Below are 67,627 nucleotides of genomic sequence, written 5' to 3'. Positions count from 1 at the left end.
TGGGAACGGTCAGTGTGAGGTTCATGGTTGGACTGGAGGAGCTTCAAGGGCTTTTCCAACCCAGATGATTCTGGGATTCTGTGATTCACATCTCCCCTCAGCTCAGCCACCCCTTGCCTCCCTACCACTGTCACCTAGACCGGGTCTGCCAGCGGGAAATGCCCACCGGGACCTTCCCAGCACCAGGGCTTGGGAGAGTGCTGTGGGACAGACAAAAAAAAGAAAGAAAATTTTTTAAAAAATGGTAAAAATATCTTTTATTTCCTAGAAGTGGCTAAGGGCAGGGCCTGGGCAATAACGAAGCCCGTACCCCGGTACCGCCAGGCCGGCGGGGGGTTACCGCCCCCCTCCACCTGCTCCGGGCCCGCAACCACCCTCCCGCCTCCCCGGGGCCCGCCGGGCCCTCCCCGGCCCCGGGCTCCGGTCCCGGCCCCGTCGGGCAGCGCGGGCCGTGGCTGCCCCCTGCCGGCGCGGCGAGGTGGCGGTTGCCGGGGCTGCCGGGCCCACAGCCCGTGGGCGCCGCTTGCCCGGGCGGGCGGGCGAGGCTCCCGCCTCAGGCTGCCTCCAGGTGCTGCTCGCAGGCTCCAGGGCGAGGCGTGGAGCTTCGTCGCCCCCGTACCCGGGCGCCTGGCTGGGGGGGAGCCCCCACGCTCAGCGGGTCACCCCTCAGAGTCCCTGCGCTGACACAAAAGGTGTCCCAGCTCCGTCCGGCCTGTCCCTCGCTGGCTTCGGGTGGGCACAGAGCTGACCCGAGGAGGAAACAAGATGGAAGTAAGCTCACCTAGAGAGATCTCCCTCCTCTGCTCCCACCGCCCCCGTCCAGGCTCCTGCCGTGACCAGGAGTAATAATTAGACTCCTTTTCCCGTTTTTCAGTCACGATTCACTGCTGGGACAGGACTAAAGACTGCAGCTGTGCTTTAAGGTACTAGGGGTGGTGTGAAGGGACCCAACTCCAGAGAGCCTGCAAACAAACCGCTTTCTGCAGAGGTGGGAGAATACCAAAAGGTCCCCACATCCAAAGGCGAGTTTCACCCCAACACAGCACTAATAACTAGAATCAGTTGACTCTCAGCAGGGAAGGCTCTGGTCCATGTGATGAAAGGAACCAGCAGAAGACTGGAAAACAGATCAAATCTTGCCGTGTGTTTGCAGAGGGAAGGCTTTCCTCCAAACCAACACCTTTCAGGGGCTCTGAACAGAACAGGATTTGCACAGTCGCTTCTACATCCCTGGAAAGAGCTGCTCTTGGTCCCAGATCTGTTCCACACAGGAGTCTCCTACTCTGCACCCTGGCCTTGTGGTGCCTGTGCCTGCTCTACCCTGCACTCCGTGGCTCCCAGGTAAGGCTTTGCCTCTGCTCCCTCCAAAGGGCTCTCCTTGGCCAGGGAAAGGAGGTAACCAGGCTCTTTTGGCTGTGTTTAAACAGGGGTACGTTTCTAGTAAGCCTGCCCCACAAGCTGTCGTGACTTGCCCTGGTCAGGAGCAGTGGTTGCACTCCAGAGTTGAAGAAAGACTAGATGTCACTCCTGTACAGGGGACAGAGGTTTTACCAGCCCACTCAGGGGCCAGTGCAACCAGTATAGTAGAGAGGAGCAATGGGAACATGGGTCTTCCTGACAGCTCACTAGATCAGGGATAGGCAGGGAAAGTCAGCACCCAGCCCCCCCCCCCCCAATTCTTTTGCCTGCTTATTCTGAAGTGAGGGCGTTTGCTCACCCCCCTCACGGTCACAAGGCAGGAAAAGGGGAAGCCAGTAAAAAGAGCCCACGTGGCACCACAGCAGATGGGCAAGAGACAGAACCTAGAACCACCTTTGCTGTCCAGGTAGTCTGAAGTCTACCTCAGTGCCATACAGATACCTCCTCTCCATACTGCTGCACCCAGGCTCTGAGAAGCATTTTGGGCTTGCACGTTAATCAGAACAGGCTGATCTCAGCTCATTTCTAGCTCTATCTAAACTACCTCACTCAGCAAATGTCCAAGAGCACCTCCTGCCCCCGGCCCCACACTGTGCCCATCTTGCCAGCGAGCGCAGCTGTGGCTTGGCTGCCATTCCCTGCAGCCTGCAAGGAGCCCACCTGCCTGATACGGATGTGCCTCCCAGCAGCACCAGCCATGAGCACATGCAGGAGAGGACCTGGGCAGGCAGGCTGCACCCCCCCTAATTGACTGAAGGAAGAGGAACACTTGAACTTGCTCCAAAAGGAAGCACAAGCTCCAGCTTCCCCACATTCATTTACTTGCAGAGCTTGCCTAAACCTGCAAGTAGGCGTCAGCTTGCAGACAGGCAGTTTAGAGGAAGCAGAGTTAGGCCAGTGCAAGTCAGCTGGAGGTATTGACCCTTCTGGCGGTTTGGATGCAGACCTTGGGCTCAGTTTAAACATGTCTTTCTTCCCTTCTTCTCTATCTAGAAGAACTGGCCCTTCCCAGCCATTATTTTCTTCAGCATGACTCATTCCAACTACAAGTCCATTGTATCCTTCAACACTTTCTATCCAGGCCCTGCAAAACACACCAGGGAGAACTCCACCAGAGCACCTACACCCCTTCCATACAGGCAATTCCTGGGGAGAAACAGGCATACTATCAAATATCCCATTTTTGGTTTTAACTACACAAAGAATTTACCAAAACATTCTTCATTTTTCTAGAACGTCATACGTTGTAATAGTCCAGTTTAGCTTAGGGCAAAGCTTAAGGCTAATACAAAGAGCAGGAATCTCTGGAGAACAACTGTCTGCCCCTCAGGTGATGACAGCATTAAGGTAACACTAGGTACTTCAGTGATGTGCACCAGAGCGCTCTGGTGGCAAAGCACGGAGAGCACACAGCCAAAAACCAAATCAAGACGTGGCTTCTTAAGCAAGCAGACCGAGCAAGAAGGCCAATGGGATCCTGGCTTGTATCAGCAGTAGCATGGCCAGCAGGGACAGGGAAGGGATCTTACCCCTGGACTCAGCACTGGTGAGGCTGCCCCTCAATGAGTGGGTTCAGTTTTGGGCCCCTCACTCCAAAAAGGCCATTGAATGACTCGAGCGTGTCCAGAGAAGGGCAACGGAGCTGGTGCAGGGTCTGGAGCACAGGTCTGATGGGGAGCGGCTGAGGGAACTGGGGGGGTTTAGTCTGGAGAAGAGGAGGCTGAGGGGAGACCTCATGGCCCTCTACAACTCCCTGAAAGGAGGGTGCAGAGAGGGGGGATGAGTCTCTTGAGCCAAGGAACCAGCACCAGGACAAGAGGGAATGGCCTCAAGCTGCGCCAGGGCAGGGTCAGACTGGCTCTTAGGAAGGATTTCTTTGCAGAAGGGGCTGTTGGGCGTTGGAATGGGCTGCCCAGGGCAGGGGGGGAGTCCCCATCCCTGGAGGGGTTGAAGAGTCGGGTTGACCCAGCGCTGAGGGATCTGGTGGAGTTGGGAACGGTCAGGGTGAGGTTCACAGTTGGACTGGAGGAGCTTCAAGGGCTTTTCCAACTGCGATGATTCTGGGATTCTGTAAGCCTGACAGACACCACTCCAAGGTGACACGCATCAGAGTGGTGAGTTTTAAGTGCTTTTAGTGAGTTATCAGGAAGGAGTTAGAGTTTGTAAAATGCATGGTGATGTGATCATGTAACTGAGAGCTCTACTTTCCAAGCCTCTCAGGAATAGAGGTTTTAGGTTAAAAGTTTCCTTGTACTCATTACATAGGGCAAAGTGTGCTCATCAATGACTGCAAACAGTGCCACAGAACAATGACAATGGCAGGTGCAAAGTAGGAAATGCTAGAGGCATGATAGTGCTTCAACATTTATTTTCCCCAGAGACACATAAAAAGAATCAAAACAGTTCTAAAAGCCACAGAGCTTTATAATACTTCACAATACATAAGTACTAACTGCGCTTCCTGCTTAGACTAACCAGCAGGGAGGTCTTTTGTTCAGGCCGTGCATAAAGCTGTTTCATTTACTTCAGGTACAGAACAAGTGAAGGAGAAATTTACAGTAGAGCCATTCCAGTTTGATTTAAGGCCAGGAATTTCTCCTGAGAGGGATGCTCTGCTGTTGAGTGGAAGCCACATTCAACAGATACTGCCCACATCGCGTACAGATGTCTGCAGTCAGCCAGTCTGCCATAGTCCCTGAGCAACGGCACAGAGGCTGTGCTAGGCAACGGGGTTCCAAAATAACAGGTACACTGGAGTGGGAGAGGGAAAAAGAAAAGCAGGAAAGCTGACCCATGTTTCTGTTAGAGGGCATGGTGTTCTTCCACCCTTCCCCTATGCCAAATCCAACACTGCTAAGTGATTTAGCTCAATGCACAAGTTTCAACAGAGCAGTCAGCTCCACTTAGGAAGGCTACTAAACACCAGAACAGCTTCATTTACTGACACCTTCCCTCCACTGACAGCGTGTCAGCCAAAGGGCTCATGGATATCTGTGGCTGATCCAAGGTTATGGCCACATCCTTACACTGTAGGATTTTTTTTTTGCCATCCTGAAGCATGGCAGTAATGCAGTCACTTGGACCTCTTCTGCAACACCTGCGTTATAAGACAGGCCAAACCACTGCCCCTCACAGTTCACTTCAGCAGTGAACACTACCCCTGCTTTTTGGCAACTGAAGTACGAGCCTTTGAACCAGGAACTGCTGTGACTTTATTTTGGTGACATTAAAGTATGGTTTCAGAGAGAAAAGATACCCATTCCCCGGTAGAATATATAACTGATTTGGAAAGAAGAGAACAGATAATGTATGTTTCCAGTCCTAGATATTACACTTATACCCGCAAGGTTTGTCTTTTCCACCCAGAACTGTCAAAAGCTCTTTCTAAAATAGTTCCTCTTCTGGGGACAAAAAGGAAAAGGTGTCTGTATGTGTGTGGAGGGACTGAGAAACGATTTGTGGCATTACTCTTCCTTCAGTTATACCTGGACCATTAGCATATTTTATTTCTAGTTACAAAGGAGCTACTCCTGGTCTGTAGTGACAGACCCCCAGCTGTGGGGGACAGGCTACAGTGCGACCTGGAAATTCTCATACAAATGAAGCTGTCACAAGGAACCTTCTATGTCTGGGCTAATATGGACACTTCTGAATCCATGTCAGGAACCTGATAGCTGAAAAGCAAAATGGATTTCAGAGCACCTACATGTCCTCCCTTGTGGTCATCTAAAATCCACAATACTTCAGAGAACTGTAGTCTAGTTAGACCAGTGGTTAAACCAGTCGTTCAGCGTAACACTACACACTGCTGTCTGCATGTTTGTAGGCTTGCAACATACAAGTAAGTGGTAACATCCTTCAAGGTAAAAACAGAACATCACTGTCCCAGCTTACCCAAAACACTTCCAGTGCTCTATTTCATACAGCAAATCTGAGGTCTTCTGCTCTTGAGTAGCTGGGTCCTCCTCTCTGGAGAGTCTCAAAAGTTTTAGGAAGTGAAGTGGGAGATGTACACACGTTCTGAAGGGCATGGACATCTGCAATCAAAACACGAGTCACCTGAGTTCTCAGAGAAACACATCCCCCTCCTTAGCAGGAAAATTTGCATGGTATGCAACTGATTTCTTGGTGCACTTAGAAGACAGACATTAATGCAGTGAACTTTCTGACCCTTGTATAAATAGAGCACAGAGTAATCCCAACTACTTTACACAGGATGAAAGAAAGAGAAACCAGAGTTGTTTTAGCTGAGTATGACAAGAGATGTCTGTGACACTCTGGCTGCTTTTCCACCTTGTAATATCCCCTCTTCGGTTTTCTTAGAAACAAGCTAGAGGGTAGATTTGAGGTATCAGTGGAATGAAGGAAAGTTTCCTATGACTAGGTGAGGTGCAGGGAAAATAGAAAACGTAAAACACCCATATGCTGTTGTAAGGACTAGACTTGCCTTGACGCAGCAGTCACAGCAGACAACACTAAGAGAGAAAAGTTCCCAGCATTATCATTTGAGTACAGCTCAGCAGATACCAATACTGCAGCTAAGGATGACTTCCCCACAGAAGGCTTAACTTGTGATTGTGGCACAGTCACTTGATGGGAAAGTGAGCAAGCTTAGAACTCCCCTCTTCAGTTTGTCAGCTCTCCTATTTATCCAGGTTTAAGTCATCTGAAATGTGTCAGCATCCATAGCTTGAAGGCTTTATCTGCAAACGCCTGTTACTTTTCACCCAGCACTACCACCAGACAGTTACTCAATTCCCAGTGGTTGTTTACTTGTTGCTTGTAATCAACTCAGTGCTTCACCACTGCTTCAAATAGACTTAAGTGAGTCTTAATGAGCCTGAAGTTCCTCTTTTCCTCTGCCATGAACAGAAAACCTCTGACAAGTAAGTGGATACAAGTAGGTCCAACTCCATTCCCTGTCACAGGGTCTGGAGTTCACTTTTTCAGTCCTCAGCAGAAGATTCTGGTGAGGATCCTCTCCCAGAACCTGCTCAAGCCCTTGACTGAAGTTAAATCCAACCTTTAGAGCAAAATGCAGAGTGATCTCAAAGAAGTTGAATCTAACATTTGCACAGTAAATTTGGTTATTGCTAGCTTAATACTAAGAGTTAAAATTGAGATACCACTTCAGAGGCAAGTTTTTCACATCCTCTGCAGCTGTAGACACTTCAGCCTGGCTTGTGCAGCAAGGCAAAACTGAAGGGCTCAGCAACCTGTTCCTGTCCAGTACCACAACTGTTTGAATACTGAGTATTTTCAGCACTGTTCTTTCATTCTTTTCTCCCTCCCCACTCAGTCCTTTTGTACCAGCTCACCTGCTGCAGAGGTAACAGCTGTAAGGCCACTTAAGAAACATCTGCTTATGGCAGCTGAAACAGATCTGTGGAAAGAAAAGTTACTTGTGAATGCAAATGGGAAATATCTTTGTACCAACAGTATCCACTGCCTGCCAAAGAGCAAGCACATAAACCAACCTTCTAAAGGCTTTAGATCCACATACAATAACAGAGGTCCAATAAAGGATAGCAAAGACACAGGAATTAAAAGCTAAAAAGGCAAAAAAAAAATCTTACTTGTAGGCCAGTGTTTTTATGATGCAGAGGTTTGGGGCAGCTGCCAGACAACAGGAGTTTAAAAAAAGGCTCTTGAGCAAACAATAGCTGTATTGTGCAAGAGTGTAACAGTAGCTAGTTAAGAGAGAGGGAAGAAGAGAGACATTCTTTGAGGTAGACTGCCGCAATCCCAAAGAGATTAAGTCAGGGCAAATTTGAATCCAATCCTGAAGCAAAAAATGAGTCATAAGGAAGTTGATGAGTCGCTTGAACTTTATAAAAAAGAACACATTCATAAACAGCTGGCAGTCAGAAGTGATATTATCTTGAGAAGCAGAGCTTGAGAAAGCTAAAAAAACTTCAGCAGCAAGAACACAAAGGGGGTAAGAGAGCCATTTTAGAATAGGCAGAGAGCATGCAAGTTAAAGCAGGGTTGGTAAATGAGGTGAGAAGAAAAGAAGGATTTGGTCTCAGGAGCATCAGATTGTGGAAGTAGCATAGCTCTGCTAGTAGAACCCTTTGGCTCTGTCTATACTGCTCAATAAGTGAGGGCAAGAAGCTGACCCCTAAGCCAAGTAGCACGGACTTCCTCACATCTGCGTTGCAGAGGGCTTGTACTCACGACATCTGCTCTAGAGGGGCTGGTTACAACACCCCCTCTAAAGGGGACTCGGTGAATAAGCCAGCAGTTAAGCAGAGGGGACAGCCAACAGCCCTGTGCTGCGGGTTAGTCCTTGTACCCTTCATCTCCTTTGTGACCACTCAGCAAGGTGGTTTGAGAGTCAGCACAACTCAGGTGTGGGAGCCTGAGTTAAGAGCCTTTGTATCACTGTTTAGCCATACCAAATTCCAAGTAATTACTTTGTGATTTCAGAGCTGGCCAACAGTCACGGCAGTCAGCTCTCCTAGTGTGGAAATAACAGACAGCAAGTATCAAGCAAAGGCTCGTTTACTTTGTAGGCAACTTACACAGCTTGATTAGAAGCCATCAGGGCACAGGTATTATTTTTACACCCTAGGGCTAAACTCAGGTCAGCTGGATGAACAGAGTAGGTTTAGGCAGAGAGCACCTCCGCAGTTGAGCACTGAGGGCCAGGAAGCCAGCCAGCTTTTGAAAAGACAAGGACAGGACAAAGAGAAGGAGAGGAAACATACCTTTGCTCTTGGAAAGACACCATCACTACCTCCTTGGGAGAAGCCTTGCCCTTCCAGCCCCACCATTGCATATCTGGTTCCAATCAGCTCAGCAATGGTTGGTGACGGGCACTTGGTAGGAAAGGCACAGTCCTATCCAAAGACAGAAGTTAAGCATCAGAGAAAGCAGAAACAAGCTGATATTTGGGGAGGTCATCCTCACAACTGGGTCCCAAAAGGCTCAGGAGCATTTGTCCCCAAAACTCAGTTTTGCCAGTGATGGGAGTATCAGTTGACTCCGACAATACTAGTAGAGAAACTACTACAGGGGTTTTAGTGGTTGTTACACTTTTGAAGCAGCTTTCTGACACCTCACTAGGGAAGCAGGTCGCTTGGTCACCACAGTAGTTAATACCATTTCCAGAGCCAGTCTGAGGAATTCTACCCTTTGGTACAGACCACAGCACAGACAGCACCCTGGCCCCTCCTAGGCACAGGATCCCTTTCCACAGCACAACACTCTCCTGCCTTCTCTTTCCCAAGACCCACTGGCCCCACACAAATGGCAGCTATGGTCTGGTGGTCAACCAGGAGAGACAACAGTGCTTTTATCCCCAGGTGGGGAGCTCAACCCACCTGCAGCCCCTACCACACTGTTGAACACAGAGTTATGGTCAGTTTAGAGTCTTGCCAGGGGTGGGGCAGGGAGGGATGCAGAAGGAAGGGAGACCAGGGCACAACACACCTTGTCAGGGCAGAACAGGGCAAGGCCATGATTCAAAGGTTGCACAGAAGCACGCAAAACCCAGCATTGCTCCCCCAACAGTCATTGAGCCTGACGACTTCAGTACAGCATACATTTAAAAGTCACTGATGCTGAGCTACCTACGTTTTGTCAACCACCTGTTCCCTTTACTGAAGCTTACAGGATGTTTGTGAACGTGTCAGAATCTAGAAATAATGAGGGAAGAGGGAGAAAGCAGGACAGGCCCATTGCCAACTACAGTCTGCTTGAGGAAGCCTTGACGGACACTTTCAAGTAATGCAGTGGTATTTTTCTCTTCCTGTATGAGGAACAACTTTATTACATCATTCAAACTGGGAAGCCTCCACAAGGACCCTACAGCATTCAGTTTTCTTTTAAGCTCTCCAAGCTTACATACATGAGCCTAGTATGGCCTAAGATAAAAACCACAGAACGTGCTTACTGCTTGAGGATCTACTGCTTGTGCTACTGTATGAGGATCAAGGTGCAAGCTCTGGTTGTTACCAGATGTATCAGACCAGGCTTGCTAGACTTACAAGTTCCTTGCTTTGAAGACCTCTCTCTAAAGATTTGGACCTTCCTCTGTAAGGAGGCTGCTGCTGTTGGCCAGCATTCAGGACACCATTAGGTTTAATGTCTCCTAGTGTGGGTGCACTCATGGGAGGATATGTGCTATTTGCAGCGAGACCTGGATAGGAAGAGAGAGTTTTAGGGTGCAGAAAACCAACTGGCAGCTTCTAAGTATTCACCCCAAAAGCTGAATGCTCAAGAGCACTACAGTGCCTTCCAAAGGTAGCAAGGCTTGCATCCCTCCCCCTCAACGCCCATCAGCTCAGATCACAAAAAACAGGGGTTACAGTAATTATGCTTGTCAGTAGGCCGTGATGAGGCTTCATTAGCACCATTTAGTTTAATAAAATCAAGTGGTGTGCTTTGTATTTGAACATTCAAAACACTCATTTAGCTTTTACTGTGAATTCCAGTTAGGCCTTTGGGGACATGCTATCATTGTTTTGAAGCTGCAGCAGCTAGACAAGCTTCAATCAACTGCAGAGGAATGGTTTTCTAAGGGCACCTCCCCAGACTCGTTACTATGTGTTGGAGCTCCTCCTGTAAAGTGTCTTCAGCTGATCAGAGAGAGCGCGTACAGTGAGCCCAACCTAAGGCTTTGGGAACCCGGCAGGCCATTGTACTTTGTCACCTGGTTTAGATGCGCAGCTAGAAGTAAGTACACTGACCTGTGCTGTTGCAGGATACTGCTGATGACCTGGCTGAGGCAAGACAGGTGCTGGAGGGCAGCTTGGGAGTGGTTTTCTGTAGACCAGAGGACAGGATGTTCTTAAGCTGCGTACAAGAGACACCAAGCCTCAGAAGTGCTGCAGCTAAACAAAACCCAGGATAGCCAGGGCTGACCAGAAACGTTCAAAGCTCAGCGAAAAGTGGAGCAGAGAGAGAAATCAGTGTGGTACATTCAGCAACTTTATATTTCAAGAGGTAATAGCAAGTTAATTCCCCCTGCAACCAGGAAGCTCCAGCCAAGCTAGTGAAGTTTCAAATTCATCTGTTCTCTCTCTCACCCAGGTTCACTTGCAGATACGAGTCCCAAAGTTTCACCTGTTCAGGAACCAATTTCACAAAATACTCCCTATACAACTCTCGAGTACATTGAAACCATTTTCTTGGCTCCAGCTCACATGTAGCAACACTGGAGAACAGTTCAAGAGACCATGCCCCACTAACCCAACTCAAACCCAATGTTGAATCTCAACAGCACCGTTTCTAGCTTCTCTAGAAAAACAGAAAACAAAATTGGTTATATTACTCTCCATATGAAGGTCCTTCTAGTTTAGCAGTAATACATCAACCACAGGGTTCTCAAATGCTGAACATTCCCACAAGTAACATGGACTTGTGCAAATATAGCTAAGATCTTTCTGCTTTTATTAATACATATCTGTTTTCCTCAGTTAAGCAACAGCATTTCAGACAGAAATGTTTACAGAAAACAGATTCCTGTTTGTATGCCAGTGCATCTGTGCTAGACATGATGTGTTAGGGCTTAAGTTCTGTTCCACAGAATTTCTGAATATGCTCAGACTGAATCCCAGAACCAAGCAGTCAAGCTTTTCATGATCAAGCCAGGAATTAAAGAACCTGAAGATTGTATCATGGTTTATTGAAGAATGGTGCTCCCAAAATTGCTCCACAGGCAGAAGAGTGGGAATTCACCAGTGAAGTTAATGATTTATTTTCAGGAAGCAAGTCTTCCTTCCACAAGCTCACATACCACATGAAACACAAATACATCAGCACATCTAGCATCAAATGCCTCGCTGTGAGGTAAGTGTGGGAATAGTTCTGGCCCATATTGGCCAACTCTTATGCATATTAAAACTTCTGCAGGATCTAGTTTTAAGAGACCAGAGCAGACCTTGGTTCTATAGGTTGCAGTTATGCCACCAAAAAAAAGTGTTTAAATATGGTATGAGCTTCTGTAAAGGAAAGGACTTCAGTGAACCTAATAGTACCACATTCGTTCACTTTTGAGAGACAAGATTGCCCACACTAGGATTTGAACCCGACGTTCCAGGCTATGTGTGTGTGCAGATCCAATGCCTGAAGTACTTCTGCCTCTCAGAGCCCTTTCATTTAAAGCCTTACCTGAACGCCTGGTCCCAGCTGCTGTGTTGTAGTGTTCACAATTTTAAACTTGGTACTGGCATCTTGGAGGGTTAAGAAACTATTGCTTGGAGATTTCAAGGCAATATTTGGTGCCACAAGCATTTCTGCAGGGGAGAGGGGGAACAAGCAACCCCATACATACAGACAAGATAAGATACTCTGCTGTGACAAGAAAATGACAAATCTTATACCCACACAGAAAAATTTGAGATTTGACTAGACTTTGTCCTGGTAGTTATATAATCTTTTAGTTTTAGGTGATGGTCAAAATCCTGTTCTCTCACTTCGTGGACAGACAAATTTGAACATCCATAGAAAAAAGGGTAATTTGAAACATCTTTTGAGTCTTAATAAGCCACAAACAGATTTTCTAGGAAGATCTGTTCTCATGCCATACCACCTCTATCACACAAAATTTGCATTCACACCTCCCTTGCATTATACACGCTATGGAAGAGATAAGTTGGCTTTCATTTCAAAGGCCATCCACTATTTTTAGTCAACACTGCCTTCACTTGCATGCTTGATAGGTCACTTTGCAGCAGGTACCTTTGGGCCTGCTCCCATTGTCCCTTGCTGCTGCTGACCGAAGCTTCCATGGTTGTTTTATTTCTGCCATGAGCTGTTCATGCCAGCTGGACTCCCTTGGCACACACTCTTCCAGCTTCCTCTCCAGCACCTGCAGGCAAAGCACAGCACCAGAAAGAGCCAGTGGATAGAGCAAGGAGACCAGTGGTCACAAAACCACTCCTTCAGCAATGGCACTGGTTTACAAGTGCCTCTCACTCAAGAGGGCACTGGGCCCTGCACACGAGAGAACCTTTAGATAATGCATAGTAGAAAACTTTGGCAACTCTCAAATTTAAAACAGAGAACTCCAGGAGTACTTTCAGGATCACAAAATGTTCCAAACGGAAGAAGCAGTGGAGGAAGTAGGGAGATCAATCATCTTCCTCCTACAGAGATGTCACCTCCCATATTCCCAACCCCGTGTTTTGGCAGGAGAGTCTGCCCAACAGTTAATATGGTTAATATATCTCCATCCCAAATCCAAACTAGTATTAAGACATTAGCTCTATATTCCTAGAAACTGTCCCATCAACTCCAGAATCATCTTGGTTTGCTATCATTAGATGCAGCACCAGGTCACCTACAGACTTTAGGTGAGGCTTGGGAGCAGCTACATCAGCTCTGGGGGTCCTGGGGCTTTGATCACCTGAAAGAGCAGAAATGATGCTTAAGCACTAGTTCTTTCCCTGCTCCTAGTACACCCTCCCATTCAGTGGCACTGTGAATGACACAAGTCAGGATTTGGGGATGGGGAAGGTGGGGAAGGCATAAAAAAAAACCTGAGTTGGAAAGCGTAGAATGATGAGGTTTACTTACATGGTTTTTGGTAGAGACAGATTTGCTTGTGGCAAACTAGAAGCAATCAGAAATGTTGCACAGCCCTTTGAGGCTTGCACAAGAAGCATACAGCCTTCTAGCCCCAGCAGCTCATGGACTGCTCTGAGAAGCCACTGGAGAACACTGTACTCAGATTTTAATGTCAGGAGTGATCCTGACAAGCACCATGGTCACACCACACCCATCAGTGAGAACTCAGCTCCAGGGAGGAGAGTCACTGAATGGGTTAACACAACTGTAACAAGAACTGTAGCAGCAGGCAGCTGTATGCCTAAGCTAGAGTCCCAGAGACTGGTTTACAGCCCTACATAAACTATGAACAATAGCAAGATAGAATGGCAGGGCAGGTATTCATGCGAGGCAGACTGTCTCCCTCACTGAGCCCCGTGCTTGCTGCGTAGGGGAGAACTGACAAAAAAGTCAAGTTGCACATGCATGTTTTTAGCTGCCTTGTTCTCTTATTCTTACTTTGAGGCTGTGCCATTTACTTTCCAGAACACATAGGAGTGCAGGTAGAACAACACTACAGCTTCCCACACTAGCTGTGCTTTCATTCATTTGCAAATTAAACTACTGTTTGCTAGGGAAGCTTTAAAATAGCTTTGCAGATGGGGAAATCCTCATTTAAGAGCCTTCACAAAGACCTGAGCAGTAGCACTCTATGCTTTCTTCTAGCATTCATGACTACTACTCTTTAAACGTGTTTGTGCTTCTTGTCGACCACAGAAAAAAATTTAAAGAAAAAAGAAAATCAAGACCCAGTTCATCCTGCCACCTTGAGTTACAATTCTGTACTGCACAGTCCGCTGATACACACAGTACATTGCAAGGAACACAAGTAGTTATGATGTATTTTCTCCTTTCCACTACTATTCACTTATATATCAATCAAATTCTCTCCAGAGAAATGTCAAAGCCTTGTCTGAAGGCTGGAGCCACAGTCAAGACAAGCAAGAGCTGGGATTTTATAGAGGTGCATGGTTTAGCTGAGGCTTTTAAACCCCCTGCACTTTAGCAGCGCCAATAATGAGAAAAAAGCCGATGTCTAGTGTGGTATGCAAAGTTTTCACTTTTCAAAATAGCGCTCTTTATTACAAGCAGAGTTGTGTCTCATCTCCTGCCAAGACGTCTGTTTGCAAAGCACGCCAATGCCACAAAGCCTTATGCCAATGTTTTAGATCTGCTCATCATTCCCAGCTCAAGCTGCAGCAAGTGAACAGTGTCACAAGCCTTTAGAGACACCCAAGACATTTTTGTATCTGGTCATCTTCACCAACCATCCACATTGCTGGCAGCCCCTACCACCTGAGTCAGCAGGGCAGCTGCTCCGGGCAGGGGCTCAGCTTCTTTTGCCCTGACTAAACTCCTGCAGTAGCTCACATACACTGCCTAGAGGCCTCTGCCTGCGGCTGAGCAAAGGACTTGCTCAAAAGTGCTTTTGCACTTGCATGCATCCCACAGCACCGGGGAAGGCAAGGCAACTAGTAAGAGATGCCAGGCACAGCTCAGCTCAAGGACCCTGGGAGGACACAAGCATCCAAGGTGGACGGCATAACCAGGCAAGGGTCTGTTTCATGAAACTGTTGCGTGCAAGGCAGCATAATCGCTCCAGGGAAGGGAGTGGCTGGCCCCTGGAGGGACAAAAAGTTTACCACCCAGCTTCATGAAAGCATGGCTACCCCTGACTTAAAAAGACATCCACAGCCTTACTGGAACAGGTTGCCCAGAGAGGTTGTGGATGCCCCATCCTCATCAAGGCCAGGTTGGATGGGGCTTTGAGCAACCTGGGCTAGTGGAAGGTGTCCCTGCCCGTGGCAGGGGAGTTGGGACTAGATGATCTTTAAGGTCCCTTCCAACCCAAACCATTCTATGATTCTACGATACTGAAAATGAAGCACTTGGGTGGACAAAGAGGGCGATCTAATGTTGAGCTGGAGTGAGAGGGAGACCAGACACTTCTGGACTTGGGAGTACCTTTGATAAAGACAGGTTTTGGAGAAGAGGTCTCAACAAATACCGCTTAGAAATGAGGTAGAGCAGGTGGTTTCAAAGTTGTCCGTTGACTCTAGCCACTCACCTTCCGAAAGGTGTACCTCTTGTGCTGAATATCATCCAAAAGTAATTCATAGGGAGAGCGGATACGTTCTGCTGGAGGTGCAGGATGCTGTGGTCGCTCAGCAGCCTTGCGCAGCCTCACACCTTTCTGCAGTTCATGGATGACACTGGGCCACGGGGATGCCTTGGAGAAACCAGTGAGGGCCAAGTCAACATCTGGCTAGAAGGCACGGAGCACCATCCCCTCCTTCCATGTAATAGGGCACATTTAGCAACTGAAGTCGTTCAGAAACACAGAAATGTGTCCTTAACGCCCCCTTCAACTCACTTCCAGATCAGGGCACAGTACCAGAGCAGAGAATTGCTTCTCTTTGCAGAAGTTAATTTACAACAAGGAACCTGGGAGCTGGCTCACCAGGCTCATTCCCAAATTTTGTCATTAACTTTATGAATGTACTTCAGCAAAACACAGCTTCTGCTGCCAGGTAGCTAGACCCATTTTCTTGAATACCTACTTCCTGCAAGTCTCCAGGTGCCAGAGTTTTTTCATGTTATTTGATCCTAGAAAACACTGGGAATGAAACCCTAGATCTTACCATTAAAATCCTCTGAACTCTCAGAAACCAAGGGTTGAAGAGCCCACAGACAAGAGGCAACAAGGGGAAAGGGATCTCCTGCTTTAACCTCCACAGCAGCATACGTTAGCAGTTTCAGCCTGGAGACACAAGCTGATAACTCTGACATCTGCTCATCCTGTTCCTGTGTTAATATCTAAGGATGCTCAGGCATGCTGTATAACCCAACAAAAGTTAAAGACAGAAAAAGAAATAATCAACTCAATGGCATGTTTAGACAACATTGTAATGGAAGCGTTAAGTCGACAGCTTATCTGGATCCCAACGGCAAATTGAGTAAGAACAAGTGATTGTATTATAAACAGTGAAAGGGAAGCAAAACACTTTAGAAAACTGCCTCAGAACAAAGTTTCTGACAGACTCCTCTCCCTTTCCCACTTATAGTATGAAGCATCTTCTCTCAACTCACCCTTCAGATATCTTGGTATAATATCAGGAGAATCTTATGCAAGCTCTGAGTGATGGCTGCCTTCAGGAAGATGGATTTTTTTTGTTGGATTATTTTAGCCTGGCTTTGATACAGTCATACCTCAACTCCAGAGAACTAGAACTGTCAGTGATGATAGACTAGCCATATCTCCTAGGCTGTATTTATTACTGTGTAGAACTCTGGGCAAACTGATCAGTGTTAGAGACCTTTGAAATAGCTTATCCTGAGCCATTTGCACTTCCTAGAGTTGTATTTCACATGGGGACAGAACTTGACTGAAAGATACAACCTGAAGAGAGACTTCTGTACTGTAATAATTGCCACATTAGTTTTGGGACAAGAATTGCCTTCAGCTGGCCATTTCAGAGCATCTTGTACACCCAAAACATTTTTCAGATGTAGGTGACATTATCACTCATACTTTTCTTTCCCAACTGATTGGATCACTGCAATTATTCTACTTGGGCCATCCCATGTATTGTCAAACTCCACATAAACTTCCCACACCTGTGCAATAGGACACAAAATGCTACAGCACTCCAAACCTACAGCATTCAGTTCAACAGAGGAGTGGCAAGACAGCTGTGTTCCTAAGGGGTCTCACTGCTTAGATTTCAAGGTGAAGATTGTCTTGTGACATGTCCAGATAGGCTCTGCTGAAATTGTACAGCCCTGAATGCTATCAGGCCGTGGCCTACGTTTCAGAAGGCCTGTTTTGTAGCAGTCACCATGAAAAAGTCTGGTCCATAGAGAGCATTAGCTACTTAGCACCACTCAAGGCATCAGCTCTAATCTATAGGATCCCGGTGAAGTTGGCATCCTGGTTATTTAAACTCAAGGGTTTGTCAGAACAATGCAATCAACTGGTGGTTAGGGACTTGGAAACTAGAGGCAGAGGATTTGCAACAGACATCCTGCTTTTGGAATTCATGTCTCCTGAAGGAGCAGAGGCCAAACACACTGGCCTTCAGGCCACACGGCAAAGCCCATGTATTTATTCATGTATTCCCTGCAGAAAAGAGCTATAGCAGTTGATGAGTTTGTGGTTTGAGATAGCTTGCCAGTTTATTTTAATAGATCACAAAATTGAGAATATGCCCAAACACACATTTCACAAACATTTTCATACGAATAGTTTGAGCACGCTTCAAAGCAAGTGCTATTTAGACAAAGGGAGCAAGTCCACAAGTCTCTCGGGGCTTGCCGTTTGTCTCCACAGACTCCAGACTACAGTGCATTTGTTTATGCTGGGCAGAGCTCCAGCCAGAAGAGCTATTTGTTTCTGATTGAGCCCTGACTCCGTAGGGCCTTGAAAAGAAGAGAATAAGTTGCTTTCTCTGCCCCAAACACACAGTCTAAGATCTATGGAAGGACAGAACGGAAAGACAAGAAAGGCAGCGAGCAGAAGGTAGGAGCTACAACTCCAACGTTGCTCACCCTGCTTCACCCCTTTGAGCTGCTGGAGCTGCTCAACCACAAATACGGACAGAGCTACTGGCCTTCAGTCCCCTCCAGCCCTGAACCAGCACAGACCCCACATAATAAGAGTGAACTAGTCCACCCCAGTACTACCACCAACAGAACAGTTTTCTGGGAGTTTTCAGTCCAGCTACAAAAAGGGAACAGATTGCTTTTGGCAGGTGTCAGTTCCTGCCAAGAGCTGGAGTTTGGGGCTTATTTGCAGGAACAAACAGCCTGAGTAATTACTTGTGGACACTTACTCCAAAGACTGCCTCCAACTTCATTTTTAGAACCGGTTTAAATTGAACCACAAAGACAACCTTTGTGTAGAATAAATGCCCACATGAGGTTAACACACAAAACAGTTTAACTTCAAGTTCACTCCCCAGCTTGTTTTGCAGACAAGTCTTTAACTGCTTAAGCTCTTGAACAACTTAAATAGTTTTGTTTGTGTTCAAGCTCTGCTTTTCATAGAAGAGTCAGTGGAAAGCCTCAGAGAGCCAAGGTAGACAAAAAACCCCAACTCCCCATAATGAAGCAATTAAATCCCTTACCCCATGTTTTTCCTTCTTCTGAAGGTGATTTTCCACCAAATCTTCCACATCCATTTTTCTCAGACTCTGAGAAGCAAGCACACCTTGCACTGGTCAGTGATTTCCTATCCATCCAGTATAAATTACTAGATTATCCAGTATAAATTACTAATCTGAAAAGCCTAGAGGCCCCAAACACCCAAAGTTTCCAAAGCTACAATAAATTACTAATATGGTGCAGAGACAGTAGCCTTTCACATTGTGAAAATAGACCTTCCACTAGGTACTCCATTTCTGGGGCAATGGGAAGGTTACTTTAGAACTAGGTGAGTGTGTGAAGGCAGAGGGAAGAGCAGCTAAGGGGTGAACCCAGATGTACCTCTTTGGAGGTCTGGATGGTGATCATGAGCTTCTGAAGTTCCATATATTCAGTAAAGAGACTCCTACAGGTCATTTCGTAATGGCTGGTAGCCTCAGAAGGCCTGGACAAGTGCTCCTCACAGGCCTGAAAGAAGTGCAGCTATTTAAAAGAGATCTTGAAATGAAAAAAACACCATAGGATGGAATAAAGCAAGATTTAGTTTTCTCAATCCATGGCTAAAACACATCTTCCTCACAGTCCCTTTGGGGGCCAAAAAAAAAAATTTTTTTTTTTGGTTTTGTTTTCTATTGCACACGCAGAGTAACAAAGAAGCAAGATGTCCAATCTTATATGTACAGTAATGTAAGGAGCTGTGTAATTTATATATCTTGTTCTCCATAGGGTGTGCTTTAAAATAAGTACCTGGAAGGGGCAGCCTCCAGCACAGACAAAGCACAAAAAAACCACAGCAGGTGGAGTCACTTGCCCTGATCAGACTGAGGGGTGGGAAGTTTCTCATGCCTTTGATTACGGTTGAGAGAAAACTATGTTTGAGACATTCAAATCCCAGATCTTGCACAACCTGCATACTACGGACAAGTGACTTTTTTGCCTTCTAGGCATCGAATTTGGAGACTATGTACAGAAGGACTTTGCAGACACAGCTGTGAGAGCCATGCTCAGTCTTCCTTCTTAATTCTTTTTCATAGGCATTTGCACACACCTAAGATGGTTTTGCCTTTTTCCTCTGATGGGAAAACCATGAGCTCCCTCTATGTCCTCCCAACAAGCTCCCCAGCTTTTTCCAGAAATGGTCGTGCCCCTTGGTTAACAGCATTGTTCCATGAACTCCTCTAAAGCTGCTCTATTTACTAAGCGGGAAGAAGGAAACCTTGATAACATCCTGCAGTGTGACTGCTGGTTTCACTGCCTCCTCATCCAGTTTCAACATGAGGCACAGCAGTTTCTCCAATGGATCACTCAGTTCTCGCTCCACTTGGCTGTCGATTCCCCAGTCCAAGGCTTCATAGATCACCACTCCCAAGTACTCCAACAGCTGCAGGCAGAGACCAAGGAAGCAGTGCGGCACAAAACATTGTGGAGAACTTCGCAGCTCTCACTTCCCAGCCATACATGTACCCTCCACTGCCCCTCAGGGCTGAGCACATCTCTCAGGATAAGAAGGGCCCAAAAGCTCATCAGGGAGCCTGAGATACTCCCTAAATCAGCTGGTTTAAGATTTTAAAATGGCCTTATCTAGCACCTCTAAGTTATCTGTTATTAAGACAAAAAAGACTGTGGGCTATTCCGCAGTAGGCAGCATCTGTGCACATTGTTTCCCAGGCCCATTGTCTTACTTGAGTTCAGCCCTAGCATTTTGTTTCATTTTCCAGATTGCAGAGGACAGAGTCACTCACTCAGGGCACACCAAATTTAAGCACCTTGATAGTTTCCAAAGACACCTGCATCTCCTGAGCTGGCCTTCTACTACAGCAGGATTATATCTGCACACATAACGAAGGTGAGGACACAGGCTTACCTTGTCCTCTGACTGCTGAATGCTGCCAACATCTGAAAGGGAAAAAAAGAGGCAAGTGGAAGAAAGATAGGCATTGATAAACAGCTTTTAGAATCCCTGTTAAGAGATAGAAACAGGAAACATTCTTGGTAAAAAGGAAACAAACCCCTCTGACTAAGGTCAGTCCCACCTGGGGAAAGTATGTGTATATTTGGGGACTCCTGGAAAGCAACACAGGACACTCTTCTTACTGTGAGCATTAGCCCCAAAGTAACTGCTGCTGGGTACTATCTTTGTTTGCTAATAGATACCCAACTACAAGGAAGGCACTGGATCTTTGTCTTCACTCTATCACCTGCTCTTGTCCCTGAAGAGCAAGCCTAGCACTGACCTCTGCAGCAGTGCAGCCGAGCAGTGCCTTAGACAAGCTTGTTGCCACTTGCTGCCTGCACATAGTGACAACAAAAAAGAGAAACTATGAATCATCGATTCAGAGAGTTACTATACAAAGGAAGATTGGAAGACAAACAGAGCAAGACTTATAATAAAGCTTCAGACTACTTATTTCAAATAACAGAACCGATAATAAACTTTCATCCCAGCTATTCCCTAGAACCAAGTGATTCACTAGAGCACTATTAGAAAAATCAGGAGGTTGTACATCTGTATTATCAGTCATCTACAGTCCTTTGAAATGAAGCATAAGCAGTAGAATAGCTTCATGACAACATACGGTGGGGGGGGGAAGGAAAAATCCCCAATTTATCCCCACATTTCAGCCTGTTACAGGAACAGCCCTTGGCATCCACAGCTACCTGTGCTCTTACCAGACTTGTGGTACACCTTGAAGGAAGCAGTACCATCAGCGTGGATAAAGATGCTTCCAGTACCTTTTATGAATACAGAATGGAGTGGTGGGCACAGCCCCTGGGCCAGCTGCTCCATTTTACAGCAACACTGAAAGCAGACAGCCCAGGCTTGCTCCTCACTTATAGGATGTTCAAAACATCTCAGAATCTCGGCTAGAGAGACCTTTGTGACCATCTGCTCACACCGTGGAGACTCCATTTTCACCTTTGCCCCTCCACTCTTAGCCTAGGAAGCTTAACACCCCCTTGCCAGGACAGGCAAGTGCCAACAGCTGCCTTTTATCTGTTGTGCCTCCTGGTTTTCTCTCACTTCCCTTCCCTACAGGTGTGGTCATTAATGCCAATTTTGCTCTACCTTCTTAAAGGGACACCACTTTAATCTGTATTTGTGTGAGGGTCCTTGAAAGAAAACAGAAAGTATACAACAATAAAGGAATCTAAAGAGAAGACTGCACCAACATCATGCTTAATTTAACTCCATTGTTTCTAACGACTATATTAATTGGAATACCAGTGTTGGCAGGTAAGAAAAGAGTACATTCAACTTCAGGCAGAGAAGGAAGGAGGCAGGAAATAATGTCTTATACTCAGGAGAGTAGAACTCACAGAAGACCACAAAAATTCAGTCCATTTGATGGGAAACTGTTCTGGGAGCACTAATACATTACAGCAACCAACTCCACGGGGCACCTGCATCCACCACAGGCCCCACTCCTGCCTGGCCTTGACCCTTTGGCCCTGTCACAGCAAATCCCAACAGCTGGAGCTGGGAGCAATGCATGGAGGGACCGGGCAGGCCGGGCGGGCACCCAGGGTAAGGGCAGCAAGGCCCTTCCTTGTTCAACACACTGATACAAATTGCTACTTTTGAGAAGCATTCCACACAGTTCCCCATAGGATTTTCACAGAAAAACTGGCTGCCCATGGCCTGGACGAGTGAACGGTCTGCTGGGTCAAGCACTGGCTGGATGGACGGTCCCAGAGAGTGGTGGTCAGTGGAGATAAATCCAGCTGGCGGCTGGTCACAAGGGGTGTTCCTCAGGGCTCGGTGTTGGGACCATTTCTGTTCAACATCTTTATTGATGATCTTGATAAGGACATAGAGTGTATCATCAGTAAGTTCGCAGATGACACCAAGTGAAGCAGGAGTGTCGATCTGCATGAGGATAGGGAGGCTCTACAGAGAGACTTGGATAGATTGGATCGGTGGCCAACATTGACAGGATGAGCTTCAACAAGGCCAAGTGTTGGGTCCTGCCCTTGGGCCACAACAACCCCCTGCATGGCTACAGGGGAGGTGTGGCTGGAGCTGTCTGGAAGAGAAGGATTTGGGGGTTCTAATTGACCAGCAGCTGAACATGAGCCAGCAGTGTGACCAGGTGGCCAAGAAAGCCAACGGCATCCTGGCTTGGATTAGAAATAGTGTGGCCAGCAGGAGCAGGGAGGTGATAGTCCCCCTGTGCTCTGCACTGGTGAGGCCACACCTGGAGGGTTGTGTCCAGTTTTGGGCACCTCAATACGAGAGAGATCTCGAGGGGCTGGAGCGAGGGCAGAGGAGGGCAACGAGGCTGGGGAAGGGCCTGGAGAATAAATCCTGTGAGGAGAGATTGAAGGAGCTGGGACTGTTCAGTGTGAGGAGGAGAAGGTGAGGGGAGACCTCATCACTCTCTACAGCTCCCTGAAAGGACATTGTAGAGAGGTTGGTGCTGGTCTCTTCTCACAGGTGATTAGTGACAGAACGAGAGGGAACGGCTTTAAACTGCAACAGGGGAGGTTCAGACTGGACATGAGGAAAAAATGTTTCCCAGAAAGAGTGGTCAGAGAGTGGAATAGGCTGCCCAGGGAGGGGGTGGAGTCCCCATCCCTGGGTGTGTTTAAGGGCCGTGTGGATGAGCTGTTGGGGGATGTGGTGTAGGGGAGAACTTTGCAGAGTAGGGCTGAGGGTTGGACTCGATGATCCTGAGGGTCTTTTCCAACCTGAATGATTCTGTGATTCTGATTCTGTGAAGTAAGCTCCTCAGCTTTTTTTTTTTCACTCTGGGCTCTGCGTGTGTGTGATGGGAGGGGACAGTCGCATGGCTTGTGGTGGAGGTCATCCCCTGAAGAACTCCTGCTGCCACAGCGCATCACGGGGAACCTCAGCTGCTGCTGCGCTGGCTCGGAACAGCCCAAGCTCTGGAAGCACACCCTGAAGAACTGCAAGGTTTAGTGTGAAACGCTTATAATTTATGTTTCTTCCCTTCTCACTTATGACGTTTGGGGAATGCAGCACATCAAGAGTCAGGCCCTGGGCTTTGGAGAGGCATCCAGGCCAGCGTGCCTTGGGGTCACGGCGATGTGTCCCACCGTGGCCGGGGGGCTCACGGCTGGGTGATGTCTTCTGGGCTGCCCCTGTTACTGATTGTTACTGATTTGTTATTGAGTTGATTTTTGGAGATTTTGATAAGGAATGATTAGGACTAATCAATTAAATGGAATCTCACAGAAATACTGTTTTTTATAAAAGATAGTGGTGTAATGTTTTAAGTAGTCACAGAGATGTTGTTTAAAGTAACCATACAACCAGTTACGCTGCTAGACGAGGTACCGTCGTTAGACTGCTTGGTGAGGATGATTTATTGCCCTGCAGACCAGGTATTTTAAAAGCTGTATTGTGAAAGGGCCTTGAAGCATGTTAAAATTCCAATGTGAGCCAAAGTCCTTGAGTCAAGGACACTGGAGGGTCTTTCTTTTAGGTCAGTAGTCTGTGGTGGTCCCAAAAGCAGCCCCCTGAATCATGACCGGAAAGAGGTGGGAATATGAAAATGAGTTACAGGAATAAACATGTTTATGTATGAGAACTTGATTAATATGCATTACTGTATTCAATATAATCAGCATCCTACACGAGTTAGGGGTGCGTTGGTGGTGAGACTGAAACAAAGAGCTTCACTCAACAGCCGGGATTGAGGGTAACTGTTCAGCAGGGGTTCTTTATTCACAGCACCGGGGATCGCTCCACCACAAGTGCCACACTCACTAACAAAACTCTCTGACTAATATACACAAAAAGCATACATGTGCATCAGATTGCTTAGAAAAGGCAGTCTTATGCTAATGGCTTCTAAGAATTCATTTACATAGTCTGAGCATGTAATAAAAATAGAGCGAGGGTCTTCTCCCCTCCTTAGGGGTCCCCACAGCCTTTCTCACACTGTCCCTCAGTGAACTTTAGGTTTCTCGTGTCCATCTGTGGTCAGAGAGTTACTTCATCCGTCCTTCAGCTCCTCTTTGTTCCAAGGAGGTTAGCCTAGATCAGCTTTCAGTCACTTCTCTTGACACTGGCTCTTCTTAGGCCCTTGTTTTCTTTAGGTTCCTGCTATCAGGGATGTACTCGGGGAGTTTTTCAGACTGTCCATGGTCTGTGTTATCTTTACCAGGCAAAGAGTTAAAGGTTTCGAAACATCTTACAAGTGGGTAACTGGGTAACGACTAGAGAGGGTAGTTAGGAAAAAGTATAAATGAAATTATATACATTACAGTAAAATACAGGAAAAATACAGGGAAAATAACTAGTAAAACGTAAGTGATGTCTAACGTTAAAACTAAATGTCTTATTTTACAGGTCCCTGTACATTAGCAATTTCAATATACTTTAGCAGCTTCCCTTCAGGACGGCTCCCGTGCGCACCCGGCCGTTGGTGAAGGAGCGTCTGCTCCTCTACACCAAATCCGCGTCCATCAGTTCTTTTATCCCGTTTTGGTGACGCCGAGGCCTTCACCCTGCCCCAGGCAGCAGCCTGGCCGCGGTGCCCGGCCGGGCCCTGAGCGGGGCTTTCCCGCTCCCCCAGCAGTGCCGCGGGGCTGCCGGGCCGCGCTTCCCTCCCGCGGCTCCGGGGTGCGCTGTGCGGGGAAGGGGTGGAGGTCCCCGCGCCCCGCCTCCACCGGGCCTGGCGGCCGGAGCCCCGCCGCCGCCAGCAGCGCGCCCCCACGCCGGGGTGACTTGGTCCGGCCCGCGCCTCCCCCCTCCCGACCCGCCGACGTGGTCCCGCCCCGCCCGGCCCCGCTGCTGCCCTGCGCGGCACCGCCCCGCACCGGGGAAGATGGCGGCGCCCGCGGCGGCGTGGAACCGGCTGGACGTGCCGTGGCCCGCGAGCAGCGCGACGGTGGCTCTGGCGGCCGAACACCCTGCAGGTCCCGGGGGGGGCTGGGAGGGGTTTTTAAGCCGCTCCCGGGCGCCGCGCGGGACCGTTGGTCAGTCGGGGCGGGCGGGGGCCGTCGGGGCGCTGAGGCGGGCGCTGAGGCGGTGCCCGGTTCCCGCCCGCAGTGAGGCGGCTGCCGGCGCTGCGGCGGCGCTGCGACATGGCCGGCAAGCGGCTGTCGGGGACGGGCCTGGCCGCCGAGGGACGCGTCCTGCGGGCCGTGCTCTACGTGTACCACAGCAGGCTGCTCCGGCACCGGCCCTACCTGGCCCTGCAGCAGGTGAGTAATACAGGGGTTTAATTTTCAATTAATTGTAATAATGGGGGGGGGGGGGGGGGGGGAAGAATAATCCCGGGCTACTCTACTCTAGTAGATAAAAAGTGAGCTTCTTACCAGATTTCCAGTAAAGGGACTGTCAGTATCTCCAAGTTTTCAAAAAGTTTTGAAACAGAACAGGAATTGCTCTTACCTTCTTGATTTGCTTATGCATTTGTGTTCCTGAAAGCCAATACCAAAGGCCACTGTATACAGCAGGGGAAACCGTGCAGCACCAATTCACCCTGGCCTGCTGCAGCCCTTCACTTAATTCCATATTCATAGTAGCGTGACAAAGGGATCATTTTCATCCGAGTGCAGATATAGAACATACCAGAACATTCCATCATGCAAACCTGCAATTTATGCTTTTAAACTGTTAAGGGGAAGGTATCACTTAATATGGTGACAGTTCTTAGATCAAGGCACCCCCTTCTCTCAAAGTACCGGTCAAGGGAGGGTTTTTTCTAGGTGGAACAATGCTTGAAGCGCCTGTGGAAAATGAACTTGGTGGGCTGCATTGAAGCTCTGGCAGAACTGATTCCCAGGTAGGTGTCATGATCCTGTATGTTTTACTAGCTATTAACTCAGTCTGCAGAGCTGAAGGGGGAATGCTAGATCATAACCATCTCCTCATCCTTGTATCAACACAGGAAAAATACATCCCAAACCCATGCAGAGTGTTTAGTTCCCAGCCAGCCTATGCTGGAAACAGTGGCTCTGAAGGTTTTGGGAGGTTGCAAGCTCATACTACGGCTGCTGGACTGTTGCTGTAAAGCTTTTCTGTATCCTTTTTTCACCGTTCTTACAGTTCACGAGCAGCGCCTCACGAAACCAAAACTAGGTCTGCTGTAGGCCCTGTATTGCTGATGGACTCAAATGTGCAATTCGTATGTGCAACTCCAAGTTTCTTTGATAGCCAAACATTTTATTTTCAAGTTATTATGTAGGAACCTCAGGCTGTTGGCTGGCTGCTGTTCCGGCCTTGAGCAACGCAAAGTTTGGATACTCATCTCCCAAATTATCCAGGCTATTGCCTTGTGAATTGCCTCTAGTTGGTGCGTTCAGCAAGTCTCATTACATGCTGTTTATTTTTCATCCTTAACCGGCGTAATCTTCAGCTTGTCCGTTCAGCATCTCTGCTCAGAAGAATTCATACTTTTAAACACTGTAGCTTCAGGGTTGTTGAGCCGGCTATGGTTTGTGTATCCAAAATTCTGTCTTGTTTGTTGTCTGTCTGCTTGATGTGCCTGTCAGGGAGAAGGGCTTGTAATTAGGCCTTGCTGCTGAGTGAGCTTTATTCAGTTGGGAGGAGGGGGTGTCCCTGCATCCTTTTGGACTTGATTCTAGCACCTGAAGAGTTGTGTAAGTGGAGAGAGACTTCTTACATGCTGTTACAGAAGGCTTTGTTCTTGGTTCACAGCAAACTTTATGTAGCACTAATAAAACCAGCGTTAACACCAGCCTGCCGCAAACCCTAACATCTGGTGCTCTCTGCAGTGAGCAGTGAGTCCCGCTGCATGCTGAAATGGAAAGGCTGCGATAAAGTTCTGTAATACTGCTGAGTTTTCCAGGGAGATCAGTGTTCTGGTCTCTCTTGGTACGAGAAAGTAACTGCTGCCTGTAGCTGAAGGAGTAACAGCGTTGTGTAGAAGAACTCAGTAAAACGTTCTTTGGCACAAGAATTGTGTCTCCCCAGTAAACATAGAGCAGGCGATTGTACAGCAGCAGTGCTAGCACCATCGTCCTGAGCTGGTACAGGTTGCTTTTGGGGGAAGATCTCATGCCACGTGGTTTGGATGTGACCCGAGAACCTGATGAGTCCCAGGTGTGGTGCTCAGCAAAGCTCTAGAGAAGCAGAGAGGCTCCTGATCAGGCATTTACCAGTCAAGTCACTCCTACATTCTGATCTTAAACAGTTCCTTAAAGCTCAGACTAAAGGAAAGCATGATGATGGAGTGTAAAAAGATAAGCTTGTATTGAAGGGGAATAGGGAAAGGGCAGCTTGGAATCTCTTCCATCAGCTCATCTACTTGAGCTGAAGGCAGCTGTTCAGTGCGCGCGAGGTTTTGCTGGAGACTCCATACCTTTCTGTCTTCTCCCGTCAGGATTCAGCACAGGTGTGTGCTGCAGAACCTCATGTCCTTGTACAGCACGTTGTCAACATCACTTCATCTGGTATCCGAGACCCAACAGATGCCTTACATCAAGGGGTTTACCTTCCCTTCTGATATCAGTAACTTTCTCGGAGTTAACATTTCTTCTGAGATGAAGAAGCAAAAGGCTAGAATGCTTACAACAAAAAAAACTACCAGCTGGCTGAAGCAGCTCATCCCGGCAATGTCAGAGGTTGGGAAAAAGAGAAACTTTGCGACCTGCATGAGTGCTGTGAAAAACTGTAGCATCCCATGCCCCGTGGACATCGGAGAGCCAGTTCTGGTGGCCAGAGCCAGCAGAGGTAAAGCCTTGTGCCACAGTGCTGCTGGTTTCTGATGTCTCAGAGACCTGCTGCAACTTCTGTCTAACGGAGCCGAGCACTTTTTACTACCCACAGAGTGCGGTTCTAGTACACACGCCCCTCTCCTGTCCTTGGAAGAGGAGGAGAATGCTGCATATACCCTTGTCTTTATAAAACTGTGGATACTGTCAGTGAGGTGTTTTTCGTTTTTTTTTAAAATGTGATACAGTCCAGAGAGAAGCAGGTTTAATGAATGCAGTATAGAAGTCCTGTAAATAGTTACTCATGTTTTCCTGCTTCTGCACAGATGGGGCCCAAGGATAGCGAGGGAAGCTAAGAGCACTGTCTGCAGTCCATACAGGAGTAGATACGGTTGTAAGGACGGGATGCAGGTGTCCTGTGCTGGCTGGCTCTGGGCCGTGCCCAAGTCTTCCCCTGCAGTCAGGGCTGTGGCCAGTGATGGCAGGCATCCAGGTGTTTGCATGAAGCTTTTGCCCATTAAGTTCCTCTTTGCACCCATCTGTAAATCTCTGCATGCTCTTCATCCTTTGCCAGCGGCCAGGCGAGATGAGTGTAGTCCCCTTGAGTTTGCCTGGAAATGCTGAGTACAGGTGTGAACCTGCTGATACAGCAAGAGATCTGACAGCTCTGCAGGGCGAAGCGTAGCGGTGTCTCTGTGCAAAGACTTAAACCTGTCTTTACTTCTTAATGGGAACTCTCCTCTCTCTTTGTAGGGAAGCACCTGGGGCTTGACGTGAAGAGCTTACTTAGACCATCCAGACCTTCAGCGCAAGGGGTTTGTATGGTACCAGTTTACACTTTTTTTTTTTTAAAAACTTTAAAGACCGTAACACTCAAAACATGATATACCTGATTGAAAATGTCCCCCTTTCCCACCTTATTTTTGCTTGTCTAACAACCCAAGTTAATGTGGAAGCTTTGCACTGAAAATCGCTAATTTCTGTTTAGGAATTTGAGCATTTTTTGGTCAGCAGTAGACAGGAATACAAATTCTAATTATGTGCCTCTTCGTTTTGTGGAACACAAAACAAGACTGCTCTTCCACTTTCTCCTTAGGAAACAAGGAACGTTCTCACAAAAACCTCAGTGCTCTGCTCCTTTCCAGCAGAGAGGATCAGGCACATCATGTTATTAAAAGACTACTTCTGTTATTCTTTATTTCAGGGTATAAGCATTGCATCAACACCTTTTAAAACAAAGTCAGCATTGCTTTCCTCTCGTATGGCAAAATCAGAACATACTGGATCTCTCGTACAGATGGTCCAAACAGCTGCGTCGTTTGGGGAACTGTCAGAGGCACTCAGAAAAGCTATTCTGTGGTGCAAAGGCAACAAATTCAAATTGGAAGCTTATTTTCTGCGTAACAAGTTGTTGAAAAGCAACCGGCTGCACCACGTGGAGGCTCAAGGATGCAGGTAACTTTGCATGGGTGTGGAGTTTCTGGATCTGACACTTCAATATTATGTATTTTCCTACAGCGTAGTGAAACGCAGGGGTCTAACCCATTCTTTTTAAACTCAGATGGGATCACTCGGGTTACTGGATGCTCTGACATAAACATTCAGTTTAGCTTCAGTCATTTGTGAAGGGATTTAAAAGGCTAAAAAATGCACAAATATTTAAGAGGGAGGATGAAAAGGCAACTTAAATCATGTGCATGTTTAATGGTAACAGTTATATGATGCAAGAGGTGTTGTCTTTCCTCAGAGTGCCCTGGCTACCATTGTACAAGGTGCTGTTCCATCTCCTTGGTATGACAAGGAAAATGGTAGAGAAGGCTAATAACCAAATCTCTCCAAACCCCAAATGAAATCACACTTTAGCAGCTGATAAAGTTCTGTTTGGTGTGCTTCCTTCCCTTAAGCTTGAAGAAAAAACTGTGCTGTGTCAAAACATCTGTCCGTAAATACCTCCTGTACGGGTCACAAAACGCATACTGGCCAAAGCAGTACCTGAGGGCACGGTTCTGTCGAAGGAGGATCAAATCATCCGTGCGTTTGAAGAGAGCTCTTCGGCAAAAACCGTCGGAGCTTTTTGGGGTCTGTGGGAACAGCACATCGCTCGCCCTCCCAGCTTACCAGGATGGGCCTCCAGGTGGGGAAGGACATTCCAGTGCTGATAGAGGCCATGTCAAACTAAGCACAGCAGAGACCCCGAGGCGGCTGCTGCTGGAAGGAAGCCCTGGCCCTGCATGGAAAGAGGCTACTGAGAACATGGATATTGATTCTATTTTTGCAGCAATGGGTGTCTGACCCTGGACTTGCAAGGACGAAAGGGGTCAAGTCATTCCAATTATTTTATTTTTTTAAAGTAAAACCCTCAGAACCTGAATGGTGTCTTGGTAACTCACACCCTAAATTCTGCTAATAAAGTACCAACCATTTTATTATACTTTTATAAAACAGCTTTTTTTTTTTTCATGGAAGGGTGTTCCAAACAGCTGAATAGTCTTCATTCTTTTACCTAGCCTTGTCCAGGAACAGTGACTTTGAGTTACCCTTACTCAGTACCTCTTCTCTACTGCTTGCCACAAGTGCTGCTGTGAAAAATAGTTACCATCCATGGTGGAAGGCTGCAGCTGATCACTCGCTGCTGCTGTGGCTGGATACCAGGTGCCCAGCAAAGCTGCTCTATCACTCCCCTCCTCAGCTGGACAGGGGAGAGAGAATATCACAAGAGACTTGTGGGTCAAGGTAAGGGCAGGGAGATCACTCAGCAATTGCTGTCATGGGCAAACAGACTCGGGAAAAGTGGTTTGATTGATTACCAATCAAATCAGAGTAGGGTAATGAGAAATAAAAAACAAATCTTACACCTTCCCCTCACCTCTCCCTTCTTCCTGGGCTTAACTTTACTCCCGAGTTCTCTACCAGCAGCACAGGGGGATGGGGAATGGGGTTACAGTCAGTTCATCACCTGTTGTCTCTGCTGCTCCTTCCTCCTCAGGGGGAGGACTCCTCACACTCTGCCCCTGCTCCAGCCTGGGCTCCTCTCGCCATGGGTCCTGCCATGAGCCTGCTCCAGCATGGGCTTCCCCCAGGATCAGTGTCCTCAGGTGCATCCACGTGCCTCACCATGGGCTGCACCACGGGCTGCAGGGGAACCTCTGCTCCAGCACCTGGAGAACCTCCTCTTCCTCCTTCTTCTTCACTGACCTTGGTGTCTGCAGAGTTGTTGCTCTCACATATTCTCACTCCTCTCTGGCTGCAATTGCACAGGGTTCCCCCCACCCGTCTTAAATACATTATCCCAGAGGTGCTACCACCATGGCTGATGGGCTCGGCCTTGGCCAGCAGCGGGTCCATCTCGGAGCCGGCTGGCATTGGCTCCATCGGACATGGGGGAAGCTGCTAGCAGTGTCTCACAGAAGCCACCCCTGTAGCCCCCGCACTACCAAAACCTGGCCACACAAACCCAATACAGCTGCCTAGGACAAAAGACTTGCCACCACTTTTCCAAGGAAGCAGTCTTCTATCCTTCCTTCTGCTTGTACAGGGGGCAGACAGCCTCGACTTGCAGTATGATCTCTGCTCAGCATTTGTTATCCTTCTCCTGAAACGAGGTGCTAGCATACTGCCTCTGAGCTGCTCCAGAAATAGGGGAAAGCGCAGCCGTGGCCTGCAACAGTTAATTCCTGACTGGTGAACGTGTTTCTTGCTGTCCTGAAATCTTTTTAATCTAAGTGCAATTTCTGCCTGCTCGGCAATGTGAGGCACAGCTACTCCAACATGTATTAATGAAATAACGTTAAACAAGCAATGAGGTTAGTGCTTTCTGCCAGGCTCTTGCTTGGAACCAAGTCCCAAGATCAGGATCACCAGGAAATACTAAGACAAAGTTGTCTCAGAATGAAGAACAGGAATCTGCTTTATTGTAGATCACCTGCCTAACAGGGGTGAGGAAAGGCTGTAAGTGCAAGTAAATCTGGAATAGGTTAACTTCAATTTCCTAGGCTTAATACTGGTAGAAAACAAAAAAGCTGTGCCCTTGGGGACAGAGGAAAAAATAACCTTCCTAGCTAATGAAGTGCTAAAACCCCTGTATTATGCACTTTGTGTGAATTGATCAATGTAAGTTTAGTTATGAGGAGTGGGCACAAACTTAAAATGTTTTATTCAAAGAGCATATACAGAGCAAAGAGCAGAACATCCATAGTAGTTTGGGCTTGAAGACTTTGTTCAGTTAACCAACATCTATTTTCTAGGTTTCCTGTCACGGGAATACCCAATGATAATTGAAATAGGTGTAGAGAATCACCCATCATAAGCCCTCTAGATACCTGGATTCGACACAGTCCTACTTCAGACAGACTTCCTGCCACTACAAGAATCTTTAGAGCTCTTAGTTAATAAAAGAGTATAAAAATACCCAAGTATACTACATACAATCAGGTAACATTCAGCCACTTGAGTACTTCTCGGGAAAGGCTGGGAGCGAGGGCAGACATCCCAGCAGTGACCTCCATCCCAATAACCCCTCCAAACAACACGCATGACGTTCTTTCCTTTCGGGCAGCAGGTGCCCAAGTAATGCCCCAGTGCAGCTTGTGCACAGAATCAAGATCCATAGTTTGCTTCATCAAAGGCCTTTCTGGCTCGTTTCAGTTCTTCATTCATAGTTAGGAGGTCTTTAACTCTAGCAAACTTCCGGGGGTCCTTGCGTATTAGAAAGACAATGTCCTCAACCTGTACGCGACCCTGCCGCCCAATTGACATGGCCTTGTGCGTCTGTTAGAGGAAAAGAGGAAAGTCAGCAGTGTTCCTTTGCCCCCTCACTTTTATTTTTTTTTTTTAAAGCTCTAAATTCCACTTTATTTCCTGTCATTTTATAATCAAAAAGTAAACAATTGCAGGATCTGGGCACCATCACCCTAGTCACAAGAGAACTTCCCAGTAAACCATGGACTTACTGTGGCTCTGCTGTCCCCAGCTGCCTGTCACCTACCCCCAGCACATACCACTAAATGCACGTAGCAGTAATGGCATCAAAACTAAAGCCAGGTTACATGCAGGACACCCAGCCTGCAGCGTGCTTGAAGATGAACAGCATCAGGCAGAACTTGGAAGCAATGTGAGGTAGCTATCACAGGACAGTTTAGGGCATTCTGATGAGGGAAGGCAAAGCCAACCTTTCAAAAAAAAGGGGATCCACAAACAGTAGGAGTAACTTTTTTCAAAAAACAACAACAAACTTTCAAACAGGATCCAAATATCTGCAAGAGTGATGGCTTCAGGCTGCAGAAACTTGCATTTGTTTTGTAGCACAGAGCTACGTTCCCATCCATGTAAAGACACCAGAACACAAAAAGTTGATACTGAGCCTTGTGTTTTGTCAGCTGCACATATAGTGATGGCACTGTGAACCCCGAAGTCAACTGTGTATTTTCCCCCGTACAATGCTAATCTAACGGCTGTTTAAGGACTTCAGACACTGTTCTAAATCCACACGGAGCAAGATGCATGAACTCTGTCTTAATCTTGGAGAAACAAAGTCAAAGTTTAGTTTTCTCCTACTAGCATCAGAGCTTTGGGCCTGGGACAATGCAGTATTTGAGTCAGAGGTATTAACCTCCAGAAGAATAAAGCCTTCATGAGGATCTTTTGACCATGCTGCCTACAGCTGACTTACCATTTCTGTGATAAACTCTATTACCAGGTCCTCAAGAATGTCCACCGATTCTGTGTAAGGGTTCTGGTCATCCCCGAATCCATACATCATGCATCTTACTGCAGAAAGAAACACTCGGCGTGAGGCTTCTTTCATCCCCTCAGCGCTGCCAGCTGCAGGCATCTACAGAGCTCACCAGCCTACACGTCTGTGCACAGGGTGGCCCTCCTGTCTGTTGGGCGGGACAATCCTCGAGCAAACATACACGAAATAAGCAGGTAGACAGAAGCCAACAGAAGCCTAGTGCTGCCTGTACAGAAAAGCATGTCTGATGACAGACTCCTTAAATACACATTGAGCCCGCCGAGTTCTGAACATCGGCTGACAGCGTGACTGCCTTCTGGCAGAGTCAGGTTCAGACGATGCCTTGGCAATAATTTGGGGGGGCTCTACACGACAGCTGTCTCCACCTTCAGCCAGGGCACAGAATGAAAGCATCTGTTTTGCTAAGGAAAACTGAGTTTTGGAACTCGGCAGCCGCCGCCTCAGCGTTTCAGCTGTGTCTGGGGGAAGGACATCGTCCTTAAAAGCCACGGGGAGCGCTGGGCAGGGCTTTCTGGCCCGGCTCGACTCACGTTCTTTGGAGAAGAGCCTCTTCCTCTTGCCCTGCCCGCCGTCCAGGCCCCCGCCGGCTTCCTCCGCGTCTTCTTCAAACTAAACGGGCACAGCGGAGGAGAGGCCGCCGTCAGCGCCCGGGAAGGCGGGCGGACCCCTCCCCTCCCGCCCCAGCCGCGGGGCGAGGCCAGGCCTGGGCCACCAGCCGCCCCTCCGCCGCACACGAGGGCTGCCCGGCCGCGGGTGGGGCGGGATGAGGGCCGGAGGGTCCCTCCCAGCCTTCCCCGCCCTCCACCGCCACTCACCGGCGCGTCCTCCTCCTCGTCCGCCATGGCCGCCGGGCCCCGCCGGCCGCTTCCGGGAGGGGCGGGAGAGGCGGGAGAGCTTCCGCTTCCTCAGCGCCGGCCCCGCCGCCATTTTGTGCTTCGGCGCGGGGAGGGCGTTGGGGTGACTGTTTCCGTTCCGCTTCGCCCCTGCGCTCCGCGGCGGGTTCCGGGTGCCAGTGAAACAAAGAGCTTCACTCAACAGCCGGGATTGAGGGTAACTGTTCAGCAGGGGTTCTTTATTCACAGCACCGGGGATCGCTCCACCACAAGTGCCACGCTCACTAACAAAACTCTCTAATATACACAAAAAGCATACATGTGCATCAGATTGCTTAGAAAAGGCAGTCTTATGCTAATGGCTTCTAAGAATTCATTTACATAGTCTGAGCATGCGTAGTAAAAGTAGAGCGAGGGTCTTCTCCCCTCCTTAGGGGTCCCCACAGCCTTTCTCACACTGTCCCTCAGTGAACTTTAGGTTTCTCGTGTCCATCTGTGGTCAGAGAGTTACTTCATCCGTCCTTCAGCTCCTCTTTGTTCCAAGGAGGTTAGCCTAGATCAGCTTTCAGTCACTTCTCTTGACACTGGCTCTTCTTAGGCCCTTGTTTTCTTTAGGTTCCTGCTATCAGGGATGTACTCGGGGAGTTTTTCAGACTGTCCATGGTCTGTGTTATCTTTACCAGGCAAAGAGTTAAAGGTTTCGAAACATCTTACAAGTGGGTAACTGGGTAATGACTAGAGAGGGTAGTTAGGAAAAAGTATAAATGAAATTATATACATTACAGTAAAATACAGGAAAAATACAGGAAAATAGCTAGTAAAACACAAATGATGTCTAACGTTAAAACAATGTCTTATTTTACAGGTCCCTGTACATTAGCAATTTCAAGTATGATTGTAGCAACTCACCTTCAGTTGCCAGGGGCTCTTCCTTCCCTTCAGCAAGACTTGCACCTGCCCTTGTTGAATTTCATAACGCTGCTGTCAGCCCTTTCCTCCAGCTCTTCTGAGTCCCTCTAAATGGCAGCCGGGCCCTTGAGCATGTCAGCTGTTCTCCCCAGGTTGGTGCCACACGCACATTTGATAGGAACAGATTTCCTGCCCTCCTCCAGACCACTCGTAAGGATGTTAAACTGGACACATCCCAGGATAGACCCTTAAGTATTCCCCTTGTAACTGCCATGCAGGTAGAGTATGACCCACTACTACACTCTGAGCCCAGTTATCCAACCAGTCTTTACTGATCTAGTTGTGCACCTCCCTGGACTGTAATGTCCTATTTGGGATACAAGAATAATGCAAGAGAGTGTGAAAAGACTTGTCAAATTTGGGGTATATGACATCCACTATTCTCCCGGAATACAAAAATCCAGTCATTTTATCATAGAAGGCAGGCAGGTTGCTCAGGCATCATTTACGCTTGGTAAATTCATGCTGACCCCAAATCCTTTCTTCTGTTTCACATGCCCAGAAATAGGCTCCAAGATCACTCACCCCATGATTTTTCCAGGGACAGAGGTAAGGATGGCTGAACCTGCAGATCCCTGGATTGTTCTTTTGGCATCTTTGAAGATGGGGGCAGCGTTTGCTTTCTTCCAGTCACCAGGGACCTCCACATTGCAAGGACATTGGCCAGCTCTCTCAGCACCCTCAGATGTGACCTGTCAGGTCTCATGGACTTGCAGGGGTCCAGCTCTTTTGAGTAATCCCTAGTTCAATCCTCATCCACTGCTGCCAGCTCTCCTCTTGAACCCTCTTACATAGTTCAAAGGCCTCTGAGACCTTTTTCGTAAAGACAAGCAGAGGTATTGGGAGGTATGACCCACTCCACTCAGAAACAGGCCTACATTTCTCGTGTTCAGCTTTTTACTACCAGCGTAACTGTAGAAGTTCTGGTTGCCCCTGACATCCCTGACAAGTCTCAACTGCAGCTGAGTTCTGGCTTTCCTCACACCATCCCTACGCACCTGGGGAAAGTTTCTAAATTCTTCCTTTGTAGCCTGTCCCTCTTTCCACTTCCTATATGCTGCCATTTTAGGTTGGAGCTCCATCATGGGTTCCCAGTTCAGCCAAACCGATCTCCTAGTATGCCTGCTTGTCTTCCTGAGTATGAGGGTGGCCTGTTCTTGTGCTTGGAGGATGCTCTCATTACAGACCTGAGCTTTCCTGAGCTCCTTTACCCCAAAAAGCCGCCTTTCATGGGATTCCACGTAGTTGTTCCCTGAGTAAGCTGAAGTCCAGGATCTGCTACTCTCTTTCATCACTCCCCTCAGGATCTTCTTCAATTCCACTATTTCATTGCCACTACAGCCGAGTTGATTACCACGGTCCCAGTGAGCTCTTCCTTTGTTAGTGAGCAGCAGATGCAGCTGTGTGTCACCCCTGGCTGGCCCATCCAATACCTGTATCACAAAGCTGTTCCTGACACCCCACAGAAATTTTGTCTGCTTGCATCTCATCGTGTTGCCCTTCCAGCAGATGTCAGGGAGGTTCAAGTCACCCATGAGAACCAGAGTCTGTACAGAGACTTCTTGGAGTTGCTTAAAGAGGGGAGAAGTGTTCATCTGCTTTCTTACCCTGGTTGGGTGGTCTGTAACACACTCCCACCCCTCTGTCACCCTGACTGGCCTCTCCTCTTGTCTCGAAGCTTGTGCAGAAGGCGCATTTATCCTTGTGACAGATAATTCTGGAACAGCTAATGTGAGAGAAACTTCCTCTTTGCCTTTGGTTGGCCGTTGGTTTGTGACTTGAAGCTGAGTTCCTGTGCACTTGTAATATGTTGAATATAAATCTGTGTATCCTGCAGATATGAACAACAGTGGATGTGCTGTATCAAAGCTCAAAACCAATTTCAATTTCTGACTTTCCTTTTAGGAAAAATAGTGCTAGGGTGTCACACAGAAGTCAGTGGGCTTTTTTTTGTCCTGGTACTGAGAAGTTGAAAGATTGAAGGTTGCTTCGTGATGGGGTTTTCTTGAAAAAGGATCTCAAATGAACTCTGGAATTTCTCTTTCAGATCATCCATGACTTGGGAAAGAATACATGAACTTTTACTGATGCCCAGGTCTGGTCAGGAGAAACTGGAGATGAAACTTAACAATATAAGGTAAGATAATGGGTGCAGTTACAGCACAGAGTTCCTTGCCCTGTCAGGAAAAGGCTTCGTGGAAGTAAACATCCTTGTAATCTTTATGAATTCTAAATACTTAGGACTCTACTAGCTCTTAGAATATTAAAAAAAAAAAAAAAAATTGAAAATAAACTTGTGGGGTTTTTCTACCTTTTCTAATGGCATTGGTACATGCTCTTAAACATGCTAAAGTTGTAAATACGGGCTAACTTTAGGTAGAAGGGGAGAAGATGACAGCTTGTCTCATCGCTTGCATGTGGAACCACTATGGCCTAGCTGAGACAAAAGACTGGGATTTATTCTTGTCTCTGCTTTTAGCGTGATTTTGGGTAAGTTCTTCCTTCCTGCTTTACATGCATCCATATAAACAGGCATCCATGCTTGGCAGGTGGTTCGAATTTGAGCACTGTGAATGAAGAGCATTTGCTTTCTAACATGGTAAATTATTTTAGATCAAGATTATGCTTTTAATAATAGATAACATACAGGAAGGGGAATGGGCGTAAGTCTTTTTTTTCAGCGAAGTAACAAGTTACTTTTTTTCAGTGAAGTAACTCTGAGAGCTGAAGTATGCTAAGGGCAAAGAGCTGGTGAGTGAAACCATTGGCAGTTGTAGAGAGATGTAATTAAATGTTCTTGGTGTTCTTGACAGTGGGGGTAGAAATCCAAAAAGGAAATATGCTCTTCTTGAGCTCTGGAATTAAGGAAACAGGAATGGATGAGTAGCCTTTTCAGTTTTGCCTTTTTGCAGCTCTCAGTACGTCACAGATTGAAGCACAATTGCCTGACTATGACCAAACAACTTGGAAACCGAAGGTAATCCCCACAAGCATGGCAGTTTCCCACGGCCACAACTTTGAAACTGAATTTTATTCAGAGGATAGAGTTCACTCTTTCATCAAAAGCAGGACTTGAATCAATGCGAGTGTGTTGTGGTAACTTCTGTGCATGCTGCTCGCTTCCCGCTGTAACTGAGTGTTCAGCGTAGGAGCCTGCATCAGCATCGCTGTCCACACTGTGGCAGTCCCTCACTGTCAGGGCACCACGCACAGCTCAGAATGACCTCCCCTGAGCCAAAGAACAAGTACATCGTGACTCATAAATCCTCTCTTCCTTTTTATATAATAACACTTGATTTCTGTCAACATTTAAACAAACCATTCTCTTTTTTTTGGTGATATGTTTCTTGCTGTTAGCCCAAATTAGGTCAAAAATGTCAGAGGTGGGGCACACAAAGATCACTTGCTTAAGGAATGCACTCTTCCAGGTAGGTTATAAGAGAAGGGCCTGTGCACCATGCCATTTATTTTGTATTTGTGCTTAAGTTCCCACCTGGAGCTGCAAGGAGAACTGTGTTTCTTAGTAATTTAACACCTAAGGCTTGGACAAGATTTATCCTCAACAGCCTGGACACCTGGTAGTGTTTCTTAATGTCTTAAAGAAACTTTAACATTGAAATATTTTATACTGAAAAAAAATTAATTTTATTGCTTTATTTTTAAGTTAAGTTGCTTACTGTACTCTTGATATTGTTGGTGAAGCTCTTAGAACTACTCCTTTAGAGTACTAGGGTTAGAACAAATGTCTTAGTTATGCCTTGGAAGTCATGTTGGAGAGCCACTAAGGAAGGAATAAAGTAAATATTTTTCTATTACAATAGTCTTTAAAAATTGTCCAAAACTATTCCTTTATCCCTATCCCAAATGTTGTAAATACTTTGGCCACCGGAACCCTGGCTGCTATGGGCCAAAGCTGTCAGCAGTACCTTCTGACAGTGTGCAAAACTGTCGCTGTGTTTGGCTTCTCTACCTGCCAACTCTTCCCCAAGGTTTGCAAGGGAATGCTACTGTTCCTTATTTTATTTTTTTCCATCATTAGTTTCTAGAATTTCTGAAATGTCTCTTGTAATTGGGGCCGAGTACAAGGCTTCCCACACCTATTTTTTTGGAAGAAAAAGAATCTCTAAATACCAGCACAATGTTTCTTATCATGTTTGAGCACAAAGGCAGCTGCGGTTCTGACGTCCTACTGAATCTACGTGGGCCTTGAGCTGAATGCATTTGTTTTACCCTGTTAAATAATATTTCTGAATTGTACAATAGCTTACATCCTTCATAAATTGTTGTGAGTGGTTTAGCTAGTTTTGCTGATGCTTGAGAAATACGAGTTTCTTGTGTTTCTTTGTCAGGTTTTGGTTTAAGAAAAAGTTTTGTCTTGAAAAAGTTTTCATTTATAAAGAAAAATCCGTTATGTCTCCAGTAGGAGGCTCACTCTTCCAGTGTACTAAATGCCTTGATAAACTAGGATTGAACAAAGGTTTTTCTCTAGGAAGCTGAAGAAGGAAAAGGTGCAGACACTGGAGAAACAAAAACTGGAAAGTAGAGTCAGAGAGAGTCTTGATGAAGCACTGAAGGATCTTTAGTAAGGCCTTTGACACTGTTTCCCACAGCATTCTCCTGGCGAAACTGACTACTCGCGGCTTGGATGGGCACACGCTTTGCTGGGTAAAAACTGGCTGGATGGCCGGGCCCAGAGAGTTGTGGGGAACGGAGTTAAATCCGGTTGGTGGCCGGTCACGAGTGGTGCCCCCAGGGCTCGGTTTTGGGGCCACTTCTCTTTAATATCTTTATTGATGATCTAGATGAGGGGATCAAATGCACCCTCAGTAAGTTTGCAGATGACACCCAGTTGGGTGGGAGTGTTGATCTGCTCGAGGGTAGGGAGGCTCTGCAGAGAGACCTGGACAGGCTGGAGCGATGGGCTGAGGCCAACTGGAGGAGTTTCAATAAGGCCAAATGCCGGGTGCTGCACTTGGGCCACAACAACCCCCAGCAGCGCTACAGGCTTGGGGAGGAGTGGCTGGAGAGCTGCCAGTCAGAGAGGGACCTGGGGGTGTTGATTGCCAGCCGGCTGAACAGGAGCCAGCAGTGTGCCCAGGTGGCCAAGAAGACCAATGGCATCCTGGCTTGTATCAGCACTAGCGTGGCCAGCAGGGACAGGGAAGGGATCTTACCCCTGGACTCGGCACTGGTGAGGCCGCCCCTCGATGAGTGGGTTCAGTTTTGGGCCCCTCACTCCAAAAAGGCCATTGAATGACTCGAGCGTGTCCAGAGAAGGGCAACGGAGCTGGTGCAGGGTCTGGAGCACAGGTCTGATGGGGAGCGGCTGAGGGAACTGGGGGGGTTTAGTCTGGAGAAGAGGAGGCTGAGGGGAGACCTCATGGCCCTCTACAGCTACCTGAAAGGAGGGTGCAGAGAGGGGGGATGAGTCTCTTGAGCCAAGTAACAAGTGATAGGACAAGAGGTAACGGCCTCAAATTGCACCAGGGAAGGTTTAGACTGGCTCTTAGGAAGGATTTCTTTACAGAACAGGTTGTTGGGCGTTGGAATGGGCTGCTGAGGGAGGTGGTGGAGTCCCCATCCCTGGAGGGGTTGAAGAGTCGGGTTGACCCAGTGCTGAGGGATCTGGTGGAGTTGGGAACGGTCAGTGTGAGGTTCATGGTTGGACTGGAGGAGCTTCAAGGGCTTTTCCAACCCAGATGATTCTGGGATCTGAAGGAATGAATTCAAAAGAAGTGAGCACAGCGCCTTTTGGTGTCTAAACAGCCTTCCCTGGTGGATCTGGGGGCTGGGGCCAGCCCAAGACACCACATTCAGTGCTTGCCTCGGGGGCAACAGTGCAGCAGTGCTGTATTCATCACACAAGAACCAGTGGAGAATAACTTCTTGGGGAACCACATTAGCAAGAGCAGCGCTAAGATTTATTCCTTGCCCCCCCCCCCCCCTTACTACTTACTGGCATAATATGTTCTCCATCATTCTCAATGTTTTTCACAGAAAACGCTGGTTTAAGTAGCTATGTCTGTGCAACTGTCTTGTATAAACTTTGTAAATGCACCACAAGATGCACAAATGCCATTATGGGTTATTAGAATACAAACATGTGAATTACCTTCCCTGAAAAAATCTGCTGTATATATAACTAAACAGTTAATGGCTGCTCAATAATTAGCTAATTGAGCAAAAGTTTTCTATGCTTAAATAAGAGATGCTTAGAAGTAGACTAGTTATATCTGAAGTAGCTGGAGATTAAGTGTTTAAAAAGTGCTGGACAGGGTTAAATCAGTGTTAAAACAGATCTGTTCATACAGGCTTAATGCTGTGGTTCGTTCTTAGGAGCAGATCTGATTGCAGTTACCAAACCCAGTATTAAAATCACTTGTGCAGATAAGGAAGGGATGCTTACTTTACTTTTAGCTGTATCTAAACCAGCTGGCTGTAAATGCATCAGATGAGAATAAAAGGAAGTTACAGGACTGGTTGTAGCATATTGCAGAGAGGTTGGCTTCTCATAGAGAGCGCTGCACAGGAGAGTCACGCCTCTCAATTTATTAATGAGTCATTTTCATTTTGGGATGTGATGTAAGATCAGTTTGCCTATTCTTAGTTCTGTTCCTCATTGCGTGCCCAGTTTGTAGCATGGGACAAACCCCACAACTTACTCCTCGCTCCTTTGCCTCTTCTGTAAATGGGTTCTGGTCTGTCTCCAAAACACTTAAGCAGGAGAGCGACGTAAGAAGCTGTACGTCTCCCTGGGTTTATCCCAGCTTGCACAGAAAAAGCTACAATTTCTCTTTAAAATACAGTATTGTGTAATAGCTGGGATAAGCAGGTACGAAAGTAATCTCAAGCATGAGTAGGATTAGCCAGTGATACAGACATGAGCTGCTGGTAAAATTCTGTTTCCTCTCTTGACAGAAACTTAGATAGCTGAGGTAGCAGTATCTTGCTTCTCATGGGCAGCCACCCAACTTTATGCAAAATGACTTGTCTGTATTCAACACCTGGCACGTTCTGTTTGGCATCCAAAATTTGTTTCATACGCTACCAAAGAGCTACTACTACATCCTAGTTCTGAGCACAGTATGAAAACATTGCTGAGCCCAAGGAGCAAGACACCTGCCAAGATAAAGGGTGAAAGAAGGCAACGAGTCAATCTTCAAAAGTTGTCAGTCTCGGTCCAGCCGGGATCGGGGCGACGTGCAGAAGACAGACAAACTCACTCCAGTTTGTTGAAGGGGGGCATTGCCAAGAGCAAATGCTGCTGCACTGTGTGCCAGCTCCCAATTTATTACCACCTGTTTACACAGGTTCGTTTTTAACTTTTACATCCTACTGACCTTCAGGTTTTGCCTGTTTATTGCTCACACGCTCACCACACTCTGCAGGTGGTGTTTTTGACTGCTGCTTTTCACACAACACGGTGTTACATAACGCTGCCTCAGTTTCCCACAATCATTCTTCTTACCTCAAGGTCAGTTCACATTTTGCTAACCACCAATTCTTAATTCCCACACAAAGTGACAGTAAACACAGCTCTTTCTGCCTTAGCACGTGTTGCCTCTCTGTGTAAATGCCTGAGAGAGGCTAAATCTGAAATACCTACCTGCTAAACAAAACACTCTCTGATTTTTAAAATAACCCAAGAAACCTGTTTAGCTTACTTCATTAATATTGAATAGAATTACTTAGGTCCCTGCAAAAATTCATTCTGTCCTATAGCGTCTCTAGGGGACTGTTGCAAAAATACTGGCTTTTTTTTAGCACCAGGGTTATGGTGACAGACTAGACCAGACACAGTAGAGGAAGAAAAAGGAGAAAGTACTGCTGAAAGGCCAGAGAAGATGCACAAGCTGTAATCTTTTCCATAGAAGCTAGTACTCAACATCATTTCTGTAAATAACAGGGGCAGAAGAGGCAAAGCTTCGCAAGGTAATGCTGGGTGCCAGCAGTGTGGTGGATGCACTGCAAACAATTTAAAGCATTTAAAACACAAATGATCTCTACTGCTTCAGTACGCTGCCAGGCCCACCCCTGATCAATGAGTGGGGAAAAAAAAAAAGGGAGAGCTTCTGTGTCCCTGGCCTGAGAAAGTGCAGTTCCTCACTCCACAACACAGCACGTTTCTTAAGAACTTGACAAGAAAAGTCTGCGAGTGTGTCTGACACCTGTGTACCCAAGGCATGTTTCCATGAAGGCACTTAAATGTAAGTTTAAGTGTTTAAGTGAAGGAGAGGACTTAATTTTATTTACTATCTTACCTGTCACAGGGGCGCTGGCTCTTGAGTGCAACTGGTGTTCTCCCCTGCAGATAGCTGAGCGAAATGCAAGTTATTCCAGTACCTGAAGCACTTGTGAATGAAGATCTTTTGACCAACACAGCAGAAGACCGAGATGTGTCCAGAAGTAAAGCTGGTTCTTCAGGATAAGACTGTACCTACTGTTTCTAGTACAGTTCTAAGAAAACATATGACCTCGGTCTGCATGGCTTCCCCTAAGGACATCTCAACTGTACGCACACACAAGGAGCACGGGGTCCAAGTCAGAGTCTGTTGCCATTTCAAAGCACTTTTTACACAAATGGAGTTACCAGACATACTTAAGGTATTTAAGTGGTTAACAAAACACTTCCTAGCACTAAGGGGTTTTGTTCTGAAGCGGGACTGGAAACAGAATTGCACTTTTTTTACATATTTACATACAGGCTTATTTTCAGAGGCTCTTCATTCAAGGCTGAGGCCTTGAAAATGACAGTCCTGACAAAACTGACTGTGAGAGATGACTTGTAAAAACAGGTCCTGAAAGAAACAGGCCTGCAAGAAACAAAGACTGAGAAAAACTGCCTGAGAAAAATGATAGTGGGGACAGTGGAGGCCTTCCGAGCTAAGGAATGTCTCAAACACTCCCAAGTAACGAAACTCCAGTCCCGGGGTGGATGGTGGGGAGGTCGAAGCTGATCAGGCTGCCCCAACACCACAGGATGCAGCTGGAGGGGGGAGCCTTGTGGAGACAGGATGGTTCTGCTCTGGGGCACGTGGTCACATTTCAAGGGCCATCTGGCCAGTGAATGACCTTTGCTTCATTATCCACAAAATGCATATTAAAGTTCACACCCCTGAAGACGCTAACAAAGACTGACAAGATCGTGCTAGTTACATCATCCCATGAAACACCTTACCCCTCCCCAGACACGGGATACGTAGGTATGTGGGTCTCGATCTAAAGGACAGACCCAAGGAAAGTGGGTATAAATTGAGGGGGGGTAAGGAGGGGGGGTGGCCAGAGCGTGAAATGAGGCAAAGACGACTGATGCCTCCTGGAACCCTCGCTGGTGGGATCAACACCGGAACCCAGACCCGGGATCTCTATTCCTCTATTCTCTCCATCCCCCTCCTTCCCTTTTCCCCTTGTCCCTCACTACCATTAGGTGATGCAAGGCACACTGTACTGCTTGCCACAACTCGTTATATACTTAGCCAATTATCGTGTGCCCAATTAGTAGATTGTGGGAAGTTAATAAATGTCTGGACTTTGAGCCTTGTCTCACTGTTTTCCACTCTGTAGGGGTTTATGAATCTGAGTCACTCGTTTCCCTCGTCTGAGCGGGACGTGATACTGATGCTTTTGGAAGATCCTGATCTTAAGATAGTAAGAAAAAATTATTCCTGAATGTTCACTTGCACCTGTTCCAGCTGTCTAGGTACTACTGCACTTCCCCCTAGGATCAAGCATCCTGCAGGCTGGTTTGCTCTGGAGCATTTTGGGATTAGAGGTAAAATATTAAGAGAATTACAGGTTTGATCTCTGCTGAGATGTGGGAACGAGAGATCCACATCTTTCTACTGCATTCCTCATGCCCCCCACTTCTTACATGTGTGCTGAAAACAGTTTAGTTCCAAGAAACCTCATTATAAAAGAAAACGCTAGAAATATCACCTTCTCACCCTCAAAGTGGTTTACAAAAGAACCGCTCTTTCTTGAGGTTTAAACACTTAATGTAAGTAACTCTGACAGCTGCATATCCACATTTGGCAATGTTAAGATGTGACAAGACCGAGTGCCAGATTGACATAGGCTTTGGTCCAAGTTCTCCGGTACAACAACTGCTGCTGATGGCACTCCTTTTGTCCCATTCTGGGACAAACTGGACAGCTTCAGGTGCTCTCAGCCAGACACAGCTTCTGTGGGACACAGTTCTGCGAGCTGCTACAGTGCCCCTGAAGAGTACAGGACATCAGTATTGTGCTTCAGCTGCCAGGGTAGAACAGATGCAGATAACTGACGGCGTGTCTCATCTCTGGCAATTCATCTGACTGCAGCTGCAGAACTTTGCACTGGATTTAAAACGGAAGGTAGATGCAGCACTCACTGATGATAAAGAGCAGCAGGAGAGAGTTCCTCTTGATGTCAGTCTTTTATTCCACTCTGTTTCAAGCCAACAGTGATCAAAAAGCAGACCCTGTGAAAGATGTGTCCTTTCCTTCATCCACCCGGAACAGGGACAACTCGATGTATGCAAGCGAGGCTGCTGTCACGCTGCACCTACTGAACACACAATGCAGAAGAGTTACAAAAGTAAAATATACAAGATATCCTGAACACTCCTTCACAGACACGTTGGCTATTTCCGCTCTAGATCGCCTTAGAGCAGGCAGGTTGCACAGGTGCTAGTTTTTGGTCCTGCTACATCAGCTGAGAGAAGTAAACCTCTGTATTATTCAACTGGGCAGGTACACTTTGCTTAATGTTGGGGCTATAGTTCTTCTTTTCTAAACTAAATGCCTTTTTATTAATGAGATTACTAGACCATCTTTAGTATCCTAAATATAGCAGAGCTTAGGAGTGGAGGCATTTTGAACATTTATCTGGAGGGAGAGGAAATGCTGTATTAAAACTTAGCTTCTCTTTGGAGGTTCTCTTTGCTTTTTTCTCCTTACATATTCATGCAGGTTTTATAAACCAGTTTTATAACAACCTGGATTCACTCATAGCGCAAACTTCCTGAACTGATTAATTTATTAAAACAAAAAGCTTAACCTTACAAATATTAATTTATCCAAAAATAAATTCTAGTACCTCAGGTTATTTACAACAAAAATCCAGAGCTCTAGTTCTGGTACCTTTTATTCTGGCTGAGCTGAGCAGATCAGGAACCAGTCTCTTCAGCTGGCCTCTACAGCAGGCAGGTTTCCAGTAACATGGGCTACAAAACACCTCAGCAAGTGAACCCCCGAAAACTTCAGAGAACTGTGAAAACAAAGGGGTGGATTGTTCAGTGCCAGATGCTGCTGTGTCTTGGAGTAATACAACCAAACTCAGCCACTGGCTGTATTAAATTACATCTCCTGAAGCACAGTACAACCAAAGCACTTCAGCTACATAATCAAACAACTACAGCTTGCTACTCTTACCACAACCTTAAATAGAGTGGCAAAGCCCACTGCATGCAGCACAGGGACTGCTGCCCCCCTCGGAGAAAGGCCAAAGGAAGAAGCAGCCTTGAAAACTGAACTCCTCTTGCTTGCAGGAGGGGCAGAAGGGGCGTTTCCCCATCAGCAGCCCACCTCCATCTGTGGGGCACAGAGAAGTGCCAGCTCTAGAGCAGACAGACCCGCTTCAGGCAGTTTGCCCTACTGAAATCATCACCTGAAAGGGAACGGCAGCAACGGAGAAGAGCTTTACCTGACCAGGAATAGCTGAGGAAAGCATCCCTGAGTCTTCCCCTTTACAAACTCCTGGATCTCCAGTACATTCTTTAACAACAGCCCTTTGGAAGCTCGGTCAATTTTTGTTAACACCATCTGCAAGGATCCAGAAAGTGAAGATTAAGAGAGGAAAAAAAAGATTATTTTGCTGCTAGCCTGGAACATCTGTAAGAGTCCTGGACCATCTTGCAAGGCAGGCTGAAAGCTCTGGGTCATATCTAGGGGGAAAAACAGTGTAACACAGTTCACCAAAACACTTCCATAGCCTGCATAAGGAGTGGACCCTTTCAAGCTCCTCAAGCTGAGCACTGACAAAAAGGTGTCAATTTAATAAATCGAGCAAAAAATCCCTTAAATCCCACTTGCCCCCCACTCCCCTAATTTAGGCCTATTTTATTAGCAATAAAGGGGGGGTGTTACTACTTAGGTAGGACAACTTGCATAAGCTCAGGTAGAGGGTAACCACCTTTATAGATTATCTGTGCCTTATAACCACCACAAGAACGAAGCATTACCTACCACGTAAGGAATCCCAAACTCTTCCAGCATCTCTACTGCAATATGATCTGTTTTCTGGAGTCCTACTACACCATCAACTAATAGAAAAGTCCTCTTCAAGCTGCCAGAAACACAAGCAACAGAAATCACCACCATTATTTCACACCTGCTCTGCTACTTCCAAATTCATAAGCAAGAACAAATAACACGGGTTCTGGGGATAGGAAAAGGCAAGAAAAGCCATGCATGGGAGCTGAGGGCCGGCATGGAACAGCACCTCAATCTTTCCTGCTGTTTTGATCTAAGCATGAATGAGTGACACCACAGAGGTTCTGAAGGAAAATGACTTCAGAACTAATCAATACTATCAGTGGAAGTAGCTACCTCTCCCACATTTTTCCATGTAACTACATGACACTGTGTATAGGTGTCCAGCTTTCACTGCTCTGTGGAGGTACAGCTGAGTCTCTTACTTGTGCCGTTCCTGCAGATAGGCCTCCACCATCTCCACAAAGTCCTGCGGGGCACGGTAGCCATATCCCGGCATATCCACCAGAGTAAAGTACTTCCCTACTTTGAAGAAATTCATCTTCTTGGTGTGGCCCTGGGGAGAGCATTTATTTAAAAAAAAAAAAAGGAGTAAAATGAAGGAGGGGGGGTTTAAAAAGTTGCTTTAAGCAGTGGACTAGGAGATGCCCCACAAAACATCTCTACCATTACCCTGCCCGCCCGAGAAGGCTGCAAAAATGCTACTGTTGGTTTAAGCTGCCGTACCCTTGTAGCAGTCCTGTGTGGCTCTATCCTTAAAATAAGACTAAAAATACGTCCACGGGTCTCTGTGCTTGGTTCTTCCCAAAAGGCTTTACATCACGTCTGCTCAGCTTGTACGACAACTCCGCCTGGCACGCATGCCAGTCCTGGTCGAAGAGCTAAGCTGGGCTTTTTACTTTTCCTTTGCAAGAGCAAGGCCTGCGCCAGCCCTGGGCTGGTGGCCGCCACGGCTGGCAGGTTCTCAAGCCGCTTCAGCTTACCCAAGAGCTTGTTTGCTCCTGCCCTTCTCAGCCCTATCCCCTGGGTGGGCACCAGCTTCTGACCAAGATGCAGGGAAGGTAAAAACGTCACTCACCGGAGTTTTTGACACTCTGACCTCCACTTCTGGAGACAGCGAGAACAAGGCCCGGATTAAGGAGGATTTCCCCACATTGCTTCGGCCGATGAAGCACACCTGCAGTGGGAGAGTGATTCGTGGAAAAAGACTCTACAACTCAAATAGAGTTACACAGCAGGTATGTTTTACTCCGGCTGGGGTGCAAGGGGATTTCTCCACAAAGCTTGCACAGCCACAGCACATTTTACCAAAAACTTATAGAGTGTGGATATACACATTCGTTGGATTACATAACACAAATATCCACATGCATAAGCGAGGCTGGTGTCAGCAGTTTATGTTCTCTTTGCACCTGCACATTGCCTCCTGGGGGGCGTCTTCGGGGGGGCTTTTGGAGGAAGGCTCACAGTCCTCCTCACCTTGTACTCTTCCTTGGAGCATGTGCAGATTCTCTTGGCCAATTTCTTGAAGAACAAGAGTGTTTTGAGCCGGTTTACTCATTCTATCTTATCTAAAAGTACCAGTGTATCCACTTCTACTGTCCGTATATGTCTATCTTACTCATTACCAAGACCAAACTAGTTAGAGCACATCTGTTTCCCAAGGACAAAAACATAGTATTTTGCTGAACACTGCAGTTCTTGGTAGATTTTCACAGCAAACTGCTTTGTTTTGATGAACACAGTAGTCCTTGGTAAAATTCCACAGAACAGTCTGGGCAAGCAGGATTATTAAGCAATATTCAAGAATACTGTAAGTAATACTAAACTTGCTATAAGTAAGTAAATAAGTTGCTAAGCAGTTTGCTATAAGTAAATAAGTCTCAAAACAAGTAATCATTTCTCTGTATCAAGAGGCAGGGAGAGGATTTCTATACCCGCCCGCCCCCCATATCCAACATGCCTGGGCAGGGGGTAACCCCCACCCCCCCGCCAGTCCTGGCCCTTTGGCAGCCTTTGCCTGGGGACGGCGATGCCCTGCGCTGCTGCCCGGGTCGCAGCAGCCTGCCGAGATGTACAACGCAGCGAGCAACAACAAATAAATGATTAAAAAAAGAGCGGCGATACACGCATCACGCTCAGTCACTCCCCCCCCCCCCCCCCCCCGCAGCTTGTCTCCGGCAGCTCAGGCCGGCCCGGCGGGAAGCCGCTGCCCCAGCCCGGCCCCCGGCTCCAGGCGGGCGGGGAGCCCTGACCTCGGGCAGGGCCGGCGGCGGGGCGTGGGCCATGCGGACGGCGGAGCTCACGTAGTCGATGAGGTGGTGGCGGTCGGACCTGAAGAACGCCTCGGCCCGCTGCAGGGCGGCCAGGCCGGGCTGGAAGAGGTGGAACCGCGCCGTGTCGGTGCCGGGCGCCACGTAGCGCTCCAGCTTCTGCAGCGGGAACACGACGCCGATGCGGCGGCTCCGCTCCAGACGCAGCACCTGGGACAGGGCGGCCAAGGCCGGCGGGGAACGGCCCGTCCCGCCGCCCGCTCGCGGCACCAACATCGCGGCCCAGGCCCAGGCCCCGGCCCCGGTCCAGGCCCCGCCCCGGAAGGCGGCGGGGCCTGGCGGGGCCTGGCGGGGCCTGGCGGGGCCTGGCGGGGCCTGGCGGGGCCTGGCGGGGCCTGGCGGGGCCTGGCGGGGCCTGGCGGGGCCTGGCGGGGCCTGGCTCTGGTGGTGATACGAGGAAATACTCACCTGCTTTGCAACTTACTTCTAGCAACTTATAATGATTTCTGAATATTGCTTCATAATCCTGCTTGCCCAGACTGTTCTGTGGAAGCTTACCAAGGGCTACTGCGTTCATCAAAACAAAGCAGTTTGATGTGGAAACTTACCAAGAATTACTGTGTTCGGCAAAAATGTTTCTTTTCCTTGGAAAGCAGATGTGGTCTAATTAGTTTAGTCTTGGTAATGAATAAGATAGCCATATACGGACAGTAGAAGTTCCATTGGTACTTTTAGATAAGATAGAATGAGTAAACCGGCTCAAAACACTCTTGTTCTTCAAGAAATTGGCCAAGAGAATCTGCACATGCTCCAAGGAAGAGTACAAGGTGAGGAGGACTGTGAGCCTTCCTCCAAAAGCCCCCCCGAAGACGCCCCCCAGGAGGCAATGCGCAGGCGCAAGTGCAGTTTTAAAGATTAAATTACTTACATAAAATACTAAGGAGCTCTGCATTTTCTATTTGGGGTAGGGGGGAGATGTCTCTTTCCTCAAGAAGGAATTCAAAGCCACAAATCTCTCAAGGGCTGGACATTCTGAGACAAAAAAAGAGAAAATTAAAAAGTAAGAAAAAGTAAAATATGCAGTAGTGGGAAGGTTTTCTAAAAGTTCTCGAGTAAAGTAATGGAAGAGAGAGGCATTATTGTTTGTGTGGCAGCCAACGCTGCTAGTCCTAGCTGAAGAGTAGTTCCCACTAGCTTCACAAAACTGAAATTCTCTTTTTGATATTCACCTCAAATTTGATGAATCTCTTCCATTTGTACCTGGTCTGACCTCTGCTACAGTGTTTGTTTTTGCACTTCAGCCTTTGAAGAGAGCAGAAGACTGAACTACTCATTCATTTTCTCAGAGCTGGTCATTAGCACAGGAAACTGCTGTGAATATGCAGAAGAGGAGGAAATTCTGTGTCTGAGTTAGAAACCTCTTGAATCTGGCCTGAAGAAATAGAAATAGTGCAAATAACACTGTCTGGTGAGGACACTGACAAATGGAAAATCTCCCATGATCGGTGCAGGTGGGATGGAGAACCATGTAACCATTACATCAAGAAATTATTTGAGAAAAACTTTTGTTTCCTTAACGCTGGTTGCTATGGCCATGACCAGGACCATGGCAGCAGCAGGTAGATCTTGAAATAAAGGAATTGGGAAAGAAGGAAGACAGTGCCCTGCGTTTTCTCCCCAGTCTTGCTGTGCCTCACCATCCTACAGTGATTTTATGGCAGAGACAGTCAGAATATCAGACAAAGCTACATGAGGACACTTCTGTGCTCCATTAACCAGGTTTATCAGCAGAGCGCCTGCCTTCGTGCAATCTTCATACAGTCATATCTGTGCTAAAACAGTGCGGTGGCATGAAAAAAAAGGCTCAATGTAATTCCTGCTACAAATTTCCAAGCAAAGTACCAGCTTATGCAAGAACCTGGTGTCGCGTGGCTGAGATCCCACAACATACCTTTGTTTTGTTTATAATAGTAATCTAGAAATGTAATCTTACTAGCTCATCGATAGTTTTGGAAGTTTCTGTGGGCATAGGATCCATGCGACACAATTCAGGGGCACTGATGGCTCACGTAGCCCACAGTCCTGAGCATGACGTTGTAAGAGCTGGTGGGGATGGGCTCGTTCTGTTCCTTGCAGATCTACAACACGTTTGCTCAGATTACAGTGTTCTCTAATGATCCGCCCCAAAAGCATTTCTGATGCAGGCAAAGTGTTTATTTGATAATTTATAAATCCAGTAATAGCTTCAGCAAATGCCTTCCTCTTCACTCCCAAAAGGAAATGCCCTAGTTCAGGAATTACAAATGCTCCACTTAAAAGTTAACCCAAACTTACCCCATCAATACTAGAAAGAAACAATGAACATCCTTGAAAGTAAAATTTTCTGTTTTGAACACGATACAGTTAATCATTAAAAAAAAAAATAACTTTTCAAGGTGAGCGTTGTTGCTTGCTTTGACCAGGAGATGGGGAGGAAAGCACAGCTAGAGCCTGGGCCCTGGCAAAAGCCCTCACAGAGGGACTGCACAGCAGCAGCAGCAGGAGCAGCACGAAGCCAACGTTTGCAAAACTCTGCTCTCCCAGGGGCTGAGCCACTCGTAACCAGTGAGCAACCACGTAGCAGCGTGCTCTGAAGCAGCCGGGGGGAGCTAAAACCAGCATTTGGTACATCAGTAACTGGGAGGGAGGAGGGGGGAGGCCAAGTCCCTCTGCTGGAGGTAAGATGTACACATGGAGCCCTTACCAGGGCTCTTGCAGAATGGTGAAAAAAAGTATAGTAGCAAGCAAGAAACGGCACAAAGGAAACAGGATATCATGCAGTCGTTCATGGTACTCTACAGCTTCAAGTAAAACCGAATCTTAAAACACAGAAGTCTTCTGAGCTGAGGAAGAAACAATCTAACAGCGAAGGACACTTAAAACCAGCTGCAGGGCTGTGCTGGAGGTGGATGGAGAACCACCAGGTCCAGCAGCTGCATGGAGCACAAGGGTGCCGCGGTATTACCGTGCTGTCTGGCTCCAGCTCTAGCCTCAGACTGAGAGTTTAGGCTTCCAAAAATGAAAAAAAGCCCATCAACCTTCCTCTTGCCAAATCGCCCATGTACAACCTTTCCACTCTTCACAGCCGTGCAGTAAGTTGCTGTGCTGTGGCCAGGCTGTGATCCGAAGACTCAAAACCCAAAAGGCTAATTAAAGAAACACCAATATGATTTTCCTGCCGTCACCTTCACTATCAGAGAACAAGCAGAAACTTTAGCAAAGAATACCCCAAGCCCAAAACCATTAGGCCTCACCCCAAAGATAACTGGACTAGGTTGCATCACATGCTGTAGGGAATTCTCCCATTTCTCAGGAGTTTTCCTGTCTTAGTTTCTAAAATGACCCTAGATTCTTCCAGGTGCCTGGGTGCATTGCTCCCAATTAAACCCCGAGTGATTATGACCCTGAAAGCTTCTGATTTTCATGACTTGGACCATTATTTTTTGCTGCCTCTGCCATTTAGTGCTGAGCTGCGTCACCCACGGATTCTACGGCTGAAGCTCTGGTATGTCTCGTGCTGTGGGGATCTAAACGTGGTCTTTGCATCTTGGACCTGTCCCTAAACGTGAGAAACGGTTGTTGCGCTTAACCACCAAACCACCCAGCACTGAAGCAGAAGCTGTACAGAGCAAGGTGCAGGTAGCTGTCTGAAATGGTTTGACAAAGTGATTTTTGGAGAGTTTAACTGCAGCAACAACAGCCAGCAGAGAGGAAGGTTTCATTATATTGCTGCTGTTGGCTTTTCTGAATATAAGAGCTGTGAACACAGGTTGCCTAACTTTCCTTCTGACCTTACCCAGCTTTTCCTCTGAGTCACTAATGGGTGCTGTGCCTCCTTAGTTAAACAGCACCCACTGTTTGTCAGGGGGGAGAGACAGGGGTGCCTGCCTGCCAGTGATTCCCTCCATTTGTGGGTGACCTGCATCTGTTTGACCACAGAACTGAAGCCCTTCCAGGCACAGCCATGGAAATACATAAATCTGCTGCGACAGTAGTTGTGGGGGGAGAGTTCTGTTCTTAGAACAGGCAAATAGTCACCAACTCATTTCAGCTTGGTGGCTTCAAAGTTTGGGGAGGCTAACATTTTTCTGGTGAAATTAAATTCAGTGCATTAATCTCCAGGCAGGTTCATCTTCTATCTAGGGAAGCTGGCTTTGCTGGTAGAAGAAGCAGTCTTAATCGCATGGGAAGACACAGTAGCAGCTTGGGGAAAGGTCTTTAAGGACCTTGTAAAACTTAAGGGACTCTTCTGGCTCTAAAGAAAATCCCGCAGCTCACCACTGGAATGACCGTGAGTGTTCACTTGTGTATGTATGGGGGGAATATAGTACCAGAACAGTCTGAAAACCAAACGGAACAGTGGTGCAAAAGAAGCAACCTTGGCCTAACTGTCTGTAGATGTACTTTTATCAGAGAAAGAGAGCTGTAATATAAATGTACAATGTACCTACCTACATTCCCTCCCTTTTAGTGCCTTTTCGAGAAAAGGTCTTAGGCTGTTAGGTATGTGGAGAATGATAGAGTGGGAGGAAGAAGAATTTGTTTTAAGAGATTTTTTGGAATATGTTGAGCATCCTTTAAGTGGTAAGCTAAGAATATCCTCCCCGCAATTCCCAGTGATAAAATTCTCACTGCAAGGGAGCCAGACATGAAAAATCACACTGGTTGGATTTGGTGCAAGTTCTGCTATCAGAGTTTGTCTTCCCACGGTAACACCATACAGAAGGTCAGAAAGCAAATACCAATACCATTTCCTCTCTGTTCACCAATTCTCAGCACAGGAAGCTTTGTGCTAGGAAGAGGCACAACCACCTCTTTGTAGCTGCACTGTGGGGCTCTCAGGAGCACGGGAAGAGCAGTGACTCTGCCTGCTGAGGATCACTGGCAGGGGATGATGGGGAGCTCACAGCAAGCTGGATGGTGCAAGAAACCCACATCACCCACAAATGCAAGAGCTACTTTGGAAGCTGTCAGGAAGATCGTGGACACCATTGTTCTGCTCACCATCGCTGTGGTCACAGGAGCTACAGGTACTTCTGATGGTACTTTGGTACCAACTCTCTGTTAAGGGCAGAGGAGGGAAACAATGTATCAGCGTGATGTTGACTCAGTTCTTCTTTGGGAAAGAAAAAACCTAGGGAGGGGATATTTAAAAAGTGCTGAAGGGAATTTTGGATGGAAAACCAATAAGCTGCAAATCAAAACATTTCTAGCTGCAACCAGCTCTTTTCAGTTGTCAACCAATAAGAAGTGGAACTTGGGCTTTTCAATGATGTGATGGAAACTGAAAATTATTTTCTTGGAGTATGATAGTTTTCATGATAATTAACAGAGTTATTAAAAACATGTTTGATGGGAGGTTTTCTGATCAGTCTGAGCACCCAATCAAGCTTTACTCTTAGGTATCAGTGATTTGTCCTGAAAAATGAAGTATGCTGGGATTTCATGACACTAGTTTCAGATAAAAGTTGTAATAAGACTTAATGGGAAGGTTCTTTCCCCTTTCCAAACTCAGTTAAATACTTAGAAAAGCAAATGCCAGAAATATAGGATCTGCAAATGCAGCTATAACCCCTCCTCCTCCCTACCCTACATGAATACTTCTTTGCTTTTCTTGTTTGTTTTTGTCAGAACAGGTGAGGCAGGTCACAAGGCAGTGATCTTGAGTCTATCAGAGATCTCTGCATCTGACAGCAAACAGGAATGTGTTTTCTTTCCAGTTAAAAGTCATACTCCTCTACTATCTCATCTGTCACCACTATAATCGGGGAAATTGGTTCATATAAGCTGTGGAGTGGCAGGGCAGACCCGTGCTTGGCGTGATTGGGAGGGCTGCTTATATCCAGCACAAAAGGGGGGTGAATGTCTTCAAACATTCATTTTTCTGCTGTACTGGGCAGTGATGCTCAAGGAAAAGCAACCTGAGAGATCTCCCCATACAGATGGACTCTGCAGCTCATTCAGACTCTGCTTCCCAGCCATGTTACTTATCCACTGTCCTAGGGAGAGGACCTTACAGAGGGAGGGAGTGTAAACAGGGGCCACTGTATGCAAACACAGCCATGAACTTGGAGATCTGTTCCTGCCTAAGAAGAGAGATGCAGCTCTTGGGCTGGCACAGACAGGGCCTCACGCTGGTGTGTAAAGTGCAGACATTTCTCTGTGAAGCACAGACCAGAACTCCAAGGCTGTGAGTGACATCCCTGGGCACCTTCTCACACGTCCTTCTCCTTCTTTCTCTCCTTCAGGGAACAACAGAGTGACAGTGACAGTAGGTAGCAGCTCTGTGCTGACCTGCTCTCCCAAATCAAATATAACTATGGTAACATGGAAAATAAACCCCAAGGTTGGAGGGTTCTGCACCTTGGGGTACAGGGCTGATCAAAACAAGACAGACAGAACAAACTGCAGTGACAGCATCAACTGGAAACTCAGACCAGATCATGATCCCACCCTTGAGATGCGGCAAGTGGAAATAGCTCATGAGGGAGATTACACCTGCGAAGTCGTAGCAACAGACGGGAATTTCTACAAGACGCACCACCTGACCGTGCTGGGTAAGGGACTTCTTCCTCATTTTACGGTTCTCCAGAGGACAATGTCTGGGCCTGGACATACAAAGCTCCTCACCCCATGCACCAGGGGAAGCATGCAGTAAGATGAAGACCTTTCTCCCTGGGATAAACCATCATGCATTTCATTGATAGTAGCTCCGTTTCTCCCTCCTCTTTATTTCCCAAAACTCTTCTCCCTTCTGCTGCCCCCTTGCCCACTATCTAGTTAGAAATGAAAGTGTCAAGCAATTTCCAATATACGAACAGAGGATTCTGCGTATGCTTCCAGTTACCCTGTAGAATCAATCATTAATACACTAATTTAAGAGAAATAAAGCCTGGGAGAGTAACACTTCCTAGTGCTGAGATATTCTGTAAACACAGGACGTTCTTATCCAGACAGTAAGAACAGACCCATTTCCTCATATGCTGGCCTTCAAGTACATTTTAAACCACGTGTATGATGGCTGCTTAGGACAAAAGCCTAATTCAGCCCTGCATTTGGGATAATTCCGTACCGCAGTGTCCAGGGAATCCTCCTCTAACAGTACACGGCTGTGGTAACTCACCTGAATGGGGGAGGGTTGTCCAAAAGGAGAAAAGAGGCCCAATCTTTGTCTCCTGTGGCTCTGGCCCATGTCACTGTAATGGGATGGCACCTCCAACCTTATTCTCCTCTTTTCACTGTGTTGGTTGTGGGTAGAGAACAAGAACATCCTGCCCCAGCTGTGGCAAACTAACTCCACGCATGTCCCCTTCCTGATGCTTTGCAGCCCCGCCGAGGCTGACCCTGTACTGTGATGACCACGGGGTCCCCGTGTGCGAGGCAGCAGCAGGGAAGCCGCCTGCTCAGATCTCGTGGGTCCTGGAGAGCACCTCCATCCCCAAGGAAGATGCCCATGACAACGGGACAGTGACTGTTCTCAGCAAGTTCACAGCACTCAGCACCAACAGGACTAATACAACCTGCATTGTGTCCCACCCAGCTGGGAACCAGAGCAAGTCCATAGCCTGTCGTCCCTCGGGTAAGCTTCCCTCTGTGTGTTCGGTGTTCAAAACCCCGTTTAGCCCTCTGTTCATGCACTAAGACAAATATCAGTGGCACTGGGAGGATGGCAGCAGGAACCGTGCAGCTGAGCTGAAGTTTTCAGTGAGAAATTTGTTGGTAGGAGGAAGGATAAACAAAAGCGCTGTTAGAACTGTAAAGTCCTTTGTGAAATTCTAGGAAAGGAGCTGGATGTAGCGGTTTTCCTTTCTACCAGTAGAGCTGAATGGAAAGGCAGGAGTATTCAGAAGTTCATGACACAAAAAGATGCCAAGGGTATGATCACCCAGATCTATGTATTGTAATCCAGTGGTACCATTATGTCTTGCTAATTGTTGGGTTGCACATAGGTTGTGACAGGAAGACTGAAAGCCACCTTATGGCTTCCAAAGACTGGCTGGTAAGTGAAGGTTTTAGGTGTTGAAGTTGAAGAAGTTGCTGGGAAGTTGCGTGCAACCGTATGTACTCAGCTGGAAGAGAATCAGAGCTGAAATTTGCTGGGATGCACATGCACGGCCTGCAGCTGGTCTAAGGGAAGTGGTGAGGAGGAGGATTTAATTAGTGCCCACACAGCAAAAGACAAGGCTCCTCTATCAAGGGTATGGGGGGACATTGTTATTCCCAATTCTGTGCCCAGCACTGTATTCCAGCTATGTTAGGTCATCTTCCGAAGTACAGCACGAAGAGGGCGTTCCTGACAGAGGCACAGGGCAAACAAACAGCCTGTGAGATGTACCTAAAAGAGCAACTCTTTCTCCTTAGAGAATATTACATGCCATCTTTGCTGTGTCATCTTCAGCCTTGCTAGTCTCCTGGTCCTACTCTTTCTGCTTGCTGTATTTCATCTCTACACCTTCTGTGATAGCAGGTATGTATGGGACATGATACACACACACACCCTTTTGGCCAGTCTTGGGGGAGTTTCGAAGGGTTTCTGGTACTAATTCACGTCAGACGCGGTCACCTCGGTATGTCCCAAACACACCAGTCCAGCACCTGCTCAGGGAGGTTTGTCCGAGGTCTGTAACACCACAGCTGGGGCAGAGTGTTAGGGACCTTTTTCCTGCTGCCATACTTCTTTCAGAAGCAAAAATACAAAGGGAATGGTTAGTTTTTTCCACCTGACTGAGGGATCTGAACAAAGATTGCCAGGCTATGAAGATTAAAGATGCAGCAAAATATCTTTCTGAGCTTGGAGCCAGACTTTTGGTCCGTTTTGTCCTACTCAGAGGAATGCAAGGGCCGATGTAGAAACGCAGGATGTATTATTGCATGAGAGCAGAACAGATCTGCTGTTGTAACTGCTCAGGAGCTTTGGCAGCTGTCTAGCAGCTTGGGTGATTACTCTATCTGAACTAGCCTCTCTGTCACAGGTGCAGTTGCTGCCCAGAATTACAGTGCAAACACCACAGAGTCAGAACTAACTACTGAGTTCAAGTCACTTGAGGTCCCGCTTTGCTGGGGCTCTTGGCAGCTCTCTGTTTAGTGCTGGCTGGAGCGTGGCCAGCTCTGATCGTGCTCACGTGAGATTACAGACATAAAGCCTTATGTTCTTTTGTTTCTCTACAAAATAAAGGGGATGAATTCTGTTCTTACATTCCTAGAGCCCAAAATCGCATTCCCAAAACAGGCTCATCCTCACACTTATAGTATTGGTGTCTTGTTTCCTAGGACAATGAGAAACCAGTAGAAGCCAAGACATTTTCCATCTGCAGAGCTGTCTGGGCTTGTTTCTGACTCGGCACCTGAGCAGAGATGAAAGAAACTCCTGGGGTGCCTCAGTCAGCACTGCGACATGCAGCAGGGACTCACCAGTACCAAAGCCTTTGGGAGAAGGAAGCAAACATCTGCAGTGCAGCCAGTGTAACCGTGCAGAAACATGGCATGCAGGGCAGATCCTACCTGACCCTTGTCAGCTCTGTCTTCCATCATCTCTCTAGTGCAGCTACAGATGCTGTTATCACCCATCCAAGTATCAATCTTTCTTTATAAAACCAAATTAACATATATGCAATAGGAGATGAATTCATGCTGTATAAAATGAGGTCACTCACTACTTATTTAAGTAGTATTTAATGTCTTATAGGAATGTGCTGGGTTTGTGTGGCGGAGGTTTTGGTGGCAGAGGAGAGGCTATAGCGGTGGCCCCTGTGAGAAGCTTCTCAGTGCTCCCCCAGCTCCAAATCAGACCCACCACTGGCCAGGGCTGACCCAATTAGCGATGGTGGCTGCGCCTCTGCGATAATGTATTTAAGAAGGGGAACCTGAGAGGGGGTGTCACGTCCCACTCAGACGAGGGAGACAAGTGACTCAGATTCGTAAATCCCCAGTGGAGTGGAAAACAGTGAGACAAGGCTCAAAGTCCAGACATTTATTAACTTCCCACAATCTACTAATTGGGCACACGATAATTGGCTAAGTATATAACGAGTTGTGGCAAGCAGTACAGTGTGCCTTGCATCACCTAATGGTAGTGAGGGACAAGGGGAAAAGGGAAGGAGGGGGATGGAGAGAATAGAGGAATAGAGATCCCGGGTCTGGGTTCCGGTGTCGATCCCACCAGCGAGGGTTCCAGGAGGCATCAGTCGTCTTTGCCTCATTTCACGCTCTGGCCACCCCCCCTCCTTACCCCCCCTCAATTTATACCCACTTTCCTTGGGTCTGTCCTTTAGGTCGAGACCCACATACCTACGTATCCCATGTCTGGGGAGGGGTAAGGTGTTTCATGGGATGATGTAATTAGCATGATCTTGTCAGTCTCTGTTAGCATCTTCAGGGATGTTTAATATACATTTTGTGGATAATGAAACAAAGGTCATTCACTGGCCAGATGGCCCTTGAAATGTGACCACGTGCCCCAGAGCAGAACCTTCCTGTCTGCACAGGGCTCCCCCCTCCAGCTGCATCCTGTGGTGTTGGGGCAGCCTGATCAGCTTCGACCTCCCCACCATCCACCCTGGGACTGGAGTTTCGTTACTTGGGAGTGTTTGAGACATTCCTTAGCTCGGAGGGCCTCCACTGTCCCCACTATCATTTTTCTCAGGCAGTTTTTCTCAGTCTTTGTTTCTTGCAGGCCTGTTTCTTTCAGGACCTGTTTTTAAAAGTTCCCTCTCACAGGGGGTTGTTGGGACTTCTAAGGAGGCTTTACGAGGAGGACACCTGTGCAAACACTGAGGTCAGTGGAAGGAAGGAGAAGGGTGCACCAGAGCAGAGACCCCCCTGTATCCCGTGGTAAGATGGGAGGGCCACCCCCCCACCACCCATGGAGGTCACCGGAGGAGCAGAGATTCACCTGCAGAGGAGCCCAGGACTCTGTGGGAAGAAGCAGCCCCCACTGTTGTAGTTCAGTGCTGGGAGGAGCAACACGCGGGGGGGACCCATATCGGAGCATCTTGAGAAGATGCATCCCTTGGGGATGCAAACACACAGCAGAGAGAGTTTGTGGAGGACTGTCTGCCGTGAGAGGGACCGACATGGAGCAGGGGGAAAAATGCTGAAGAGTGCTTCTTCCCCACACCTTGGAGGAAGAAGTGGTGGACAGACTGCACCCCCCTGCCCCTGTGCTGCTGGAGGAGGTAGAAATATTGGGAACGAAACTGAGCCTGGGAAGAAGGGAGGTCTGGGAGGTGGTGTTTTTAACATATGGTATCGCTTCTCACTGTCCCATTCTCTCTGTTAAGTGTTGTTGTCGTTAGTGTTTTGAATTAAAGTGATGTTCTTTTTATTCTTCCCCTAACAAGACTGTCTTTTGCCTGCGACCATAATGGGTGAGCGACTCCTCCCTATCCTTATCTCCATTCCTGAGCTTTTTGATTCATTTTTCTCCTTCCAACGCTGAGGGGCAGGGGGGGAGTGAAAGGCTGCGTGGCGTTCAGTTGCCCTCTGGGCTCAAACCATGACAAGGATAAAATAAATTAGAAGAAATTTTCTGTCATACTAATGAAGAGCAACCTTCCCAGGATGATCACACAGGACTGAAGCTAAATTTGAGCAACTCTTATTTTCACTATAAGAATTTTGAAGTGTTTCACCAACAGCTACAAAAAAGGGAGAAAGATAGAGAGTATTTGAGCTTGAGCAGTTATTGCTACATGAAGCACAGAAATTGTTACAATCCTGAGATCTAAGCCTCACACTCACTCTTTGTATAATCCAGAGAGCCACAGCCCACAGTACACAGCTCTCTAATATTAATTTCTTTAAACACATTTTACCGGTCCTATCACAAGGGAGCCCTTGACTTTAATCTTTCATTCTAAACATAGCTGTGCCTCTTCATTTCTTAACTTCTATTCTGAATAGACACGACTAGAGTTGAATATCATTATGCACCCGAAATTTCAAAGGAACCACAGGTATTTCCGACCCACCTCACTCCTTCAGGCTCAGCAGAAATCCAGGTCTCATTGTTGTTACTGTACAGAAGACTCTATTTCAAACTGTAATACATCTGGAGACCTTTTCCGCTTGCTCCAGTCATTCAATTTGCTAAATCTCTGCAATGAGACGTTAATGATACTCCTGTGAGATGTCAGCTTACATAAGGGCAGGAGCACCTTTGCTAGACACACTACCCTCTGTTTGTGTGTTTGACATGCCCAGGTTACAAAGCTGTTAGGACTGTTTAAGGTTCAAGACCATCTAAGGAACCCAAAGGTGCACAAGTCCATGCGACCCGATGAGATGCATCTGTGGCTCCTGAGATAAGTATCAGATGAAGTGTCTCAGCCACTATCCATCATATTTGAGAAGTCACGGCAGTCCAGTGAAGTTCCCGCTGACTGGAAAAAGGGAAACATAACCCCCATTTTTAAAAAGGGAAAAAAACAAGACCCGGAGAACTACAGGCCAGTCAGTCTCACCTCTGTGCCTGACAAGATCACAGAGCAGATCCTCCTGGAAACTATGCTAGGGCACATGGAAAATAAGGAGGTGATTGGTGACAGCCAACACAGCTTCACTAAGGGCAAATTGTGCCTCACAAATTTGGTGGCCTTCTGCAATGGGGTTACAGTGTTGGTGGAGAAGGAAAGAGCAACTGACATCATTTACCTGGACTTGTGCAAAGCATTTGATACTGTCCCACGTGACATCCTTGTCTCTAAATTGGAGAGACATGGATTTGATGGATGGACCACTCGGTGGAGAAGGGATTGGCTGGATGGTCACACTCAAGGAGCTGCTGTCAACAGCTCGATGTCCCAGTGGAGAGCAGTGAGGAGTGCTGTTCCTCAGGGCTGGGTGTTGGGACCGGTGCTGTTTAACATCTCTGTTGGTGACATGGACAGTGGGATCGAGGCACCCCCAGCAGTTTGCCGATGACACCGAGCTGTGTGGTGCAGGGACACGCTGGAGGGAAGGGATGGGCCATCCAGAGGGACCTGGACAGGCTGGAGAGGTGGGACCGTGCAAACCTCATGGAGTTCAACAAGGCCAAGGGCAAGGTCCTGCCCATGGGTCGGGGCAATCCCAAGCACAAACACAGGCTGGGCGAGGAGTGGATTGAGAGCAGCCCTGAGGAGAAGGACTTGGGGGTATTAGTGGATGGAAAACTGACCATGAGCCAGCAATGTGTGCTCACAGCCCAGAAAGCCAACCGTGTGCTGGGCTGCACCCAGAGCAGTGTGGGCAGCAGGGCGAGGGGGGGGATTGTCCCCCTCTACTCCACTCTGTGAGACTCCCCCCTGCAGTGCTGGGTCCAGCTCTGGGGGCACCAACATAGGAAGGACACGGACCTGCTCGAGTGGGTCCAGAGGAGGCCACGAAGATGCTCAGGGGGGTGGAGCAGCTCCCCTGTGAGGACAGGCTGAGAGAGTTGGGGGGTTCAGCTGGAGAAGAGAAGGCTCTGGGGAGACCTTAGAGTGGCCTCCCAGGACTGAAAGGGGCTACGGGAAAGGTGGGGAGGGACTCTTGATCAGGGGGTGTGGGGATAGGATGAGGGGTAATGGCTTTAAACTGAAAGCGGGGAGATTTAGGACATTAGGAAGAAATTCTTCCCTGTGAGGGTGGTGAGGCCCTGGCACAGGTTGCCCAGAGAAGCTGTGGCTGCCCCCTCCCTGGAAGGGTGCAAGGCCAGGTTGGACGGGGCTGTGGGCAACCTGGGCTAGTGGAAGGTGTCCCTGTCTGGGGCAGGGAGTTGGAACTAGATGATACTTAAGGTCCCTTCCAACCCAAACCATTCTATGATTCTTTACTCTTCACAACCCTTTCTATCCCAGACTAAGTGTTTTAAATTATTCCCCGCCCCCCCCCCCCCCCCCCCCATTAGCTATTCAAGAACTTATTTAATTTTTGGGGTATCAGTTACATAGATCTCTAGTTCTCAGCCAGCAAGCTGGGCTTAGAATTGGGGCATTAATATGTTACAGAGAAGGTAAAACACAGAAGCCAAGGTACTAAACTCCTCTGGGCATTTGGAGCTCCTCGCACAAGTGTCCACAAACCTCAGCTGTTCTGAGGGCATCAATGAATCTCAGCCAGATTTATTAGCTTTGTTGTTGTGCCTTGAGCACCCAGACCAGGTTTAAGGCTGACAACACAGGGCAGTTGCCCAGACCTCCCAGGCCAGAAAAAATACCTCTCTAAGGCTGAGTTAGATAGCATTGCAAGTGCAGGGAGGAGGAGAGGGTAGAGAATAGGAAACTCCACAGCTTCCACAAAGCCGGAACATGATCCTGATCTTTGTTGTTCATTCTCTGCTTCTACCCATGACTGACCACATCTTAAGCTCTGTGAGCCTCATTTCACATCTGAACCAGCTACTGAAGGAGCTAGGGCCAAAACATCACCTAAACTTCAGTAATAAAAAAAAAAATAAGCTTTTTAATCTCCACACACTAACATATAGAATATTTACGTATCTTTATACAGAAAAGGAAATGCCGTGTCGCTGCACTCCCTCCCTTGTGCAGCTTTTCTACCACTGCCTTGCTGCCCCTCACCCTTTCCTGGTGCAGCTGATAAACTGGTGTAAATCACTGCCTGGTGTGGTTTCTGCAGAATGACACCTGCAGGATGTAGACAATGGTTCTGCCGGCACAGCACTGTGAAATTGCTCCTTTCACGTTTACAGACACAGCTCCATTCCCTCCCTCTGTTGTCACATATGGTTGTTGGGTCACAACAGAGTCTGAACTCTGCAGCGCTGGCAACGTGAATGAGCTCAGAGACAAGAGCTAGAAGAATAAACAATTCAGAGGCTAACAAAAGTACTGCTAATTCTTTGTGGTAACCTAACTGCTTTATCAAAAGGTCAGCAAGCAGAAAACCACACTGACTTCAGCTGATATTTTTAGCTATCCTGGTAACTGAGTTTCCACAGTGCACATCAACTGACTGCACACAAGTCATACTCACCTGAATCTCATCTCTGCAGCAGCTAAGCAAGCACTGAGCACCTGCACATACAAACCTACATGCAGCTTCTCCACCAGCGGCCTCATTTTATGTGCAGGTCCTGCCCTTGGGCCACAACAACCCCCTGCATGGCTACAGGGGAGGAGTGGCTGGAGCTGTCTGGAAGAGAAGGATTTGGGGGTTCTAATTGACCAGCAGCTGAACATGAGCCAGCAGTGTGCCCAGGGGGCCAAGAAAGCCAACGGCATCCTGGCTTGGATTAGAAATAGTGTGACCAGCAGAAGCAGGGAGGTGATAGTCCCCCTGTGCTCTGCACTGGTGAGGCCACACCTGGAGGGTTGTGTCCAGTTTTGGGCACCTCAATACGAGAGAGATCTCGAGGGGCTGGAGCGAGGGCAGAGGAGGGCAACGAGGCTGGGGAAGGGCCTGGAGAATAAATCCTGTGAGGAGAGATTGAAGGAGCTGGGACTGTTCAGTGTGAGGAGGAGAAGGTGAGGGGAGACTCATCACTCTCTACAGCTCCCTGAAAGGACATTGTAGAGAGGTTGGTGCTGGTCTCTTCTCACAGGTGATTAGTGACAGAACGAGAGGGAACGGCTTTAAACTGCAACAGGGGAGGTTCAGACTGGACATGAGGAAAAAATGTTTCCCAGAAAGAGTGGTCAGAGAGTGGAATAGGCTGCCCAGGGAGGGGGTGGAGTCCCCATCCCTGGGTGTGTTTAAGGGCCGTTTGGATGAGCTGTTGGGGGATGTGGTGTAGGGGAAAACTTTGTAGAGTTGGGCTGAGGGTTGGACTCGATGATCCGGAGGGGCTTTTCCAACCTGAATGATTCTGTGATTCTATGTTAAGACCATCTGCAAAGCTGCAACTCTGCTTAGCTCTTACTAAGTGTGTTACAGACAAAGGGAGTACACAGAGAAGACTCATCTTCCTTTTCTCTCTTCACAAACTGCAGGTCAAGTCAAAATTTCAGAGATACGAACAAAGACGTGCCCTAAATTACCAACAGCCCACCGGTGTTGCAGTGGACACGTGCTTGTTAAGCTCTACTTACTATATTTCTTTTTCTTTTCTCCAGATTGGTCAGGTCTCCAGCCAAAAAGGAAAATATCTCACATCCTTTGTTGCAGTTTCCATTCAAATGGTTCCAGAGTCTCTCCATTTTCCATCAGGGATAAAAGAGATCAGACTCGCAAACCAGAGTCTACCGGGTTCTGTAACTCTCAAAGCCATCACAAATCCTTCTGCAGGAGGGAGAATAAGTCAACCTAAGCTTTCTGCAGTCGGAGTTTCAGCCCAGTCTCCTGGGCAACTACCGGAGCAACTAAGAACATTTCGTCCGTTCTCTCACTGGACACCCCTCTTCTTACTGGTGTGTTCACCACGTGATAATAACAGATTTGGTTGGAATGTGCTAGATTGAATTTATAGCTGTTATAGCTGTTTAGGAATTAATTGGCAGGCTTCTGTGCTTGCCAGAGGGCTTGCTTATCTTACTGTATATTAGACTCTATTGCTCATTAGTGGTTGCTTCTGCTGCTTGCTGTACTGCTTATCATCTGACTCTGCTGTGCCAGGAATATTTTGATAACAGCAATGGTGATGTGCTTGGGCTGGCAGATGGCCAGGGCATCGCTGCTGTTTCTGTGCTGCTGCACTGGACAGGCTGGAACTCCGGTGTGAACTCGAGTTGAAGGGACTGTGACCTACAGATGAATCCACGTGGGAGCAGGACACCCTGAAGCATCTCTGACTGTGCATAAGCCCATGCCAGAGCAGGTATTCCTCAAAGCATCCGTGGCTGTGGTTAGGTCCATGCTGCAGTAGTACCTCTGAAGGGATTGTAGCCCAAGGATAAGTCCACACTGGAGAAGGTATACCACAAGCATCTGTGGCTGCAGCATGCTGCAGCAGGTGCATCTTGAAGCTGTGCATGACACCATGCTGGAGCACCTCAGAGTGTCTGTGGATAAGTCCACGACCTGGCAGGTACAGCCCTGAAGGGACCATGGCCGTGGGTAGGGCCATCTTGGTGCAGATATGCTCCTGAAAGGACTGTGGCTGTGGGTAAGGCCATGCTGGAGCAGGTACATCTCTGAAGAGCCTGCGACTCATAGGTAAGGGTCCGCTTGGAGCAGGTACACCCCTAAGGGACTGTAGTCCATGGATAAGTCCAAACCAGAACAGGGTAATGGGAAGGAGTTCTGGTCTGGTCCAAAGAGACCAGGGGTCGAGATTGTAATGGTTATACCTTTAAATTGTTCTAACCCATGATTTGCGTCGCATGTTGTAGGAAGTACTATAGCAGGAACCACCCAACCCAGTGGAGGATACACCTTACAAGCAGCAGAGCAAGTGCAGCAGTGACCCCACCTGAGCTGGCTTTGGCGCCCAGTAACTCCATGCAACACACCACCTCTCCTGTCCTGGGTGACCAGCCATAACAGATGGAGCTCAAAGTCATAGACTAAATGAACTCACTGAAGATTTTATGGACGTTTTACAGCGGGGTGCTCAACAAACTAAGGGAATGATCTCTGTGTGTATATATCAAAGGATGGGAAGAGGAATGGTGGTTAATGAGGATGTATTGGATAACATGTGACATGAGCATGGTGTAAATTGTAGGGAATAAAGGGTGGAGAATGGGTTCATTTAGGCTGGGGTAGAGTTAATTTTCTTCATAGTAGCTGGTATGTGGCTATGTTTTGGGTTTGTGCTGAAAATACTGTTAATAACACAGCAATGTTTTAGTTATTTCTGAGCAGGGCTTACACAGCATCAAGGCCTTT

General features: G+C 47.5%; 6 protein-coding genes and 2 long non-coding RNA genes across 14 annotated transcripts; 3 read left to right on the top strand and 5 right to left on the bottom strand.

The window, feature by feature from the left end:
* Window positions 1-3,845: 3,845 nt before the first annotated feature.
* LOC141920088 (protein spire homolog 1-like) lies at window positions 3,846-21,025 on the bottom strand. Its single transcript, XM_074816771.1, has 17 exons — window positions 20,785-21,025; window positions 19,979-20,010; window positions 19,331-19,495; window positions 18,457-18,582; window positions 18,099-18,164; window positions 15,037-15,238; window positions 14,119-14,143; window positions 12,711-12,756; window positions 12,106-12,235; window positions 11,536-11,660; window positions 10,113-10,188; window positions 9,411-9,562; window positions 8,130-8,261; window positions 6,738-6,802; window positions 5,867-5,894; window positions 5,314-5,456; window positions 3,846-4,170 (listed from the first exon to the last, which is right to left on the bottom strand). The coding sequence occupies exons 1-17, from the start codon at window positions 21,023-21,025 to the stop codon at window positions 3,999-4,001; spliced, it is 1,926 nt and encodes a 641-aa protein (XP_074672872.1). The 3' UTR covers window positions 3,846-3,998.
* A 2,746-nt stretch (window positions 21,026-23,771) lies between these two features.
* LOC141920087 (uncharacterized) lies at window positions 23,772-24,804 on the bottom strand. The gene is made up of 2 exons (XR_012622206.1): window positions 24,460-24,804; window positions 23,772-24,236 (listed from the first exon to the last, which is right to left on the bottom strand). It is a non-coding gene; the product is annotated as an uncharacterized LOC141920087 (long non-coding RNA).
* Window positions 24,805-24,890: 86 nt separating this feature from the next.
* RMP64 (ribonuclease MRP subunit p64) lies at window positions 24,891-30,204 on the top strand. Of its 4 annotated transcripts, none has more exons than XM_074807999.1 (9): window positions 24,891-24,999; window positions 25,133-25,287; window positions 25,795-25,871; window positions 25,977-26,108; window positions 26,445-26,522; window positions 27,432-27,781; window positions 28,516-28,577; window positions 28,967-29,217; window positions 29,667-30,204. In XM_074807999.1, the coding sequence occupies exons 1-9, from the start codon at window positions 24,909-24,911 to the stop codon at window positions 30,052-30,054; spliced, it is 1,584 nt and encodes a 527-aa protein (XP_074664100.1). In that variant the 5' UTR covers window positions 24,891-24,908; the 3' UTR covers window positions 30,055-30,204. The 4 variants fall into 4 exon arrangements, with proteins under 4 accessions (XP_074664100.1, XP_074664090.1, XP_074664109.1 ...); XM_074807989.1 differs by having other exon boundaries at window positions 28,516-28,586; XM_074808016.1 differs by lacking the exon at window positions 24,891-24,999 and having other exon boundaries at window positions 25,219-25,287; window positions 25,779-25,871; window positions 28,516-28,586.
* A 1,688-nt stretch (window positions 30,205-31,892) lies between these two features.
* Window positions 31,893-34,447, bottom strand: TAF13 (TATA-box binding protein associated factor 13). Its single transcript, XM_074808067.1, has 4 exons — window positions 34,330-34,447; window positions 34,045-34,123; window positions 33,431-33,528; window positions 31,893-32,529 (listed from the first exon to the last, which is right to left on the bottom strand). The coding sequence occupies exons 1-4, from the start codon at window positions 34,354-34,356 to the stop codon at window positions 32,359-32,361; spliced, it is 375 nt and encodes a 124-aa protein (XP_074664168.1). The 5' UTR covers window positions 34,357-34,447; the 3' UTR covers window positions 31,893-32,358.
* A 6-nt stretch (window positions 34,448-34,453) lies between these two features.
* Window positions 34,454-43,784, top strand: LOC141916033 (uncharacterized). 2 transcript variants are annotated; one of them, XR_012621054.1, is made up of 4 exons: window positions 34,459-34,564; window positions 35,213-35,408; window positions 37,364-37,453; window positions 43,587-43,784. It is a non-coding gene; the product is annotated as an uncharacterized LOC141916033 (long non-coding RNA). The 2 variants fall into 2 exon arrangements; XR_012621055.1 differs by lacking the exon at window positions 35,213-35,408 and having other exon boundaries at window positions 34,454-34,564.
* LOC141916003 (uncharacterized) lies at window positions 34,568-38,015 on the bottom strand. The gene is made up of 2 exons (XM_074808029.1): window positions 35,257-38,015; window positions 34,568-35,082 (listed from the first exon to the last, which is right to left on the bottom strand). Exon 1 carries the CDS (start codon window positions 36,909-36,911, stop codon window positions 36,069-36,071), a length of 843 nt encoding a protein of 280 aa, XP_074664130.1. The 5' UTR covers window positions 36,912-38,015; the 3' UTR covers window positions 34,568-35,082; window positions 35,257-36,068.
* On the bottom strand, window positions 41,797-50,150 carry GTPBP8 (GTP binding protein 8). 3 transcript variants are annotated; one of them, XM_074808047.1, is made up of 7 exons: window positions 49,823-50,150; window positions 48,646-48,744; window positions 47,993-48,123; window positions 47,541-47,640; window positions 46,999-47,117; window positions 46,437-46,563; window positions 41,797-45,858 (listed from the first exon to the last, which is right to left on the bottom strand). In XM_074808047.1, exons 1-6 carry the CDS (start codon window positions 50,114-50,116, stop codon window positions 46,479-46,481), a joined length of 828 nt encoding a protein of 275 aa, XP_074664148.1. In that variant the 5' UTR covers window positions 50,117-50,150; the 3' UTR covers window positions 41,797-45,858; window positions 46,437-46,478. The 3 variants fall into 3 exon arrangements, with proteins under 3 accessions (XP_074664148.1, XP_074664155.1, XP_074664141.1); XM_074808054.1 differs by having other exon boundaries at window positions 41,797-45,861; window positions 49,874-50,150; XM_074808040.1 differs by having other exon boundaries at window positions 45,254-45,861.
* A 4,623-nt stretch (window positions 50,151-54,773) lies between these two features.
* LOC141920086 (cell surface glycoprotein CD200 receptor 1-B-like) lies at window positions 54,774-60,094 on the top strand. The gene is made up of 5 exons (XM_074816769.1): window positions 54,774-54,909; window positions 56,128-56,436; window positions 57,207-57,458; window positions 58,241-58,346; window positions 59,150-60,094. The coding sequence occupies exons 1-5, from the start codon at window positions 54,774-54,776 to the stop codon at window positions 59,166-59,168; spliced, it is 822 nt and encodes a 273-aa protein (XP_074672870.1). The 3' UTR covers window positions 59,169-60,094.
* The last annotated feature ends 7,533 nt before the right edge of the window (window positions 60,095-67,627 follow it).

The sequence above is a fragment of the Strix aluco genome, chromosome 2 (genome assembly GCF_031877795.1).
Source record: "Strix aluco isolate bStrAlu1 chromosome 2, bStrAlu1.hap1, whole genome shotgun sequence".
Taxonomy (NCBI): Eukaryota; Metazoa; Chordata; class Aves; order Strigiformes; family Strigidae; genus Strix; species Strix aluco.
This window is presented reverse-complemented; position numbering and strand designations above follow the sequence as displayed.

Bases quoted from the DNA above. Each gene is read 5' to 3' on its own strand.
- LOC141920088 (XM_074816771.1), bottom strand. From the start codon at position 21,025: ATGGAGTCTCCACGGTGTGAGCAGATGGTCACAAAGGTCTCTCTAGCC. The intron at 12,236-12,710 runs GTAGGTGACCTG...CTTTGCCTGCAG, and splicing joins CCAAGCCTCACCTAAAGTCT to GTGCTGGAGAGGAAGCTGGA. The intron at 10,189-11,535 runs GTAAGGCTTTAA...TCTGGTCTACAG, and splicing joins AGCTGGGACCAGGCGTTCAG to AAAACCACTCCCAAGCTGCC.
- GTPBP8 (XM_074808047.1), bottom strand. From the start codon at position 50,116: ATGTTGGTGCCGCGAGCGGGCGGCGGGACGGGCCGTTCCCCGCCGGCC. The intron at 47,641-47,992 runs GTAAGAGACTCA...TGTTTCTGGCAG, and splicing joins TATCTGCAGGAACGGCACAA to CTTGAAGAGGACTTTTCTAT. The intron at 46,564-46,998 runs GTAAAGCTCTTC...TTGTTTTCACAG, and splicing joins CCTCAGCTATTCCTGGTCAG to TTCTCTGAAGTTTTCGGGGG.
- TAF13 (XM_074808067.1), bottom strand. From the start codon at position 34,356: ATGGCGGACGAGGAGGAGGACGCGCCG. The intron at 34,124-34,329 runs GTGAGTGGCGGT...GTGCCCGTTTAG, and splicing joins ACGAGGAGGAGGACGCGCCG to TTTGAAGAAGACGCGGAGGA. The intron at 32,530-33,430 runs GTAAGTCAGCTG...TTCCTCTAACAG, and splicing joins TAGAGTTTATCACAGAAATG to ACGCACAAGGCCATGTCAAT.
- LOC141920086 (XM_074816769.1), top strand. From the start codon at position 54,774: ATGGGGAGCTCACAGCAAGCTGGATGGTGCAAGAAACCCACATCACCC. The intron at 54,910-56,127 runs GTACTTCTGATG...TCTCTCCTTCAG, and splicing joins TGTGGTCACAGGAGCTACAG to GGAACAACAGAGTGACAGTG. The intron at 57,459-58,240 runs GTAAGCTTCCCT...CTTTCTCCTTAG, and splicing joins CATAGCCTGTCGTCCCTCGG to AGAATATTACATGCCATCTT.
- LOC141916003 (XM_074808029.1), bottom strand. From the start codon at position 36,911: ATGAACACTTCTCCCCTCTTTAAGCAACTCCAAGAAGTCTCTGTACAG.
- RMP64 (XM_074807989.1), top strand. From the start codon at position 24,909: ATGGCGGCGCCCGCGGCGGCGTGGAACCGGCTGGACGTGCCGTGGCCC. The intron at 25,000-25,132 runs GTCCCGGGGGGG...TCCCGCCCGCAG, and splicing joins GGCGGCCGAACACCCTGCAG to TGAGGCGGCTGCCGGCGCTG. The intron at 27,782-28,515 runs GTAAAGCCTTGT...CTCTCTTTGTAG, and splicing joins GGTGGCCAGAGCCAGCAGAG to GGAAGCACCTGGGGCTTGAC.